The sequence below is a fragment of the Magnolia sinica genome, chromosome 2 (assembly GCF_029962835.1).
Source record: "Magnolia sinica isolate HGM2019 chromosome 2, MsV1, whole genome shotgun sequence".
NCBI lineage: Eukaryota > Viridiplantae > Streptophyta > Magnoliopsida > Magnoliales > Magnoliaceae > Magnolia > Magnolia sinica.
The window spans coordinates 36,997,117-37,069,205 of NC_080574.1; the positions used below are offsets into that span (position 1 = coordinate 36,997,117).

The following is a 72,089-nucleotide window of genomic DNA, read 5'->3' on the forward strand; positions in this document are numbered from 1 at the left end:
ATGTAGGCAAGAAACCAAAGCATATAGGCACTAGAAGAAGTGGAGGTCCTCAAAAGGAGGACAATCCATTCTCCTGCAAACCAATCTAATTTATTAGTGCATGGATTATCTACCCCGATGACAAGCCAGATTCCACTTTTAAAGATCAAATGAGCAAATTTAGCTCGACTGAGCTACTCGAAGAAGACTAGGGCAAGGGGCCAAAATTGCCCCTGATTGACTAGACCACAATCTTGGCCCCACCTGAGCTAGATAAGCCCGAAGAGTTACAATGCATCGAAAATGAACTAGGGGAACCACATTTGATACCAATCCAGAGCCCAATCCCAGATTTATCATAACATTTGGAAATAACAATGAATGTCTGTCTACTAATCCCTTTGGCCTTGCCTCCTGAGGGGAGGGAGTGCAAGGTAGTAACATGTTCGTAGTCCCCATGACGGCACAATAAAAGCTGATGTAAGTGAAATTGCGGTAGAACCGCTATTATTGAAGTATGAAAGTATGTCCAAATGTCCTAGAGGGGGTTGAATAGGACTTTTTAAAAATTATTTTCCTATAACAACAAACAATGCCTAACTTTAATCAAGATGAGTAAGACAAAGGAACTCTATGGCATTCAAGCCAATAGAGGGTCCAAAACACATAGGCCTACACAAGATTTACATGTAAAAGAATCAAACTTATAAAAATAGTGTATGTGATAATGTGTGTGGGATGTGATTCCTATGAATACTTATACATTTACTAAATCATGCATCATAATAATCATTTGATAGATATAAGCACAATTAGATCAATGCACAAAAAACATCCTAAATACAATCATATATAGTGGTTCGACTACTTGCCTACTCTACTCTCGGCGGACGCACTCTCTCCTAGAGTGTACCAAATTTCAATATCTAATGGTTTTAAATCAGGTTAACCATGCACCTTCACAATCTACACAAGGTTAACTACGGGACCTACATAAGGTGCCTACACAAGGTAACGAGTCCTACACAAGGACACGCTTAGGAGCTTACACAAGGTAACCTATGCCTTCACAAGGAAAATATGTCCTACACAAGGACAACACGTCCTACACAAGGACAACGTATTCTCTCATTGGAGGCCATATGAAAAGGTCTTCGAGAGTTTGTTACTCAAACTCTAAATCCCAATATTACACAAGGAAATAGCTTTAGACTCAATAAACTCTTTATACTTATAAATAAGTGAGTGAGCCCCTTTCTTGCACAATCTAAAGATATTCAATGTTGATGAAGAGTCTTCAACTCCCTTGAACCGCAATCGCTTCTGATGCTTCGATCAATGCTCCGAGGATGTGAGGTTTAGGGTTTTATTATTCTCTATTTAGATGATATGATTTAAACACATAGAGAAGATTCCCATGAGCTATGCATTCAAGAGTTCCAATATAATGATTTGTCTATGATGAGTGCTATTGGAAACCCATTGAATGCTAGAGTTCATAATTCAATCCAAGTAATGAAGATGTGAGTAAATGCTTATGCTAAGGATTGAATAATGAACTCTAATGGGAAAGAGTGAATGAGGAAGAGGGTATAAACTCTTGAAGCAACTCTTTCGAATTCTCCTAAATTCTAGCTCATTTTACAAGAAGCAAGCTATGTGTATTTATAAAGATGAAATCTCAACAGTAAAAAAATGGGCAAAAATCTGTTATTGTCGATGCCATAGAAGGTATTCGATGTCATCGAAATTTGAATTGCGATGTCATCGAACCATCTTCAGTTGCATCGACTTCCTACACAAAATATTCAGTTGGGTGTGGGACAGATTTTGTTCGATCTCATCGAGCATCCTTCGATGTCATTGACGTGTACTTCGATGCTATTAAGGGATGTTTTGATGCCATCAGGATTCTTTTTTGGAAAAATACACAAAGGTTGCTGGACAGTTTTGTCCCTTGTTCGATGTCATTGATCAGACATTTGATGCAATTGGATTTTGAATTTCGATACAATCGAACGACCTTCGATGTGATCGAACATATTGGTTTTTCCTGGAAAGCTCGTTAGACAAACTAGAGTTAGTTTCAATGCAATCACGTAGTCTTCGATACCATCGACAACTTACTCTTGATTCCATTGAATAAGGTTCGATTACATCGAGGAGTACTTAGAGTATTTTTGAATTTTGTAAGAAGTAAGCCCAAGATCGATGCAATCAAAATGCATTCGATGTCATCGAAACGTAAGTTTCTATGTCATCGAACAACATTCGATGCAATCGACAATTCCTAGCATGTTTTCATTTTATCGCTGGACAATATGGACATGTATTCAATGCAATCGAACGATGTTCAATGGCATTAAAGATGTCCTCGATTGTAACTTGATGCAATCGACAGGGCATATGATTTTATTTGTTTGCTTCATACTTTCTTCAATACTCAAAATTGCTAGTAACTTAAACTTACTATAAGATTTTTGAAGTAGTTTAGGGTAAGTTAAGTTCTTATGGGGGCATATACCTATCAGGGTTTGTTTTGGGTTGATGAGGCGTAGTTTACCGATTAAGCACAATCGTATGCCTTCATCTTTGATGAGTCTTGGGCTTGATGTCTTCAACTTAGGGCTCACTTGACTGACAGACTCAACACTCATGTATATTGACAAACAATGACACTTTGAGTAAGTAGTATTTGACTTCTCGAGCCTGAGCAGGTAACTCTTGGTTTGCATCGCCATCTCACTCGATGTCCTTTACAATTAAAAAAAACTCCACAAAATTAGAATTTTCAAAAATCTAAAACACCAAATATTTCAAAACTCCAAAAAAAAATCTAGATATTTGCAAAATCCCCCAAAAAAAAAATAAAAAAATCTAGAAATACTCTTAAAAAATTACAAATAAGAAAGTGTCAAGTCTATCTTTTAAAGAACTTGAGTATGAAGTCAACTTGTATGGTTTCGATTTAGAATTAGACTTTGAACTCAAGGGTTACGACAAAGTCGATGACATGGAAGATGATAAGATGACTCTCGAACTCGAGGACCTCCTAAAAAAAATCTGAATCCAATAGCCAATGTCATCCCAAAAAAATTTAAGATTATAAACTTAGGGTCTTCCGAAACCCTTAGGGAACTGCGCACTATGGATCCTTGTTCCTTGGAAAATGAGCAAAGAATGATCGAATTCTTGAAGTCATGACTGCCCAATTTTGCATCCTATGAAGATTTGTTCGGATTCGATAAGACAATAGTTACATGCCATCTTGTCTACAAAGCCTAAAATTAAGCATATCAAGAAAACACTACCAAGACTATTCCATGCTAGAGTATGTGGCTTGCACATGAATAGATGCATAATGATAGAGAGGATCATGCGGCTCAATAAAGACAGAATATTGCCAGCATGTCAGAAAGTATTTCAAGTATCAGGAGCGCGCACATCGGATCCATGTGTGTGCTTCGAAACTCTACAACCTGACAACACCTTAGTCATTCTCTACATGGGGTATCAACATCAGTAAAAAAAAATTAGCCTTATGGCATATAGCGGTCAGGAGTACATATGACAGTAGACTACTTCACAAAAATAGATAGAGGTAGCATCCCAGTCTCACCAGCCAATGCTTATAAAGAACGACATCATCAATCCTTAAGGGTTCCTATACATCGTTGACATTAACAATGGGACGCCAAGGATTGACAAGTCCCTTGAGAAGCACGAATGCAGAAGACATTGCACTGCTTCCGTATGCACCTTGGGCTAATCAAATATCCTTATACACAACTACGGGGTGAAGCTCTTTATAAGCTAATTGGTGAAATGGGAGTTATCCGCAAGTTCAGGTCAAAATCACATCAACACGAGTGTTGATTGAAAGTGAAGGCAATGAAAGAAACGTCAGAACATCGATACATCTGTCAGACTCAAGGAGTAAGTTTAAAGCTCACTTGAGATGGCCCAATGATCAAAATAATTCTTCCGAGAGGTGCCCTCTAACTCACCAAACTGAGGGGCAAAGATCTTCCAGAGCTAATTAATGCCAATAACGTGAAGATATTTCATTGGTAAGTTAATCTAACCATGTCAAGAGGTACATTAGAAAAGTTAAAGTCAATTGATCATCCTAAGAATCACTCCCTCCCATCCCCATACAAGTGTTTCAGTAAAAATGAGTTAAAGAACAAAAAGGAAAAAAAAAGGTTTTTTTTTTTTTTTAAAGAAAGAAAATGAAGAAAAAGGGCAAAATAAGAGTGTGCAATCCAAAATAGAAAAAAAAAAGAGAGAGAAAAGGAGAACAAGGAAAAGGAAAGAAAAAAAAAAGAATAAGAGAGAGAGAGAGAGATATTAAAAAAAGCGCACAATACCCATCTCGATCCCCCTCCCCTCGGGATGATATCAGCTTAGGTTGACAACTTTGTCATCATGACTAAAGACAAGGTGATAAGAGTTGTCAGTCGACCAGCTATGATGGAATCCAACCCTCTTCAGGCCGCGACAAAAATCAAAGGAAAATAGATTAGAAAAAAAAAAGAAGAAGAGAAAAGCATGCCTAAGAAAAATGGGTGGAGTGAAAAACCGAAAGAGCACTCCAAGTAAAAATAGCAGACATGCAACAGACTTGGTGAAAACCCAAAAGAACACTAAGAGTAAAAGTAGTATAGCTGTTAAGGGGCAGTCAAGATCAAATACTCAGGACGTGGTGAAAACCCGAAAGGGTGCCACATGCAAAAATGACGGGTAAGTCGGATGCGGTAAAAACCCAGTTGGCTTCAATCGCAACTTCCAACTTCACAATTTGATGGACCAAATCATCTTTAAAAAAAAATTAAAAAAATATTTTCAATAAATTTTAGACCATGGTGTTTGGTTTATAGAAGCTGCGAGAAAGATATCTGCGTTGGTTTTTTTGCAAGGAAACCCTAACTGAGCGTCGAATGGAGGGTTGAAAATGCTCGAAATGGATAACTGGGATATGAGGATTCTCCCTTATAAGGATCGCTAGCTTGACAACAAAAGGATTTCCTTTTTCGGCAAAATTCCTCACATGAATGTGCTCATGTTTGAGCATGCATACGTACGTAGCAATTGTGCAGGATGACCAAGGTTTGGTCGGAATCACCCGATGGACAGTTTGGATCATGTAGGTGACAATGATGGTGGGCCACACATCAAGAGAACGAACGTTATCCGATTCGAACTCGTTTCAGTGGGAAAACAAGGGAAAGAGAGAAATTTCTCTCATTTATCGGGTTTGTGTTGGGTCAATGCCCGTTTGACCAGGCTAGCTGTCTCGTGCGAGTGTGGGGCCTACAACGTTGCTCAGTGAGATCCACACCGTTAATTTTACTCTAAAGGTCCCAATTGGGACTCTAGTTCAGAGATGAGGAAGATATAAAAACTTAGGTGGGCTATAACAACTGATCTTGTCTTATTTTGTTGATTCATATCGATCAACGGTCGAATTGATTCCAATATGAACTTAAATGGTCTTGGAAATTGTTCGGATGATCGAGACCACTTATTCTATGAATTTACAATATTAAATGTCATTATTATAACATCTTCAATAATATAGATATTATTATTATTATTATTATAAATTAAAATTGTAGGGCCTACATCTAAACAAAATCGTCCTTACGATAGATGAACCCCTATGAGTCGCATACTTAATTCTTAAAATAATTTTAACTATTAAGTGGGCCACACCACACGAACATCTAATTGTCAATTATCGACATTCAGACCATTCAGACAATCCAACAGTTGGATTGACTCATATTTAGTTATCAATAACCCTATGGATTCTAAAGAATATTTAAGTGTGATATAGGGGCTGAATATAAAATCAAATAATCCGATTTGTGTTTTCAAATAATAGACCATCCAAAGAGATGTTGTAAACTCGATGAACTGTGGATTTTATGATTCGAGTCCTAAAATATGGGGGTGTGGTTTTATTTGTCTAAGAAGGTGATTGTAATCCTAAAAATGGATTTTCCTAATGATGTGATGGTTCATCTCGAAAATCAATGAATGTATGATTTGTTTTATGGATGAAGAGTATTTCCAACAGTCGAATTCAAATTACAATGAGTGAACGTTTACATAAGTTAGATTTATATTTATACTAAATTAGGTTTTTACATGACACCCGAGTGTTGAAAAGATCAGGATGTTACACGTACACCCACTCTCTCTATCTGTACGTAACTTGTACCATCTCTCTTCATGTGTAGCAAGTACCTTTTATCTTCAGTTGATTTGCCTACAATCCATCTCCCAATCCCTCACGCTTACTCTCTCTCTACATATGTTGCGTATGTCACACCCCTAGTATGGATAGAATTTTGTGAATGGCCATACACGTCACTTTTTAATGACATGTTCCGTGCGTTATTAGGAGCCACGTGTCACTCTTTTCTTCCTCTTCTTCTTCTCTTTTTCTGTACTTTTATTTTTTAATCTTTTAAGTTTTTAAGACAGGGACCTTTATCTCCACGTAGGCCCCATATTCCACAAGGAAACAATACAATGTCCTTAGCTGTATACAGGACGATTTTCTCTTCAAAGGGAATCGATTGTGCATCCCCCAAAGTTCTCTGAGGGAGCAGATTATTCAGGAGCTACATGGAGGTGGCCTTGGTGGACACCTAGGGCGAGACAAGACGCGAGCTCTTGTGGAAGAGCGGTATTACTGGCCGTAGTTAGTACGTGATGTGGGAAAAGCCGTACAACGTTGTCATGTTTGTCAGACCTCCAAGGGGCAATCTAAGAATACGGGCCTCTGCACCCCATTACCTGTGCCTAAAGGTCCTTGGGAGGATTTATCAATGGACTTCGTGCTTGGTCTCCCACGAACACAACGCGGCATGGATTCAGTGTTCGTGGTGGTAGATCGTTTCTCAAAGATGGCGCACTTTATCCCATGCAAGAAGACCCTCGATGCAACACACGTGGCGAATTTATTTTTTAGGGAGGTCGTTCGGCTACACGGGGTCCCCAAGACCATTACTTCCGATCGTGACACGAAGTTCATTAGCCACTTTTGGCAGACTTTATGGAATCGATTCGATACACGACTTCAATTCAGCAGTGCTTACCACCCACAGACTGATGGGCAGACCGAAGTTGTGAATCGCACATTGGGAAACCTCCTTCGCTGTATTTCAGGAGAAAAACCGAAGCAGTGGGATTTGTCTTTGTCCCAAGCAGAGTTTGCATTCAACAACATGGTGAACCGTTCGACAGGGAGATCACCGTTCCAGATTATCTACGGACGAGTGCCTCGCCACACACTTGACTTGGTCCCTCTACCCAAGCACCCGGGCACGAGCATTGCAGCAGAACATATGGCAGACAAGATCATGGGCATCCATGTAGAAGTGCAGACCAAGCTACATGCCTCGAACGAGAAGTACAAGGAACAAGCGGACAAGCATCGGCGACAAAAAGTGTTCGAGGTGGGCGACCGCGTTATGGTCCATCTGCGTAAAGAGAGATTTCCGACCGGGACGTACAACAAGTTGAAAAATAAGAAGATTGGACTCGTCCCAATTATCCGAAAGATTAATGATAACGCTTATATTGTTGATCTTCCAGATGACATGGCAATCTCACAGACTTTCAATGTCGCGGAGCTGACCGAGTATCATGAACCAGAGCATGACGAGAAGTGATGGCACTTCATTAGTGAGATTTGTCAGTAGCTGATGTAGAGCGGGTCGCGGACAATTACATGGCCAAGATGGATCAGAAAAGGCCCGGTCGACGACAGAAGTGATCCAGACCATCGAACCTTAAATCGGGCGTATCTTGCAATCCGGAATGAGTTATCTGACGTAAAATATATGATTTTAGGGTAGAACGAGCTACTGAAGCCAACCAAGCCAGCTACGCCGGGTTGCGCAGCCCGGAATTGTGAAAAACCCCTGGATTGACGGTCGTTTCCCTGTTTTAATTTCGTTTTTACTATAAATAGTAAGTTTTAGTTTGATTATAACTCTTCATCCGTTGGGCTTTAGGAGTAGCGCCCAACGTGAAAAGAGCTTAGAATAATTAGGAGAACGGTTTGGTGAAGCCAAATAGGACACTTATTATTTTTGGCCGAAAACCTTGTGCACTAGTAGACATCACGACCGTCTATAAATAGTAAGTTTACTATTTATAGTAAGTCGCGGATTCTAAGAGTTTGAGTTGTTGTTTGATTCTAATTTCTTTCCCATTACTTGGTAGCCCTATTTAAAGAGTTGTAAACTCGTTTTTATTCATCAATTAATCAATTTCGAATTTATTAGAATTTATTTCTATTTTCTGCTTTCTTTCCTCGTGGATTCGAGAAGTCTCTGTGAGGAGTCCAGAGAAGCTCCGTGGATTCAGAGTAGTTATCCTCATCACGTTCATCCCTGCATCAGGTTTCGTGCAATCTTTTAAGTTTTTAAGACAGGGACCTTTATCTCCACGTAGGCCCCATATTCCACAAGGAAACAATACAATGTCCTTAGCTGTATATAAGGTTTCGTGCAAGCTGACTCCCAAGAGTATATGAAGGTGGAGGGGAAGGTTGATTAGGACCATTTAGTGGGGCCACTGTGGATAATTCATATTTTTAATCTTTACGTGGCCAATTGGTGAGCTTCCATTGGATGGTAAAGCAAAATGTTTATCGGTCACAATCAGTATGGAAAGTTTGTGTACAGTTGACGATTGAGGTCATCTACCCTGTGGTTTTTGAACTATCAGAGCCACTAAATGGATGGTCCATCACAATCATCCATCCACGTTCTTGTCTCTCCCTATAATATAATCTAGACTATTGACTGGAGTTCATCATCAACCGTTGAAATTTGTTTTTTTTGACGGTCCGTGGTTAACCATACATAGAGCTGTACAATAGTTGAACGAGTCAAACTTGGCATAGCTGCCTGTAGCTAACCTCAGCCCAAACTCGACTTGGCTCGGCTCTAGAGCCCGTCTTGCTAGCTCAGCTTGGTTCCATCAGTAGCTCAAGTGGTTTGAATTGAATTCAACACTATTCGGCATTTTCTCAAATAGGTAGGATGCATTTTCAATTTGTTATATAATGCAAAACAACAACAATATTTTACAGGTATTTCAACACATAAAGAGCAACAACAAAATCAGACACTTAGGTGTGCAATATCAAAATCAAATAGTCAACATATACATTCTTTCCTCGCCAATAATTTGTTGAGTAATTTCACCAAATACTCAGCTGGCAACATTTATAACAAAATAATTGAGTCACCAAGCTGATTTGAATTGAGTTAGTTCGAGTTGAGATACGATCCGAGTCGAGTCAACCTTGGGCAAGCTTGAATTTGGCTCGAAATTTTTTCGAGCTCCAAAAACCAATTCAACTCGGTCTAAATTCAAATTTCAAGCTGAGGTGAGTCGAGCTTTTCCAAGTCGAGTTGAGTAAGTTGACTGAGCTAGATTGACTCGTGTACAACTCTAGCCATACATATGAATGGATGGGGAGAATCATCTGTTTAAACGATGTCATAATATATCTCATTGACCATGACTTTGATGATAATACTATCTACAGGCCTCTATAAGAGAGGTTTGGCGAATAGGCATGGTTCATCCACAATTCTATCTATGAAATTAACGGCTTAAATCTACTTGACTTATGCCAGGTGTAGAGTGGCCATAGAGGCATATGATAAGGTACAAAACCGAATGATAGAGACGAAAGACAAAAACATAAAAGCTATAAAAACAAATGAGTTTATTTTGGTAACGCCAATGACTCTGTTTTTTAGCCCAACAAAGATAGGAGCAAGATATGGCGACACGTGTCTACAATCATAGCCACTTGTTAGGCTATTCTCACGCAATTCCCTTAAAAAAAGCTAGGCCCATATGATCATCACGGGCGGGGGCTTTTAGTGGCCATCGTGATTTATAGGTCTTATCCTCACTGTACATTCTTTTTTTTCGTATCATTTTAAGGCGTAAACACAAAAATGAGATGTATCAAAGGCTAAAGTGTACTACACCTTTGGAAACAGCGGTGATAATGACTCTCACTGTTGAAACCTTTCTAGGGACTATTGTGATATTTATTTTCCATCCAACCTATTCATAAAGTTACATAGACTTGGATGAAGAGAAAACAAAAATATCAACAACATCCAAAACTTATGTGACCCTCGAGAAGTTTTCAATGGTAAGAGTTTAATTTCCATTTTTAAGTCCACTTGAGCCTTTAATCTGCTTCATATTTTGACTCATATGCTAAAATGATACCAAAAAGTGGATGAACGGTGTGGATAAGACCCATACATCACTGTGGCTACTCAAAGCTCCTGCCCGTTCCCAGCTGGATACGGGCGGAGTAGGATGCAATCGGAGTCCGCGAGGGCTCAACTGAGTTTTGCACCGCTTAAAAAGGACGCGGATTGCGTCCTACCCCCGGCCCGGCCGGATCCGTCCGGGCATGGCTCTGTGGGGCCACCTTGATGTATCCACACCGTTCATCTTTTTTCTCGTATCATTTTAAAATGCGAGCCAAAAATAAGGCAAGAGCAAGGCTTAAGTTGACCACAAGTTACGGATTGAACTTCTACCATTAAAAACTTGGGAGCTGGAGAAGTTTAGGGTCAATCTGATATTTAGGTTTTCGCTTCATCCACGTCTACGTGACCTTATTAATAGGTTGGATGGTAAAAAAAACATCACGGCAGTACTTGGAAAGGTTTCAACGGTGAGTGTTATTATCACTACAGCTTCCTTTGGTGTGGTCCACTGGAGCTTTTAACATATTTTATTTTTTGTCTCGTACCTTAAAATGATCTGAGAAAAAAGATGAACGGAGTGAATAAGACACTTACATCACGGTGGGCCCCACAGAGCTCGGGGTAGGACGCAATCCGCGTCCGCTTTAAAATGGGGAGCGGATTGGCTACACACCCTGACATCAGCCCTGGGGCTAGTGGTCGGTGTGCTGTGGACCCCACTATGATGTATGTGTTTCATCCATTCTGTTAATTCAATTTTAAAGATCATTTAAGGATTTCATCCCAAAAATGAGAGGTATATGCATCTCAGGTGGACCACACCACATGAAAACAATAGAGATTGGATATCCACCATTAAAATCCTCCTAAGGCCAACTGTACTGTTTATTTGACATCCAATCTGTTGATTAGGTTATACAGGCCCAAATGAAGGGAAAAAACAAAAATCAGCTTGATCCAAAACTTTTATGGCCCCCAAAATGTTTTTAATGGTCAACACTCATTCAACACTGTTTCCTGTAATGTGGTCCAACTCAAATTGGGATATACTCATTTTTGGTCTCATACCGTAAAATTATCTGTGAAAATAGATGGAAAGAATGGATGAAGCACATACATCATGGAGGGCCCCACAGAGCACCGACCATCAGCCATTGGCTGGTGTCAGGGGAGTAGCCAATCCGTTTCCTTTAAAATGGCTCAACTGCTCTCACACGTAATCTCGACCATCCATGTAATGACGACGAAATGAATGTGCAGTAAAATAGCAAGTGGGTGGAAATTTCAAAGTAAAAACAAATCACTTAGGACAGATTTTCACTGCAAAATTTCAACTTTGCAACCGTCATAACCGAGAGCAGGTTAGATGAGAACCCGGACTCACCCTAGACGGTGCGGTACCGTGGGGCCCACCGTATTATGTATCCACGCTGTCCACCCATTTTTCCAGCTCATTTTGGGCATTATTCCAAAAATGAAGCAGATCCAATCATCAGGTGGACCGTACTTATAAGAAATGGTGGTGATTGACCATTAATGAGCCAGGCTCATGTGACTAAATAAACATTAAAGTGCTCCCTAAGAAAATTTTAACGGTAGGTCGTTCAATCACCAATGTATCCTATGATATGGTACACCTGATAATTAGATTTGCTTCATTTTCAGAAAAATGCCTAAAATGATCTGAAAAAACGTATGAACGGCGTGGATACATAATCCCTGCATCAAGGTGGGCCCCACGGTAAGGGCCGCACAGCCTTGGGTGAGGCCCGGGTCTCACCTAATCAGCTCCCGTCAGATCCACCGACTACCGTGCACATATCCCACCTGTATTTTTGAAGAGTCACCACCTTCTTTGCGCCGAACAAGCTCCGGATTTTAATCCTCTACCAGATATCATCGTGCGATAGACAGTACCTAGCCACGTGGGCAGACTTTCATGAGATCCACCACATGTGTCATTGCCATTTTCACCTTAGAAACCAAAACCATGAAAAGAAAATCACGATCATCAGCCCCTAGATGGACCACCCTCTAGAAAAAAAATGGGATGGGATGCCCATCGTCAGTTTTGTACAGAGCCCACCATGCCTACCGTGGGGTTTAAATACCATCCAATCCATTCATACGAAGTATCTCATCAGGATGAAATAATTAGTCAAAAATAACATTATATAAAAACTCAGGTGGGCCATGAAATGTGAATGTGAAGGGTTTTAGCTAAAATTTTGTGGGATGGCCCACGTGAGTGTTGGGTCAACCTTATTTTTTAGGATCAACGGTAAGAAAGTGGTGATGCACCTTCTGGACGGAGTGGATTTTATGGACTTTTAAGTTGTTTCGTCTTCGTTAGAGAAAGTGACTCCGGTGATTACTGCGCCAGCGACTGCCGCAGTGCGAGATTAACGTTTTTCTAGAAGTGACGTTGGGATCGCAAATGAAGTCAGATCTGTGCCATTAATCTGATGTGAACACGTCTACCATGCGCCCGCTGAAATTCAAGCCCATAGATTGGCTATTGTCATGACATGAACGGCCGATCAAGGTCTTCCTTCTGTCCATTTTTCTCATACATCCGTCACCCTTGACGTGTGGAACGGGCGAGGATTGCGTAGTGCAGAGCTCATCATGCTACAGCGTAGTCTGGATTCTCTGTGGGGCTAGGATGATGTCTGTGTATTATCAATGCCATTCATCCGTTTTTCTAGCTAATATTAGGGTATGGGGCTAAAATTGATGAATATCCAAAGTTAAAGTGGGCCACACCACAGGAAACAGTGGGAATTGAAAGCCCACCATTGAAAACTTCTTAGAGTCGTAGAAGTTTTGGATCAGGATAATATTCGTGCTTTTCCTTCATTTATGTCTTTGTGACCTTATGAACGGCTTGGATGACAAATAAACATCACTATCGGTGCTAGGAAGATTTCAACGGTTGACATCGTTATCCCACTGTTTTCAGTGGTGTAGTCGGATACGCTTCAATTTTGTGCTGATACCTTAAAATGAACTAAAAAAACAGATGTACGGCATGGATAAAACACATGGATAGCAGACAATCCAAGTCGAACATACTTGGATCAGGACCGTAGGATAGTCGAACGTTGGTGCGGGGCTCACCTTTGAGTGGCCCCGCGTTGGGATATGTGCAAATTCCGTCGAGGAGCACTCACCCTCAACGGACCGTAATCTTTTACATCATCTTTTGTTCCAGAGTAGCGTGCAATACCTGAGCTACGCGGACCAACATGAGCTATGTTGGGACGTGGTATACGGATTTCCTCCTACGACGTTCCTGGGCCGGTATGTTAGGTGGACCCCACCGTTATGTTTGTGAGAAATCCACCCGTACATCCAATTTTCAATCTCATTTTAGGACATGCGACCAAAAGTTAGTTGGATTCAAAACTCAAGTGAACTACACAAGATAAAACAGTGAGGATTGAATGACCACCGTTGAAACATTCACTTGGATACAAATGTTTTGTATGACATAAAGTTTTTTGGTTTCTCAGTTAATCCCATGGGTTTCGCAGTATCACATGGAACATTCAACACTTAAGGTTTTGGTATCGATCCCTAGCGGGGGTGGCTAACATGGAGTGTGTGTACTGACATGGGTGTATACTAACAAGCTTAACCCAAAAAAAAATAAAAATAAAATAAAATATCACATGGACATCACGGTGGTAATATAGTTTTCATACGTTGCAGCGCTTCCTACAACAGTTGTTGCAGAGGATTCCGGTCCGCACGCGGATGCATGTTGATACTGCCCCTGGCCACTCGCTACTGTACCATGCTTTCTGCGCCCCCATCTTGAAGTATTTTTATTTATTAGCTTTGTCCATTCACTCATTCAGCTTAGCCCGAGACAAACCACACAGAAGAAAGTAGTGGTGATTAAACAAACACACATCATTAAAAACTTGCTGGAGGCTAAAAAAGTTTTGAATAAGCCGATATTTGTATTTCTCCTTAGTTTAAGTATTTGTAATCTGATGAAGAGGTTGAATGATAAACGAACATTAAAGTGGGCTTAGGAAGTCTTAAACGGTGGCTGTTCAATCAGCCCTTTTTTTCCTGGTGTGCTTCACCTTGGATTTGGATCTGCCTCGTTTTTTTGCACATCATATAAAGTGATGATCCTAAAGAGATAGACGGCGTGGATAAAACACATACATCATGATGGGGCTCACACTACTGTCCACGTTGACGATACACAAACACACGACGTTGGAAGCGCCGCACATCAGATATAAAACTGGTGTATTGACGTCTGCAAGCTCTGCGGGTCTCATTATTAGCATTATTAGGTATGTGATATATCTCAACTGTCCATCTATTTGGTGAGCTAGTATTAAGGCTTGAGCTAAAAAATAAGACGTGTCTAAAGATCAATTGAACCCCAATGCAAAAAGTAGCAAGGGGATTGAATGTCTATCATTGAAACCTTTTTGGGGTTACAGAACTTTTAGATCAATATGAAATTTGTTTCTCCTCTTCATTCATGTATTTTTGACCTTATTAATAGATTGGATGGAAAATAAACGTTATGGTAGGCCCTATGAATTTTTTAACGGTAAAAATCATTAGTGTTTGCTGCTATTTTTGGTGTGGTCCATTTGAGCTTTGGATATGATTCATTTTTTATATAATGCTTTAAAATGATCTCGAAAAATGGATGAATGGTGTGGATATAATAAATACATCGTGGTGGGGCCATGTAACTTTAATCTCCTTTGAACCGTTCGTACAACCCGGAGCTCCAAGAGCGTCGGCGCTCGTCTTCGCACGGGCACGTATCTACACCAGCTATATAGCTGGTGTGTGGTACACCAGCCAATCCGCTTCCATGTGACGATGGAAAACGATCAGATCTTGGCGTCAGTCCCGTAGGGCTGCCGCTGGGACGTTTAAGTCTCCTCCTAAGATGGCACATGTGCATGAATCTGGGCCGTGCAAAAGACCGGTTCACCATAAAAGCCATTATCGTGAAAATCAGCTTGTTAGATTCGTGCCTGACCGTTGAAATGAAGGAATTACCAATTATATGGCCCAACAGAAAGGCTTGGGCTACCTGATGTTTAGCCTAATTTTGAGGCCAGAGGATCTTCTTGATGGGACCGAAAAATTTCACAGCTCAGATTTCCTCCACGTGTGACATGTTAATAGAAAAAAAGTGCAGCTCGACGGAAAAAATTGCAGCCGTCATGGCGAGTCGCGCATAGGAAAGAGTGAGGTGGGATTTGCTATAGACGTGCCAAAATGTCACTTGTGTGATGGCAGGGACACTCATATGTGGCCCCGTGAGAATATGCACTAGGTTCCACTCATGCGTGGGCCAGGTGTACCAGAAAATGGATGGTCATGGACGGACGCGGATTTTTCCAAGGAAGTTCTGCGCTCGAAATCTAGGTGGGGCCACTGTGATGTTTGTGAGTAATTCACCCGTTCATATGTTCCGTGAGATTATTCTAAGATATATGATAAAAAAGAGACAAATTCATCCAAGAATGATGTTATGAACGTTATAAAGGACGTGTAAACGTCACTATTTACCTTCAGGAGAAATGACATCATGAACATAACAGATGTCATAAAAACATCGTTGTCAACCCAAAGGAGGCTCCAGGAGCATTCCTACCCACCTTTTCGTAACGCCCACCGTCTGTATTTTTGAAAAAGTTACCCCGTCCATACATTTTACGAGCTCATTTTAGAAAATGTGGCAAAAAATGAGCTGAATCCCTTACTCAAGAGGGCCTAAAACCTGAGAAACGAACTTCCACGGTTAAAATATTCGTGGGGCTATATATAAGTTTTGAATCACATTAATATTACCCATCTTAGTAGGAATGATGTTATTATGAACAGCATGGATGGCATGTAAACGCCACTGTTGACCTATGCAGGTTTCAACGGTAAGAATTTCCATGCCCATCTTTTCCTTCAGTGCGGCCCACTTGAGTCTCGGATCCTTCTAAGTTTTGGTCTCTTATGGTAAAATGTTCTCACAAAACAGATAGACGGGTGGATTTCTAACCAACATCACGGCGGGCCCTGTCAAGGTTTCCAAGAACTTCCAGCGAAAGAAATCCGCGTCCAACCTTTTTCACCTTTGGACCGAAACGGATTGGCTACTCCCCCTGCCATAGGCCAATGGCTGGTGGTCGGTGATCGGTGGGCCCCTCCTTGACTTGTGTTTCATCCATGCCGTTTATTTATTTTTCAGATCATTTTATGATATAAAACAAAAAATGAGATATATCCTGATCTCAAGTGGACCACATTATAGGAAAAAGCATTGAATGAGCGTTGACCATTAAAAACCTTTTAAGGCTATAAAAGTTTTGGATCAAGTTGATTTTTGTTTTTTCCCATCATGTAGGCCTGTATGACCTAATCAACAGATTAGATGTCAATTAAACAGTACAGTGGGCTTAGGAGGATTTTAATGGTGGATATTCAAACAATATTGTTTTCCTGTGGTGTGGTCAACCTGAGATTTATATCCCAATCATTTTTTGGTTCAAGCCCTAAAATGATCTGCAAAAATGGATGAACGGAATGGATGAAATACATACATCATGATGGAGCCCACGGAGCACCGATCACCAGCCACGGGGCCGGTGGCAGGGGGAGTAGCCCCACTTACACGTGGGGACACGTTCTGTAACGTGGCACGTGTGCTACTGTCAACCCTTGTTTCTCCCTTCGCGCGGATCGCCACGCATTTCCATTTTCGCGGCGCCTTCTTTGCTTCGAATCTCAGCTAGCGTGGGCCCCGCGCCAGCCCTTTTCCTGTTACTCCACAGCCACGTGTCGTCCTATCGGTGCGTAAAATTGACGCCACCGGCGCAGGTTCTCCGGCATATTCCGGTTCTATTGACGGAAACCGTCAGATTTCCGTTTTCCACCGTATAAATCTTCCGTCGTTTCATTGTCCAGATCCCACGTTATTCTGTTCTCTTCTTCTTTATCTTCTCCCTTGCATTTCAAGCCCTTCACATCACTCTCTCGCTCTCTCATGGCGACCGTCACTGCCGCTCCTCTCTCTTCCGAGACCGAGAAGATCTCGAAGCTTCAATCTGCAGTTGCAGGCCTCACTCAGATTAGGTATGCACACGCATTCTCACCATCAGATCCTATCAATTCTGTTTCTTTCGTGCTTTCAGCTTTCAGCTTCCAGATCTCGGATCTGATATAGATTTCTGTCCTTTTTTTTTTTTTTGGCAGTGAAAACGAGAAATCTGGATTCGTGAATCTTGTGTCTCGTTATCTAAGGTAGAACGAATCGAATTCTGTCAATTTCTCCAGATCTTGCAATTTCATCACTTGATTTTGTTTTCTTCCTTGTTAAATTCTAGTGGAGAAGCGCAGCAGATTGAATGGAGTAAGATCCAGACTCCGACAGATGAAGTCGTCGTTCCTTATGATAGCATGGCACCGGCTCCTGAAGGTGATCGCCCGATTTCATATTTCTTGTTTTTAATTGAAATGTACGCCGGTGGAAACGAAATCTGATGAGTGGAAATGCAGTTTTTAGTGGTCAATAGAAAATGAAATTCTTTTAGTTCTTTCTTGCGTTATTCTTATGATATTGTTAATTTGGTGGAAGTATTTTGGGAAATGCTGTGACAATCGATGAAAATGCAGATCTTTCTGAGACTAAGAAACTTCTTGACAAGCTTGTTGTGCTGAAGCTGAATGGAGGTTTGGGGACTACGATGGGTTGCACTGGTCCCAAGTAAGCTTTCTTCTGATTTTGACTATCAACATTTTCTTTTATAGCAAATTTAGCAAGTTGGTTCTGCTATAATGGTTTTTTTTTTTTTTTTTTGAGAGGTGACGTTAAGTTTATTAGAAAAAAGAGAGAAAAAAAACAGAAACTAAAAGAGGAAGCTAATCCGCCGAGAAAGTGGATCAACTAAAGCCCAAAAAAGACAAATTACAACTCTGAAGCTTTACAACGGAAGAGCTCCACTCCGCCATGAAATGGATCGCCCTTGGCATAATACACTCAACCGAATTTGAGGTTCCATTAAAACATCTACCATTTCTTTCTTCCCACATGGCCCACCAAACTGCCAAAAGAGAGATTCTCCAGATTTTGGATCTATGCTTTCCACACCTAGAGCCATACCAGGCTTGAAGAAGACTGCGGGCTGCTCCGGGACAAACCCAGGACATGTGAAACCGAGATAGGATGTGAGACCGAATCTGGTAGGAGAAAGAATAGTGGATAAAAAGATGATCCACCGTTTCTTCATCAGCCATACAACACACACAGATGTTAGTGATACACGTTCCCCTTTTTCTCAAATTGTCCACCGTGAGCACCTTGTTTTTACCCACCAACCAACCTAATGTTGCTCTCTTGGGGGGAACGTGAAATTTCCAAACATGAGAAAACGAATCCTCTTCCACTGACGGGGAATGGTTGGAGAGGATACTGTATAACGATTTAACCGAAAATAGCCCTGTTTTATTGGAACGCCAAAAAAGCCTATCGGCGCTAAGGAGATCCAAATTGATCTTGGGGGGAATGTGAAATTTCCAAACATGAGAAAATGATTCCTCTTCCACTGACGGGGAATGGTTGGACAGGATACTGTATAACGATTTAACCGAAAATAGCCCTGTTTTATTGGAACGCCCAAAAAGCCTATCGGCGCTAAGGAGATCCAAATTGCTGTTTTGGATACGATTCAGAAGCCCTACAAATTCTTCTATCTCCCAAACTCGAAGATTTCGTCTACACTTAGGGTTCCACACCACTACTCCTCCAATAACTGAGCAGCACCCCTCCACTGAAATGACCTTATTAGCGGCGAGGCTATAGATATGTGGGAATGCAACTCTAAGGGCCTCATCTCCCACCCAAATATCTTTCCAGAAATGGGTGCGAATACCATTACCAATTGCAATACGAGTACCTTTTAGAACCTCTTCTTTCATAGATAGAATTCCTTTCTAAAGAGCTCAAGCTTTATAGTTAGAAGAGTCCTTTGCCCACCATCCCCCTTCCGAAGCACCATACTTGCTTTTGACTAGATTGTTCCAAAGAGAGCCGGTTTCAGTACCAAGTCTCCACGTCCATTTGCCCAGGAGAGCGCGGTTCATGGTTTTGAGATCTTTTATACCTGCCCCTCCTTGATCAATATGTTTACACACCTCCTTCCAACTAACCAACTGAAATTATTTCTTATCTTCCTTTCCAAGCCACAAGAAATCCTGTCTAGGTCTGTCTAGAGTTGCCAAGATCAATATTGGACATTTGAACAGAGACATGAGATAGAGAGGAAGATTCGACAACTCTGCCTTAGTGAGAGTTAACCGGCTACCCAATGATAGATATCTACACTTCCATCTTGCAAGATATGCCCCATATCTATTAATAACCTTATCCCATAGAAACTTTGGAGGCTTTCCTATGCATAGAGGGAGATCGACAAAGAAAGTTGGGAGACGACCTACCAAGCATCGAAAGAAGTCTACATAATTCTTGATTTCTTCTTCCTCCATATTTACCCCAAACAACTTTGACTTGGCCATATTAACTCTTAAGCCCGAAACTGCTTCAAAACACCTAATGATAGTCCACAAGTTGCTCAATTTGGTCTGATCTGCCTCGTAGAACAGAAGATTGTCATTCGCAAATTGAATGTGAGATATCGGGCTAGCCATCCCTTCCACTCTCAGCCCACTAAACACACCTTCGGCCTGACCCTTACTCAACATTCTAGAAAGAGCCTCCCCAACTATTAGGAAAAGGAAGGGGGATAGATGATCTCCTTGACGTAAGCCCCTTGAGCTTTTGAAGAAACCTTTTGGGGATCCATTAATAAGAACAGAAAAGAACGCCGATCCCACACATTCACCTATCCATCTTCTCCATTTGTCTCGAAAACCCATCTGCATAAGCATATATTGAAGAAATTCCCAATCAACATGGTCGTACGCCTTTTCAATGTCCAGCTTACATAGAATTCCCTTAGATTTGGATCTGTGGCTGGAGTCGCATTTGAGAGCAATAAGCGCACTATCCACTATCTGCTGCCCTGGAATAAAAGCACTTTGATTATCTGAGATGAGAGCACCAATCACACCTGTTATAATGTTATTCTGTAAGAGATTGTAAACCTACCTATATATGTATATGAAAAACTATTTTTGTTTACATATTTGAAGAATCATGTGAGGACTTCATACAACTTTGCGACTGGCAGAGGACCCAATTTTGGATGCCATGGACAGTCGGGTTACTTGGCTTAGGAGTGCCCGTTATGGATTGCAAATGACCTCCCTTATAACCATGATTGGGATGGGCAACCATTGGTTAGGAGCAACCAAGATTGATGGCCAGGTCAAACCATTCATTTTGGAGGTTCTCCACGATGGCTTGGATCAGGTGATTGAGGGATGGGTGGTTGTGACAATCTGCAGTGCCCCTTCTATCTTTCTTTCATTCTTATGCTAACATCCTAATTGGAAGATAATAAATGGAAAGTGAGACCAAACTAGTGTAGCATATATTGAACCCTGCCCTCCAGTTAGCCTGATTGGTGGATTGTAGCTGTTGATCAAGAGCCTGCAAAATGGACACTTGTACTAAATTCATAATGGACAGCTGGGCCAAATAATCTAATTTGGTTCAACCAACCATTTTGCAGGCTTTGTCGATGACTACCATCAACCAATCAGGGTATTAAGGGGGACCTTGTGTAATTCACAACTGGTCTTAGTTACTGAATAGTAGTTGGCCTGTTTCGAGTTTGAACTCTATTTTGTTTTGCAGTTCGAGTTCACCCGGTTTGATATACCAGTATGACAATCTAGTTTGATCCAAAATGGTGTGAACTATGATAGAAATCTAGATAGCTAAAAGAGCAATGTAAGTCCACTTCAGCGAGCAAATCTTTTCTATGCTCCTTTCACACATGGTGATATGGAACCCATGTACTATATGCAATCTGTTCATAAAGAGGTTCCATATTGTAGATGCTTTGTCTCAAAATTCAGATTGATTTGATCATAAGGCAACCATGTTTGTGAGAAAGAAAAGACTATTAAAAGCAATTGACCAATGGTTCACATTCAATTCGTAATTGTACCCACCAATAACCATATCAATCTAGTTTGTAATTTTAGGCATCTAAGTGGTAGGACCCACAACCAGTGTTGTCAAAATCCTATGCTTTATGATTTACGATTATGATTTGAGTCGAATCTTAAGAAAAAAATGATTTGAATCCCACCTTGAATCCCTTTTTATATGAATCCCACAATTCTATGATTTGAATCCTATGATTTATGATTCAAATCCCGATTTACAATTCAAATTGTAGTTGTTCTCTTCTATTTTAAGCTTCAATTGGCTTTCATTCTATGCTTTCAAATTGGTGGGGGCTTTTAGAATGTTTTCAATTGTCTTTCAATTCTCTTCAACGTTAAATCATATACATATACATACATACATACATATATATATATATATATATATTTAATTATAATGATTTCTTACTTCTTAGTTGGTTGAAACACCAAATCAATGTATGACTTATCTAAAATGTTTTTATGGATGGTTACGATACGATCATGCTGATTTATATGTATTGTGGAATTATAGTTAGAAATGAAAATATCTTTTTTCGCCAGCCTACAGAATCAAATACCGCTTTTCCAATGTGATTCTATATTCAAGAAAGGTAACAAGAACATAATTTGTTAAAGGATCCCTGTATGTTTTTTAAGGAAAATTTCTTAAAAGACAAAAAACTAAAGGAAATATATGAATCCTTTAACACTATTATGACATGGTATTACTGTGTGCATATTGATGACAAGAGGATGTTATTGATGAGTTTTTAATTTTTTCTGATTTATTTATATTTTTTCAAAATTTTAAGCAAATCATAAAAAATCTTATGATTTATGACTCAAACTGTGATTTTATATGATTCAATCCCTATTACGATTTATGATACGATAACGATTTTGACAACAGTTCCTACAATATGTATGTATGTCAGGGTTTGCACCAATGTTGCTGCAAATCCTTTGTGCTTGATTCTAGCTTAAATACTTGTAACCTCAGTTTTTGCGAACCCTTAATGTTTGATTCTAGCTTAACTTTAAATGCTGTTATTTGGATATGCTTTTTTATTTTCTCATGTTCCTTTATGCTAATGGCTTTTGAGTGATTATTTTACCTGATATTTTGTCTCTGTTTTCTGTTTGTGTTCATTCCAGGTCTGTCATTGAAGTTCGCAATGGGCTGACTTTTCTTGATTTGATTGTTATCCAAATTGAGGTCAACTTCTAATAATATGTATTGCTCATTTTTTCTTTCTCAGTTCCATTTTCGCTTGTTCATGATATGCCATTTTCAATTATTGTTCGTAGTCTCTCAATGCTAAGTACGGATGCAAGGTTCCATTGCTCCTAATGAATTCATTCAATACACATGATGATACATTGAAGGTGAGTGATCTTTACAGAGTTGGTTTACATTGAATGAAGTTGTAGTTGAAGACTAACCCATTGAGCCTTTCCTTTGAAGATTGTGGAGAGATATTCCAACTCAAACGTTGAGATTCATACTTTCAATCAGGTAAGGAAATCTATGCAAAATATGCTGTTTAATATCTAGATCGAGTTGTTCTCAGCATCCTAATATTTAACGTTGTTGTTTTAATTGATTTCCTTTCATTAGAGCCAATACCCTCGTTTGGTTGTTGATGATTTTCTTCCGTTGCCATGCAAAGGCCAGACAGGCAAGGATGGCTGGTATGTTATTTTCAATATTTATTTCCGACTGTTATGCTATTCTTATATTCAAGTGTTCGATGTAGTGTGCTTATATTGCATGATGTTTGTAAGCAAGGGCTTCTTTTATGGCAATTAAATTTAGAGACGTATTAAAGGAGGGAAAGAACTTCGGAATCACAAATAAAACTGATGAAAAGAGCTTTGGAATGCAGTGATGAAAAAGCTACAAATCCTTAGACTTGCAACTATAGGTTGCATCGAATTGTGGAAGACATTTCCCGCTGATTTCTCTTCTCTATGGATATGAGAAATATTGTTGATCTTCGTCTTTGAAGAAAATCTAAAGTACCTTTTGGGCTAAAGCCAATTTTCAGATTTCCCACCTTTAGTTTGGCAACGACACTTTTTTTCTTTTGTGAGGTGGATAGACTGCACGCAAGTGGACAACATGCACAAGTTGTTTGTTGTTTCGAGGCGGTATCTGATGCAGGACAATTAACCACTTGCTCTAAAAGTTCAAACTGTTAGAGTATGGCGAATTAATCCCTTTATCTCATAACCCAGGCCTCACATCTCATGGGTTAGGACCTCGGCCGAACCCCCTTTGTGGGCCCCAAATCACATGGGCCGCCCACCCCGAGTGTGTCCCTGCATCCCACGGGCTACCCCACTTGAGCCCGGTGTGAAATGCGCATTAATCACCCCTGGTAAGGAGTCTCGAACATGAGACCTCCCCCGTGGGCCCCAAATCGCATGGGTCACCCACCCCGAGTGTGCCCCTGCATCCCACAGGCGACTCCACTCAAGCCCACTATGAAAATGCCCCTGCATTAATCACCCCCAGTGAGGAGTCTCGAACACGAGACCTCCCACTCTAATACCAATTTGATGCAGGACAATTAATCACTTGTTCTAAAAGTTCGAATTGTTAGAGTATGACGAATTAATCCCTTTATCTCATAGCTCAGGCCTCACATCGCATGGGTTAGGACCTCGGCCGAACCCCCTTTGTGGGCCCTAAATCACATGGGCCGCCCACCTCGAGTTTGTCCCCATATTCCACGGGCTTCCCCACTCGAGTCTGGTGTGAAATGCGCATTAATCACCCCCGGTGAGGAGTCTCGAACACGAGACCTCCTCCATGGGCCGCACCCACCCCGAGTGTGCCTCTGCATCCCACAAGCGACCCCACTCGAGCCCGGTGTGAAAATGCCCCTGCATTATTATCGGGTTAGAAGGTAAACATCCAAAAAAGAGAAATTCTAGGAGTTGGCCTCAGCCAAAACAAGTGGATGTGTTAGCATAGGCGTTTGATTGGAAAAATGGCAAGCTCCCCTCCACATATCTCGGTCTCCCACTATTCATTGGAAGACCAACCAAACCTCTTTAGGAAGCAGTTTTAGTAGGGATTCAAAGGAAGTTATTAGGGTGGAAGAGTAAGCTACCATCTCTCGGGGCTTGCATCATGTTGATAAAAGCTGCATTGTGAAACATGCCTTTGTATTACATGGCATTCTTTAGATGCCCAATGAACGTGATTGACAGGGATAGGGGCGTGGGGCCTTACGAGGAGTTTGTAAATCAAGAGATGGGGGGCCTTGGGATAAGTTGCTGAAGTACTACAACCTTGCTATTAAAGGCTTAAAGCTAAATGGTTGTAGAGTGGAAAAGGATAGCTTGTGGTACAAGGCGATCTCTTGCATGTATGGTAAGGGTAGAGGGTGGCGGTTTTTTTTTTTTTTTTGGGTCTCATCGTCATGCCATAGAGCCTCTAGTCTCTTGGAAGCAATTTTTAGGGTGTCCAACTCTTTCAGAGCACATGTATCCTTCACCTTGAGGGCAGGGTCTCGCATTTGTTCTTGGGAAGATAGATGATGTGGGAACTGTCCATCCTATGGAGAATTTGGTTAGAGTGCAACAATAAGACCTTTAACAACAATTTCATGACCTTGGGAAAGGTGTTCTAAAAGGCTAGATGGTTAGCAGAGGAATGGGCTAGAGCCACCAATTTGTTCAAGGGCAGTTCGCTGGAGATCTTTTGGGGAAGTTGGGGGGTCTTTTTTCTCCTTTGTACCAGCCAAATGATCTCTCATCATCATTTTTGTACCTCGTTGTTTCTTTTGCTAAAATTTTTTTGAGTAACCTTTCAGAAAAAAAAAAAGAAATAAATCTTCGAGGCTAAGTTAATTTCTCACATCACATCCAAATTCGTGAAAGCCTAGGCATGCAATTTTTCTCATATTCATCACAAAGCATACATCTCAAGGTTATGCAAGTAGAGTTGGTCAACACAAGTCACAAGTTGTCTTTGTCATATTGTCCTGAATTCTCTACTATCCCGGTTATGCTGTGTTGGACTAGCTATTTTGTTCCTTATTTGTCAAACACCTTCAGTATGGAATTAGGAGTAAAAATGGATTCTCTACTATCCAAATGATCACTCGTCATCATTTTTGTACCTCCTCGTTTCTTTTGCTAAAAATTTTTTGAGTAACCTTTCAGAAAAAAAAGAAATAAATCTTCGAGGCTAAGTCAATTTCTCACATCACATCCAAATTCCTGAAAGCCGAGACATGCAATTTTTCTCATATTCATCACAAAGCATACATCTCAAGGTTATGCATGTAGAGATGGTCAACACAAGTCACAAGTTGTCTTCGTCATATTGTATTAAATTCTCTACTATCCAAGTTATGCTGTGCTGGACTAGCTATTTTGTTCCTTATTTGTCAAACACCTTTGGTGTGGAATTAGGAGTAAAAATGGATTGTACTACATTTGGGGAGCTTAATGTGGATGGTGGTTGGTATTGTATTTATAGAGCATGTGCACGTTAACATGTGAGGCACATGTTGGATGCTTGAATATTGATGGTGTGACATGTGCACATGTGGGTTGCTTGAACTTGGATGGTCATACATGTGAGGCTTATGTGGCGCATGTAGTTGTCCTCATGCTTATTCCACCATTTCTGCAAAGACATGCCATGCAATCAAATTTTGGGGACAATTCTTATTTTCTTAGGTTTTCTGTGTATACATGGGTTTGACAAACCACGGACAAGTGTTTGCCCTGAAAAGCTTGTCTGGGCATAACTTTTCTTGCATCCAAGTGGCTCCTAAGTTTATTCATTTGAAAGGTAAAGCATAACATTTAGTGGTTTTCCCTTTGACCTAACTCCCTTTGACCTAACTAGGTCATTCATTCTTCATTCTTCAATATTTAACTTTCACAATCTTCTTTAGGATTGTTGTCAAGAATTAAGATTTCCACATTTGCATTCATATCCTAGCCAATGGTCATGGATGAACCATCGACTCAACTTCTTTAAAGGCGGTGACATGCGTGCAACTTAAGAATTACCCAAATACTTATGGTTAATGATCTACTTCGATGCATTTAGACTCTCTAGCCATAGGTTTTCGTAAAAATGGAAATAATGCCTTCAACGGTCTACCTCAACGCACACTCTCTCCCGTTGAAAAACTACTGAGCGTGCTAGCGCGTGATGGCTTTTCAACCAGCTGAAAAATGACTATAAATATTGTTGAGGCACTAGCGCGTTTGACTATATAGTAAGAAGCTTTGAAGCCAGCCGTTGCTTGCTGGATGGTTTGTGCCTCCTATATAGATAAGGCGTGACCTTAAAATTGTATTGAACGGACAAATTAAACATTCATTATTGACTTTGGGCATTGACTCATCATCATCATCATCATCATTTAAGCCTCATCTCAATTAATTGGGGGTCGCACGAGTTTCGGATTCATGATGAAACTTATGGCATAACTCATAAGTTTGACACTGGCTGCCAACCTAACGCAATCCCTCTCCTTTGTCAAGGCTTGGGACTGGCAATGAGAGCAAAACACTCCCACAACCACAATGTAATAGACTACTACATAGGATTATAATCAAGCTTTTTTCTAATAGTCTATTACATAGGCTGATTACAATTAATGAGTTGCTTTTGGGCATTAACTACTTTCCTTTAAATTGTCTGCTTGATGGCCATCAATCTAATAATAAGAATGATCTTTCTGTAGTGTGATTGATGGGTTATGACCCATCTTGTCCTGAATTGTTAGCTCAATATATGTATGCCATGGACACTATTGTCATGTGTGTATGTGGATTGTCATATTCTTCAAGAGCATGCTATTATTTTTCTCATTAATTTAGTGGGGTAGAGTTATGGAGGAGTTAGTAAGGCATTTACAAGAACAGGTCCTGTGGTCTATGTTGTTTACAAATGTCATATTTTTAATTGACAAGATGAGAGAGGGGTTACACACAAAGCTAGAACTATGGAGGATTATTTTTTTTGCCATGTGCGTATGTGGATTGTCATATTCTTCAAGAGCATACTATTATTTTTCTCATTAATTTAGTGGGGTAGAGTTATGGAGGAGTTAGTAAGACATTTACAAGAAGAGGTCCTGTGGTCAATGTTGTTTACAAATGTCATATTTTTAATTGACGAGATGAGAGAGGGATTACACACAAAGCTTGAACTATGGAGGATTAGAATCTAAAGGTTTTAAAAATGGTTGAACTTAATAGAGCATATGGAATGCAATTTTAGTAACCATTGGAGTGGAAACGAGGAATTAGTTAAGATTGCTGACCAAGATCTACCACGAAATAAACATTTTCAGTATCTTGGGTCAATAATTCGTGAGAACAGAGAGATTGAGAAGGATATTCCTCATAGGTGGTGGAAAAAGTGGAAATGTGCCTCTGGAGTTTTTATGTGATCTTCGTGTAGTAATCGAACTTAAGAGGAAATTTTATAGGATGGTCGTAAGACTAGCCATGCTTTATGAGATAGAATGTTGGGCGGTTAAAGAACAGCATACTCATAGGATGAATGTAGTTGAAATAGATGAGTGGCATGATGAGAAAGGACATAATTAGAAATGAATGCATTCGAGGAACTTAGGTGTAGAACCAATAGGTGATAAGATGAGGGAAGTAGACTTAGATAGTTTGGCCGTGTGCAATGGAGAACAAGAATTGTGCTAGTTGGAAGGAGTTAGTTGATTTATATTGAAGGTTCTAATAGGGCAAGGGGAAGACTGACCATGTATCTTCTTTTGCTAAAGCAAGACTAGTAAAAGAATCCCGCCTTCCTTGTTTTGGCATCAGTCTCGGTTGGTTTCTAGAATGTAGGGGGGATGATAAGCGAAGCGAGGAGATCACAGGGACAACAATCAAATTGAGAGGGTGGTCTATACCAAGGAGATATGAGGCACGAGAGATGATTTATCTCTCTCGAAGCAAGGATGGAGCATGCGTAGAAGGAAGAGGGGAGAGAAGAGAAGGGGGGAAGGGATTCAGGGGTAGAAGTAAAAGAGGAGAGGGAGAGAGAAGAAAGAGACGGAAATGAGAAAGGGCTGGAGAAGAACCCTAAAGGATGTCGGGGGAGGCAGTAAGAAAACACTTGATAATCTATTATGGTTTAATTGATGATATAATCCTTGATGAAGTGGAATGGCAGAACATGATTTGTGTAGCCCATCCAAGTAGTTGGGATGAGGCTTAGATGATGATGGTGATGATTAATTTAGTGGGGTAGAGCCCTAGTTGTTAACGATGGCTTACCATCTTTAATATATATATATATATATATATATATATATATATATATATATATATATATATATATATATATAGCATTGTTTCATCCACTGCATTAATTGCATATTTGTACAATTGCAGTAATCTGCAGCTTCCAAATTGTGGGTCTTATCGTTGGAGTATTACTTGTGAATCACACTTAATCGAACCAATTAATCATTTTAGTTCACTTGTATTAGATGCTTAGGAATGTTCTGTTGTTGTGCTTCTTGGGTTTTGCTCCATTACATTGAGTCTATGATTTGGATGGTTTGGATTGACATGTATGTATGCCATATGCATGGTGGATGGGATACACTATTGCCGTTCTAACTCTAGTATTCTATCCGTTCCTATACTTTTCTATTTTTTATTGCAATAAAAGGGATTGATAAATGGAGCATCTTAAGGTTGGATTTAATCTTGGGAATTTTTGCAGAACAATCACTCAAGATTTTTGATTTTACCAAACAATGCTTTGACTAAACCGATGTTCCAAACTGTGCTTTTTAAGGGGTGAAATGACCTAAAAACTCTCTTCACTTTTTCCTTAAAAGCATTGAAATCAAGCATTTTGGGTGGCATATGTTATTTTATGGTGTGGCCTACCTAATGATTGGATTAGCTTGATTTTTGGTTTGTCTAATCATCATGTGAAATGCCCTTGTTTGACCGATGCATGTCATACGCACATCATGTGGACCCCAAAGTGTTCTATTCTAATGCAATTTTTGTAGAAGGGGGAAAAACACAAATATACGGGGGCATTGTGGTCAGTTATGCCCCCCCCCCCCCACAGTAGTGTTCCTTGTTTATTTCTCAACAAGATTTTCCTAGAAAATGGGGGGCCTGTTTCCAAATTTATTGTTTGTCAATAAAAACATTTTCTTGGAAAAATATTAGGTAGTTATTTCCATGTGCTAGGTTAGCACATCTGGCACATGCGAGACGCTTAAAGACTGTGCTGAATGGTGGCACACAAGGCACATGTAGGGTGCTTGAAGCTGTAGCACAAGTGATGCATGGGCACATTTGACATGTGGGCACTTGAAGCTAGATGGCGGCATAGGGGCATTGGCAAATGTGGCACATATGGAATGATTGAAGACGTACAATGGTACGTGGCATGTTGGCACCTTTGGGCAGCACAAGCAAAATGGATGGTGGCACATATGGGGCACATGCAAAGATGGACGGGGGCACATTGGAACATGTGGGTGCTTTGCATGTGGGGTGCAAGTGAAGATGGGTGGTGGCACATTGGAACATGGTGAGCGCCTTGCATGTAGGGTGCAAGTGAAGATGGATGGTGGCACATGTGAGTGCCTTGCAGGTAGGGCGCAAGTGAAGATGGATGGTGGCACATGTGAGTGCTTGGCATGTGGGGCACAAGTGAAGATCGATGGTGGTACATGTGGCACATTGGAACATGTGAGCGCTTTGCATGTGGAGCGCAAGTGAAGATGGATGGTGCCACATGTGCAATAGTGGCACGTGGGGCACAATTGAAGATGGACTATAGAACATTGGCACGTGGCACATGGGTGACGATTGAAGATGGATGTGGCACGTATGGGTTTAACTCTTGAAAAACTGATTTTCCTTGAGGAATTCTCACAAAGAAAAGCTTCACAGTTTCATGAGAGATGGGTTTTCATTTCCTTCCTTTCCACAAATCCAAACACTCCCTAAAATACTGAAGGCACATTTTGGTAAAATCATAAATCTTGAGGAATTTTGCAATAAAAATCCCTTTAACATTCAATTTGGTATGCATTTCAATTATTCCTCAAGTAGATCTAATTCCATAATATTGCTGCATCACTTTTAGATTTATTTTCTTTAGTGTACTTTAAATTGTGGCTTGATATATATATATTTTTCAATGTGATTTTGGGTTTTAATGAGCCTTCTGAGAGTTTTTGAGTTAACCTGCTCGTTGTGAACTTGTGTTAGAGATGCCATATTTTTGTCTGACTTCATGTAAATAGATGCAAACAGAAAAACCTGGCTTAAAAGAAAAGAAAAGAAAAAAAAGAAGGAAATGAACCTGGCTTATCTCAGAACAAGATCTGTTAAATAATGATTTTTACATGTTCATTTTCTCATTACTAAATCGGAGTATTAAATTTGTATTTCTGCTCTAACTTCCTTCTCATGCCTATTGTCCTAATATGAAGGTATCCTCCTGGCCATGGTGATGTATTCCCATCCTTGAAGAACAGTGGCAAACTTGATGCCTTATTATCACAGGTTTGCATTCGGTGGACATTTTTATATAGCATGTTGTGATTTCCATGTGTTGACACGTATTTTTATTTTCTTTTTAAATTTAGTTATGGAAGTTAACCCATTTTCTTTGCTTTCTTTGATCATTGCCTTTCAGGGCAAGGAATATGTTTTTGTTGCCAACTCAGATAACTTGGGGGCTATTGTTGACTTAAGTATCCTTGTTCTCTTGGACACATTATATTTGTGTTATAGGTTTTTAATGTTTTTCTATGTTCATTCTTGGTTTTGATGCTTGCCTATTTCATTTTTGTACAATATATCAAGAAAAAAATATATTCAATCATGTGCATATGGGTGCTTCCTGACTGAATGGAACAGAAATCCTAAATCATCTGATCCAACACAAGAATGAGTACTGCATGGAGGTACACAAACAGGCTTATTAGTCAATGTACCATTTCAACCTCAAGGCCTTTCCCAAGCATTTTGTATTTTGTGCAGGTGACCCCAAAAACTTTGGCTGATGTTAAAGGTGGTACCCTCATCTCATATGAAGGAAAAGTTCAGGTATGTGGTGGTTGTGCCTTCTTGTACTCTGTCTCATGTCATTTTCAGCAGCATAGCATAGTTTGTAGGCATGATGCCTGTGTCTACAAGTATTGTATTGGCACGTGTGCTTGTGTGTGGATGGCTAGGGAGGGATCCACATGTGAGTGGCTGTAGCAAACCTCGTACCTTTTATTTGATCTGCTGCTCAGGTTTACTGAACTGCCTTTTCTATTCTCATTCCGAAATTGACTAAATGAGATGCATTTTATTCGCTAGTTATCCTCTGCCTCTCTGAGTTAATTGTATTTGACTGATATGTTCAATGGTTAGCCTTAGTTGACATTATTCCTCCCATAATGTAATGCAGCTCCTGGAAATTGCACAAGTTCCTGACGAACATGTAAGAACCATGCTATATGCTGATTTTCTTCTCCTTTTTTTTTTTGAAAATTTCTAATATCATGTAAATAACAAACCACTCTTTCAATATTACGCTAATCAGATGCATGGCTTACTTGAATTTTGAAATAGTTCATGTTTGACTGATTTGTGATGTTCCCTTGTGTTTGCCAGGTAAATGAATTTAAATCAATAGAAAAATTCAAGATTTTCAACACCAACAACTTGTATGTGAATATCAACCCCTGAACTTCAAGCTGTCTTTATACTGCATGTACAATGTTGGAATGCTGATACCTGTTTATACAGGTGGGTGAGTTTGAAGGCCATTAAACGGTTGGTGGAGGCCGACGCCCTTAAAATGGAGATTATTCCAAACCCTAAGGCAAGCCTTTTTCATTCCAAACACTAACAAAAATTTCTGACTCACTACTACTGGTGTGAGAAGTGCTGATGAAGTCATTGATGTTTTCAGGAAGTGGATGGTGTGAAAGTTCTTCAGCTGGAAACTGCAGCTGGAGCAGCAATACGGGTATTCATCAAATGCATTTCTTCATTCTCAAGATGTTGTACCTATTGTTTGGTGCAGTTTCTTACCTCCTCAGTTGCATTCTTCTTTCTGGGAACCAGTTCTTTGATCATGCTATTGGTGCGAATGTTCCACGATCTCGGTTTCTTCCAGTGAAGGCAACATCTGATTTGCTTCTCGTCCAGGTTAATGCTTTTCTTGATGTTGATCTTGGTTACTTGGATGGATCTTGAGCATTCCTAACACCTTTTTTTTTTTGTTCTGTAGTCGGATCTTTATACCTTGGCCGATGGCTTTGTAATCAGGAACAGTGCAAGAACTAATCCAGCAAACCCTTCTATTGAGTTGGGACCTGAATTCAAAAAGGTGAAATGTTCATATCATATGTCTGGATTCTGTCAAATCCTTGGGGTTGTTCAGCCTTGCATGTTTACAATTGAGTGTGTCTTTCCTTTCTTTTTTGCAGGTCAACAACTTTCTCAGTCGCTTCAAGTCCATCCCTAGCATCCTTGAGCTTGACAGCTTGAAGGTTGTTGGTGATGTATGGTTCGGTGCTGGTGTAACACTCAAGGTATCAAAATGAAATGCCATTTCATTTTTGTAACTTTTTTTTTCTTCATCTATTTTTAAATTCTGGGCAGTTGCTTTTACGTCATGGAGCTATTTTATGTTAATTCAAATGTCCAATGAGAGTTTTGGAGATGGAAAACAATGTGGGAATAGTAGCAACTTCAGTTGCTAGAGCCTCTCGAGAATCCATTTGAGTCGATGATGTTAACCACCCAATCAAGGGCCATCAAAACAAATGATCCAAATCTAATATGACAAACATAGGTCCAATGAATATCTGAACCATCCATCTTGTGGGCTCTGCCTTTTAACTGCCCGTCTCTAAAGAATCATCTTGATTAGAGGCAAGTAGATGGATGGTCTTGATCAATTATAACAAAAAATCTGATGATTGATTTGAACCATACTTCAAGCTGATTTGCACATCTCGAAAAACCCTTTGATTGGGCAAATCCTTACTATCTGACTAAAAATGGCCACTAGAACATACAATAAATGCTTGCTAAAACACTGTTTGGATGGATGGCCAAATCCCCCTTGGACAAAACTGTTGAACATGTGGGCCCACCTTGGATTGCTTACTTATCTCAAGAATCACTTTATTCAGATGGTTCTAACCATCTGATAGATGGCGACAAAACCGACTGTTGAGATAGATGATAATGGAAAACATCCAATAATTGATCCAAACTGTCCATCATCTGGGCCACCTTTCATTGACAAATACTATCAAGAATCACTTTGATTGGATGATCATAATCATTCAAGTTGACTTTGGATTGATTATACTAAAAATCTGATCATTGGATTGCCTATCATGTCATGTGGGTTCCACCTCTGGTTGAGAATTATTCTCAAGAATTTCTTTCTTTGGAAAGTCTGAACCATCCACTCAGTAGGCAGGAAAATAGTAAGTCCAAATTTATTATATTGGAACGGTCTAATCATTGACATGTGATGTCCATCATGTGCGCCCCACCTTCGATTGACAATGGATCTTGAGAATGTCTTTGATTGGATATCCAAAGATCCTATCAATTGAAAGGAAAACGGATTGGCTTGGATTGATTACTTTGGAAAAGGTTTGGTCATAGGTATAGAACGTTCATTGCATGGGCCCTATCTTTGATTGATGACTCGAAAGAATCACTTTGATCTCAATATCCTAACCATCCAATTAGTAGATAAGAAAACTTATGGTCCTAAAATCGATTATACTAGAAAAGATTAGACAATCTACTTGGATGATCCATCATTTAGTTTCACTAAGGTGTGCAAAATAGGTTACACATTGGCTGCAACGGCCGATACGTAATGGTAACGGTGGTTACTGTTACATGATACGGGGTAGAAACGGCAGGGTCCAGAAAAAAGAACCGCAATGGCTGTTATAGGGCATAACAGCTGTTACGGTCCCCGTAATAGTCATTACGCATAGTAACCCTACCTAAAAGGGAAAAAATACCTGCTTCTTCTTCCTCTCTTTCTCCCTCTCTCCCTCTCTTTCTCTCTTGTTTTCTCTTTTTCCCTCTCTCGAGAAAAAACGAATGGATGGCTTGGCTGTTTCACAGCCACACACGTAAAACCTTTTTTTAATACTCTGCGGCGTATGCCGCTTAGTGCACATGCACTGTTTTGGTGCATGGGGCCCATCTTGATTTATGTGTTGCATGTCCATGCCATCAATGAAAATTTTCAGTTCATTTTAGGGCATGGTCCCTACAATGAAGCAAATCCAAACTCAAGTGGACCACACGGTAGGGATTGAATGCCCACCGCTAAAAACTTCCTAAGGCCCACTGTAATGTTTATTTGCCATTGAATCTGCTGATAAGGTCACGCAAATCTGGATTAAGGGAAAGCACAAATAATACCTTGATCCAAAACATCTTTTCGTCTCAAGAAGCTTTTAATGATGGAAATTCAATCCCCACTATGCGGTCCAACTGAGATTTGGAATTTCCTCATTTTTTGGATTATGCCCTAAAATGAGTTGGCAAAAAGGATGGACGGCATGGATATACAACAAATGCGTCGAGGTGGGCCTCACGCTCAAAGTGTCACTCAAGGCTGATTTTCGGGACCATGCCTTAAAATGAGTTGGCAAAATAGATTAACGGCATAGATATAAAAATACATTGAGGTGGACCCCACATTCAGGACCTCATCCAGTGGTCCACCTAAGATATGGATTTGCCTCATTTTTGGACCATGCCGTACAATGAGTTGGTAAAACGGATGGATGACATGGATATACAATACATACATTAAGGTGGGCCCCATGTACATGGCCCTAAAATATTATGCATGAGGCATATATTAAGTCAATTAATTACATTGTGGGACTATTGTTACTAAGTCATGGTCCAAAAAATAAATTATTGGAATGATTTTCACTGTTAATTTGTAGACACTTGTTATATTTTTCATTCTTCACTATCCAATAAATGTCCACCAATCCATTAGTGGGACAAGTGCCAAAAGATTGTATTAATTTGAGGCTGATTTAGGGCATCGAATGATCCCCCAAATTAGCCCCAAATTGGCAACATTATTTACCCCAATTTAATTTTAATTTTGCTTAAGATCTATGGGTACGTAATACACCAATACTATAATAAATAATAGTAAAACCTGCAAATATTAGATGTTTTGGTATTATATTCATTATAGTAAATTTATATAGTAAGAAAATTAAATATAGAAGGTTTGCAGTTAATTCCAGGTTATCAGGTTCATAGATCCATCAGACAACTTGGTATAGCATTCTCACCAAAGATTGGATTGTTACACTACCATAAACATGTTCAAATTATAAATGAGTGCATATTTGGACTATTAATAATTTTTCGAATTTTCTGAATATTTTTTGGATTTTTGGGAGCGAAAAGAAGAAGAAGGAAACCCGACTGTTACAGGGGCATATCACCTCTCGTATCACCCGTTACACTGAGTCAACGTATCCTTAATGGTGGGCACCGTTACGCTTGCTCTTACTTCTACGGAACACCTTAAAGTTTCACCCTTGATAGGTGATGACTCAAGAATCACTTTGATTTGATGATCATTGATCAATGGCAAGGAAGATGGGTAGTTCATTTATATTGGAAAAGGTCCTGTGATTGGTCTGTATAGTCTATCATGTGGGCCCTGCCTTGGGATGGATTCTCAAGAATCAGTTTTATCAAACCATCTGATTAATTGTGAAGAAAACAGAGCATTCTGCTCGATAAACATGTTTAAAACATAAAACTGTAACTACATCCTTCCGAGAAAAGTCACTCCTCTTTGGATTTTTGGAGTAGCTATGCTAACTTCTCAAGTTTTAGTTTAGGTGATTCTTGCCTCTCAGACACCACACAATTTATACATTAGTATAACAGTCACCTAGTTTGTATACTAGGCCTAATTCATGGTATGTCCTAGCAGTCCTTAAAAAATGGATAATAAGTTGATGATAGCATTATAGACTCAAACTCATATTGATTATTCATGTGAAGAGCCAGAATTATATGATTACTGTATATATGTCATCCAAGAACTGCAAAAAAATTTAGGAGGTTTTGTGCTATTAGCCAGTTTGGAGTGTGTTACAGGGGCATTCCTATTATTTTCTTGAGAGATTCTGGTTTCCCTATTCTTCTTGCTTTCATTGCACCAGCTGGAAATCCAGCAACTCTGTTAACACTCTTGTTGGGAAATTTGAGTTTCCAGAGGAAAATTCTTTGTTGAACCCCGCGTCCTTTTCAGGTGCTTGTGCTATTTGTTTCATCTTGCAAGAGGAGTTCATTGTCTATCTGCATTGATAAATAAAAAAAAAGAAGTTTATTCTCTATCTGTGATTTATCTGTCTGGAATCCATGCTTGCCCTCTTTGAAAGCTTGCTGTCCTTACTTGCAGTAGGATTCTCCCACTTCCCTGTGGAATTATGCCAAATTACAGAAGAAAATACTAAGTGACTTGCGAAATGAAGAAGTAGAAAGGGCTTGAGATATAGAAACATGTTTGGCATTCTGTCGGATCCTTACTCATGCATCGGTGGTAGACTCACAAGAGTTTCAACACAAGGTCATGGGTTCAAGTACCCATTGTGGTGAAATCCCACTGTTGTGTGAGTGTGTGTGTAAAAAAAATATTTGGCATTCTATCATATGAAAATCTCAGAAATGTTGACCAAGTCATCAATGCAAGTCTGCTTAGCTGATTATGATTCTTTAGAATTCTTAACTGCAATTTTGGGATTTGGTTCTGGACATCAAGGTCTGTCTACAAAATTTTAACCCATTCCATCTGTGACTGGATGCATTTTATTCATTGAGCTAGTCAGGTCAGCTTCCATGACTTTCCCAAATACCAAAAACAGTTGCTTGACGTGGACAGGTCACCCAATTGTCTGGCAGATTGATTTGGTTTTCCCTTTATTTGGGTGATAATTATTCTCATTTAGAAATCAAACAGGCCTGCATAAGAAATATCAAGTGTGAAGCATGTGACAAACAGAATCTGTTTGATAAGCTTTGAGACATGCATTCTAGTCTGGTGGATGCATCATGACCTTGTGATCAGACTGATTGACGGCACAGATCTCCTGGAAATTCTAGCAATAGAGCATCATATCCAGACAAGTAACACTTTTTGCCTTTGACTTTAGAGATGAGAGAAATTCCCATTTTTCCCCTATGCAAACATGAATAGGTTATCCACGGCATTTTGACAGTTTTGATCCACCATTTAGGTAGTCTAGATCAATGCCATGATGGTCCACCATTGAATGATTTGGATCATGTGGCCATGTTGGGGCCCTCATAACCAAGCGATTTGAATCTCGTCCAAAATGAAAATCTCTCTTATCTCTATAAAGTCAAGGGCAAAAGTTTCATGTGGTCAATGGTCAAATTTATTTGTTAGTGGTTCCCTTCAACAGTAAACTCTGATGGAATTTAAGCACAGGTGTTTTATGAATGTCTTTGAAAAAAGGGAAGGGTTATTTGGCAATACTGACAGGTTGAGGGGTTGGGATTATTAATGAGAGCAGAAAAACTCACATTGACGGTGATTCATCATCATCATCTAAGCCTTATCCCAATTAATTAGGTTCTGCTACATGAATTCCATTCTGCCTCTATCAATGTACTCTAAAAAGGGCCATTACTTTCAGTTAGACCATAGGTCAAGTATTTTCTTACTACCTCCATCAATGTACTTTCTGGCCTTACCCTTGTCCTTTTAGAGCCTTCAATTTGTATCAACTTGCTCCTCCCAACCAGCACATTTCTTGGTCCTGTTGTGCATGACCAAACCATCCAAGTCACTTTTTCTCATCTTATTACATATTGGTGCTACTTTTAAATTCTCTCACATGCATTTATTTCTAATTCTATCCTTATCTTGCCACTAATCCATCTCAAACATATCCTTGCATCAGCTATACTCATCCTATTAACATGTTCTTTCACTGCCCAACATTATATCTCATAAAGCTTAGTTGCCTGACATTGTTATAGTTATTATTATTATTATTTTTCTTGTTAACGTTATTGTTATTGTTGTTGTTGTTCTTCTTCTTCTTATCACTACATGTGGTATGTACTGTCTGGCCCCTTGCTTCCTTTCCCTACCGATGTATCAGAATCCATTGAATTACAGCATGGCTTGAATTCTTATAGAATTTCAGGAATGGAAAGTCATGTATGTTAGCTTCTAAATACAATTGGCGTGCTGTTCATCACTTGATTTTATGCACATGCTACAATGTATGGTCTGGCTGTTGTGGTATTCCAAATAGTTTCTACTGATTTTCATATCTATGGGTATTTTCTCAAAGGGAAAAGTGAGTATCACTGCAAATGCTGGGGAAAAACTGGAAATTCCTGATGGAGCTGTACTTGAGAACAAGGTAGGGATATGATGTTGCTGTGGTTTTCTTTTCTTTCAGTTTCCCCTCTCTATCACTGTTGGTTGCGTTGACATGTTTTCTGTATTTCTATTGACCATTGCTGCATGCAGGAGGTCAAGAGTGCCAAGGACATTTGAGGAAGATCCTCTCTAATTTTCATCTCAAGTCCCCTTTTGGTTTTTGGTGTAACCATCCAACGTGTGGATGGCAAAGAGCTGTTTTGAGTTTTGAGCACTTACTGTTCGATTGTTATGTAGAAATGAGGATTTGTGTTGATAATTAATGTAATAAATGTCTGTGCTTTTGTTTGCTGGCTATTATTGGTAATGCTTCTGATGGCAGATGGTAAACATGGTTTATTTTGGGAAGCCATGGCAGGCCTTCTGGTAGGGGGGCCAAATGCATATGCATGTAGATGTAGTTTAGAGTGTGTTTGGGGCCACCATTCATCATAGTGCAACCAAACGCACCCTTAATATAATCTTTCAATACCTGCTGATGGATAGCCACTTTGGTGGCCCCCTGACATGCTACATTGAACTTTGTAGAATTCTATACCATATTGTTGTTTTTATAATTTCTTATGAGAATCTTCATGGTAGGGAAATTGGTTAAGATTTTCAACCAAGAAGTTTCTGATCACTTTAGATATTTTGGGTTGATAATTCATGAAAGTGGAGATTGAGGAGGATGTCACCTACAGAATTCAAGCAGGGTGGAAGAAATGGAGATGTGCTTCTATAGTTTTATGTAATTGTCATGTACCACTCAAAACTGGAAGGGAAATTTTATAAAATGGTTAAGTCAAGCCGTGATTTATGGTGCACAATGTTGGACAGCTAAGGAATAATATCTTCATAGGATGACTGTAGCTTAAATGAGGATGTTGAGATGCACTAGTGGTGAGAAGGGGATAAAACTAGAAATGCGCATGTATTCAAGGGAGTTTAAGAGTAGAACCAACAGGTAATAAGGCAAGGTAAAGTGGACTTGGATGATTTGGTCATCTGCAATGGAAACTAAGAATTGTGCTGGTTAGGAGTGAGTTGAGTTGGTAGTGCTGGTTAGGAGTGAGTTGGTACACGTTGAAGGCTCTAAAGGGAAAGGAAAAGGAAAAGGCCTCGAAAGGACATGGTAGGATGCAGTAAGAGGACTTGATGATCTGTGGTCTAACTTTTTAGTTATGGCCCTTGATAGACTTGGTGACCTATGGTCTAACTTTTTGGTTATGGCCCTTGATAGAGTGGAACGGTGAAAAAGAATTCTTGTAGCCAAACCAATCAGTTGGGATTAGGCTTAGATGATGAAGAATCTTCATGGTGTGTGGGTTGAGTTTGGTCGCCTGGAAGGTCGCTACTTGTAAGCACACGTGCTAGCATGGCACCTGTGTGTGAGATCCTGGCTGTTCTCCAAGGGGCCAACTGTGTCTAGGCACCTGATCCAAACGATAGGCTGGTTCTTCGGGTGAATTGGATCTGTAAAACAGTCCTAGGTTAAACATACATGTGTAGCCCACGTGATGGATAGACCGACCTGAACTTTGGGTGGCATATACAGGGCACAACGAGCTTAAACGATGTTGATCTTTCAAATGTTTCCACTGGCTGCATACCGGCAGCCGTGCCCACGGTGGTGAGTATGACTATGACTCTACTGCTAGTATGAGGAGCCTTCATACTTGAATATGAACCTAACGTAGGGGTGGACGTGTTGAGGTCGAGAACCGTTTTGTCTTCCTCAAACGGATTACTTCTCTGGACTCCTTACAGAGAAATTTTTAAAAAATTTGAAATAATTTTATTGATCATCAAAAACGAGTTTACAACTCTTTAAATAAGGCTACGAGAAGAAGTTTTGGGAATTATACTATAACTAAAATTCCTAGAAATCGTGACTAACTATAAATAGTAAACTTGCTATTTATAGACTGTCATGATTTCCACTAGACCTCATGGTTTTCGGACAAAAATAGTAAGTGTCCTATTTAATTATTCTAAGCACTTTTCATGTTGGACACAACTCTTAAAGCCCAACAGATGAATAGTTACAACCCAACAAAAACTTATTATAAATTGTAAAAATGAAAATAAATAGGGATTTCAATCATTGATCTTATGGAATCTTGCAAATTCAGCATGAGCAACCTGGCGTAGTGGGGTTGGGTGGCTAAAGTAGCTCGTCCTACCACAAAATCATATATGGTACGTCTAATAGCTTATTCCGGTTTGCGAGATACGTCCATTTTTAGTTCTGACAGTCCGGATCACTTTTGTCTTCAACCAGGCCTTTTCTGATCCATCTCAGCTACGAAAGTGTCCACGACCTGCTTTACATCAGAACCACATTCCAATTCAACTACAAAAATTGCCAACAGAGCGCAGTTTCATAACGCATTGGAAACCACTGCTGGAAAATCCTCACTCTGTTTGATCGAATACGAAGTGGGCCTATTTTCTGTTGGTGGATGAGAATGATTCTTTCTGCTGCCCGTTGCTCTACAACGGTTTTAACGTATGCTTTAACCTTAAATACTCGTACGTCGTTTAAAACTCATTCATACACATATATTTAGAACTTAATGATATGTATTCAGTGGTTGTGCATTGCTTTCTATATATGTTGTCGCCCACATGGTGGAGCGACCCTGCTAAGTGAGTTGGATACCATACACACACCACGGTGGGCTAGTTTCACGCAGCTAGTTTAACGAAATTCTCATCTACAACAATTGCAGAGGAACCGGTCCCTAATTTCTCATTGACTTTAGACCTGAGAAGCGTCCAAAAATATCAAATACAACTCATGATTCACCGCAACATGTAGCTGGGTGGAGGATCTCTGCCTGCTTATACAACGACAGCTAGGCAATAGAAGTATTCCTTTTATTGACTTTTGTAAGTCAGCTATAAAGAGCAACTAATGACAGCGTAGAAACATAAAACCGTTCAATTTCTTTATTGAAGAGAAGAAAGAAACAAGAAAGCCAAATAAAAGAGTCTGAAAAGAAGAAATATAGCAATACATGCAGTTTCTTTTCTTTCACTCTCCACCAAAAAACAAAGACTAGAAACATGGGCCCACAAACATCAACCGTTGATCTTCCTCATCTCCAATCTGAATTTGAACTAGTCAGTCATTGGAACCTCCACTGGAACCCCCCAAGAGATTGCTAAAGATAGAACCAGATGAAGAATCTCCTCCACCTCCATCTCCAACTCCATTTCCACTTCCATCTCCTGTAATACCCTGCATGAAACTCTCTCCAGCCTGCTGAGCGGTGCCATCGATGAATCCTTGCATCGTCTGATCTGCCAAACTGTTACCTGGCCCATTCCCCCCCGCGGGCGGACCGGCTTGATGGATGCCTTGACTCGGGCCATCCACATAGTAAGTAGGTGTATATCCCTGCTGGGGTCCATTCCTTAATCCATCACCAGGAGCCTGAAACTGTGGGTTAGCAGCTGGCCGTAGCAGCTGATGCTGTTGTTGTGGGATCCCTTGAGGATACTGATTCTGAGCCTGCACTGTAGGCCTTGGCTTAGCTGTGGCGCAGACCATGTGAGCGTCGAACTCACATGTGCTGCAACGGTAAAGCCAATGGCTTGCACCTAAGTTCTCGCAAATGTCGCAAGAGAAACCTTTGCTTTCGTAGGGAGGGAAGAAGACGAGATTGAGAGGGTGGTGGTGGGCTGGGTGACTGACAGACAGAGGCATGGAAGCGCAGAGGATGTGGATGTCGAGATCACAGACCCCACAGTGGTAAGAGAATCCGTTGCCGCGGCGGCTACAGGCGTCGCAGTTGAAGAAGCCTTCGGGGTAGGCAGGGAGGGGGAAGAGGGAGAGAGGGTGGTGGGGGTCAGAGGGGTGGTTGATGAGCTGAGGCATCTGGGAACACGTGATGTGGAGTACGTAGTTGCATGGCTTGCATGCGTAGATCCATGAAGAAGCTTTGAGCTTGCACCCAGCGCATGGTGAGGCTGGGAAATGGATGGTGGAGAGCTGCACCAGCTCTAGGGGATGTGGGTGGCTGAAATGTTGGATGGTTGCGTCGTTGCTTAGCTTCCCCATTCTCTCTCTCTCTCTCTCTCTCTCTCTCTCTCTCTCTCTCTCACAGCTCACCAAAGGAAGAGACGAGATTACGGAATATATAAGGTGCTGAGTCAACGGAAGCATGGACATCGAAACGCGTCTTTTCTTTTTCAAGGGGAGTTCTTTGATACTCTAGCAGCCTGTCATGCTTAATACTCAGGCACTTACAGGTGGCATACATTAGCTCAAATTAAACCGCGTAAACTGTGGAACCCAATGTAGCTCAGAGTCTCAAAATCAGATTGGTTTGTGGTTTAGCTATACTATCGCTTGTTTCTTGGACACTTGTTTGATGAAATAGGACCGTCCAATAAATGTCAACCACTCCAATAGTTATATAACAGAATGAATATAACGTGGTTTATGATATATCTAACGGGGCCCTGTAATTTGCGGAGTTCATTTCGAATTACGTGTATGCAATTGTATCCTCGCCGGGGAAGTATCAAAATACTTCTCACTTTTGATGTAAGAAAATATCAAGGAAAATCATACGTAGGGAGAGGATAGCCGGAAATCTAAGAGTCTGCAGCACACTATTGCTTTTGATGACTATAACTTAAGATCAGTTATTCATTTTGTATGTATAATATGCCATTGGAAATCTATCAACGGTTTCTACTTGTTGATCAATGCAAAGACAATTTGTCCCTAAAGGGTCAAAAATAGGATATTATTATTATTATTATTTTAAAGTTATGGAGAAGAGTTTGAGCCAATTTAAAAGTCATTTGCTATTTTTACTAAATTTAATATTTTAGCATTGATTGATGATGAAGAAAGATAATTCTTAGTTCAATTCTCTACCTTAATAATAGAAAAAAGGATTGATCAAATTATATTAAAATTTGATTAATTTATAGCGATCATTTATCAAAACATGACTTAGTTATCAAATGATTGAATATTTGAATTTAAGATTTAAGGCTTATATAAGTCAATAAAAAGACTTTATAACAAGGTTATTATTATTATTAATATCACTTTTATTTCTTATCTTTTAGAGATCTCTCCTTCATTGTGGATTTAAGGGCTAATTTTGAGAAGAAAATGGTGAGCTTCTCTTGTATTATATTATTTGGTATCAGAGTGATGCCTTTGAGATCTTTCATTGGATCAAGGCTTTTAATACTGGATCATACGGTAATAATCCCAAAGGCTGCGTTTCATGGAATCAACTAGTGACCATGGCATAGTTTATAACCTTAGTCTTGATCAATGCAAGAGGTACAAGCAATGATTGTTCGGTTGATTAATGCCATGGATCACAAATACAGCTGTGACAAAGAATGACCCATGACCATTAATGAAGGGTCTTGCAAGCAGTCAATTTGGGGTCCAAAAGGTACAACACTTATGCCAAATTGTAGGCCACTACTTTATGCAGGCAAGGTTAACTCGGAAGTTAGATAATTTTTGGTCAAGCAAATGAAGAAGAAAAGTGGGTTTATGTAGATTGAGGAGTGCCCCCTAAGGAAGAAGAAAAAAGAGGACATATCCAGTTGGAGTGTTTCTTGACCAATTCACTGTTAAATTACTTAATGGATCCACGGATGGGTCTATTGAAGGATTCATGGTTGGCCTAGAAGTGGTTCCAATTGAATTAAAACATCAATTAATGAATGGATCACCAAAATTAATTGGCGGATTGATGAAGCCTCATTGAATCCTTAACTATCATAAAATCTTATAAAGTAGAAACCACACGCCATATGAGCAGAAAATGGTGCCTAACCCTTTTATTTTTCGTAACCGAAGCCCTTACTCAGAATCTACAGTGTAAATCAACCACAAGAATCATGTGTGCAGGTGAATCTTATGATTCTCTAGAGCTAGGCATTGAGTCGAGTCGGACCGAGTTAGGGTTAACTCGACTTGATCCAGTTTTGAAATAGGCCTGATTTGAACTCGATCTGACTCGATATTGAGTCTAGCATGCCTAACTCGATTCGAGTTCGGTCTGGCCTGGACTGATTCAGACCTAGTTCGATCCGGTTAAAAGTACTGTGTCGGGTCGAGTTAGCACCGAGTTGGATTGAGAGACGAGAGAGGGAGGGAGTGGAAAGGAGAGAGAGGAGGAGGAGGAGGGTGATGGTGGTGGGTAGTTGCTGGGGTTTGGAAGAGGAAGAGGAAGAGGAGGAGGATGAGGGAGGGAGTGGAGAGGAGGAGGAGGAGGGGGGTGATGGTGATGGGTAGTTGCCGGGCTTAGAAGAGGAGGAGGATGAGGGAGGGAGGGAGAGAGGTTGAGATTAGGTCAGGGTAGGATTGGAGAGTCGGGTCGAGTCGGGTTTCAGATTGAGTTGGGTTTAACTGGATCGAGTTTCCGGTTGAGTCGGGTTAAGTTACTGGGTAACTCGAACTCGAATTGATTTGAGTTCGGATTGAGATAAGCTTACTTGGTTCGGACCGACTCACCCATTCGGTTTGGGTCAAGTCGGATTGGAACGAGTCGGACGAGTCGAGTTAGCCGGATCGAGTCGTCCCGTGCCCACCTCTATGATTCTCCGTCCCATGAATGATTTTACAATTTCTAGTTGGTCATAAATTCTAAAGCTTTATTTGACTAGTGGTGGCTCCACTTTAAGTATATTCAATATTTAAGTCGATGTCACACCCCATTTGTGCCGGTTAAATAGAAGGAAGTGGGTATGTGCTCCGTGGCATTCACAGACATGAGAAAGAGTTTGAGTCAGCTTATAAGTCATTCACTATCTTTAATAAATTTACTATTTCAGAAATAAAAAATGCTACTTTAAGATTTCGGGGCTTATGTAAGTTATATGAAAGGGTTATTGTGACTAGACTTTTATTAATAATATCACTTTTATTTTTCATTTTTTAAAAGTTCTATCTCCTTGTGAATTTAAGTATTATTTTGAGAAGAAGACGGTAATATATCTTCTTTTTTATCCGTGCACCTACTATGTTAACTTGTTTATCAAGGGCTGGGAGTCGGACTTGGTAAGGGAATTATTTGAGGTCTTATCAGGTTAATATAAAATGCCATAGGCCACTCCATCAAGTCCTTTTGGGTGTAGTTTCCAATGAGAATTAGACATATTTGAAATGGGGCTTGGATATGGTATCATGTCCGGGTATTCACTGATCATGTCCTATCATCCCCATAACCAGTCCTTTGAAGAATGTACATCTTGTATAGTTTTTGATTCAATCCAAAGGGTATATAGATCATGTACCCTACAAGATCAAGTTATATATATATATATATATATATGGACTCAAAGCTGACTGATTATCATTAGTAGGGTCTAAAATTTAGGATCTAGATTCAATTAAATCAATATTTCTTTTTTTGGATTTGGGGAAAGTAACATCATTGGTAAGCTGTTAGGACGAAAGTGTGTGTGTGTATATATATATATATATATATATATATATATATATGGTTCGTCGAATTCTTAATTTATAGTAACCTAAATACTTTTGGACAAGTAGTGTATCGCACATGACTGTTAAAATATTGATTGATTGTCTCCGAAGAAGTGATGAAATAAGGCTGTGATACACCCTAGAAATAATTTTATCAATGCATATGCATAACATGTTTTAATGTGTAACCTATCCAACGGTCCCACTTGGCACCCCACATGTGTACATGTGCCACCATTAGTTTTCCTGTACCTTTAAAATAACATATGTTAATGTATTACTACTCATGTTAAGCTTTCTACATGTGCCACAATCTATCATTCATCTATGATAATGGAGAAATTAAAAAAATAAATAGTGGCACATGTGTACTAAAACTAGTCCCAACAACATGTTCTGCATCCAAGGGTGCCCTAGTTTTCATTTCTAATAATCAGGCCATCGTTTGGTAATCCATTTCACGTTTGGCTATTAACATGGCTCGGAAGTTCCCTAAATGAAAAAACTCCTAGCCATCTATCTTAGTATTTATTTTCCCAGTTTAAAGCGGATTGTGGTTGTAATCCTATTATTGATTCTTAACCGTCCATTTGCAGGCCACGAATTTTAAATATCAAGAAAATTTTAGTGCATGGTTCCACCGGTGGTCCAATGGTCTAGATTATCAATCCATGGCCCCCACCTGTTAAAACTGAAATCACGTAGTCTGTGGGCCGACGCGGCTCCAGAGGAGAGTAATTATCTAGTGGGCGGTGTATGGTAACATCTCCGTGCATATAGTTTCATTTGGACTGGTTTTCATCCATATAAACTATCTGGACCATCTATTAGATCCAGTGCACTCTTCATAGGCTGACCTGAGAGTTTCATACTGATGAGATGATCTAGACCGTCCAGTTGATGACATGAAAAATGAATGTAAAAGATTGTACGTAGAAGATAGGGCTAGCCTCAGATGTTTAGAACCATCTGATTGCTGTGATTTTTACCCATTAATAGAAGAAGGTTGGAGTGGACCTAATGGACGGTTCGGATGGATACTGTGAATCCCAACAAGTTCAGATGCCTCATTGGCATGAGGAGTAATGATCCTAGGTCATTACTCATACAAGATTGTCGGTGGGTTGCTTTCTCAACGGACTCGGTAGGTGGTCTGTGGGACCCACCATGATGTATGTGTTTTATCCACGTCGTCCATTCATTTTTCCATCTTGTTTTATGGCATGTACTTGGAATGAGTCAGATCCAAATCTCAGGTGGACCACACCGCAGGAAAAGTGGTAATTTAACGCCCACCATTAAAAACTTCCTGGGGCCCACTGCCACCAATATGGTGTTGTCCACCTGAGACTTGGATCTACCTCATGCGTGGATAAAACACGTACATCAAATTGGGGCCCACAGAGCTTTTCCAGCACCGACGACCACCGACGTGGGGTCACTGACGAATCCGAGTCCTTTTGAATGGTTTATGTGAGCCGGTTGGAAGTGGCCGACTTATGCTGTCAATATCACTACAGTTGCACTTTAATAATATTGACTTAGGAGACATGGGTAGGGCTGACCCGATATTGGGTTGGGCTCAGGCAGAATGTATCAGGTTTGCCTCGGGGTTGGGTTATACAAACACTAACCTAGTAAAACTTGGGTCGGGCTCAAGTTGAGGTCTGAGTTGCCCGACCCAACCCAAACCTGATTGATATATAAGTTAATTATAAATTATAATTGAGTGCTGATCATCTATGTTGAAGGCATAAGAAATTCTAGTGCCATCGGGTCTCATTGGTCCAGGTCATTTTCATGACTAAGCTAACAAGATACGCCGGATTTCTCTTTCCCGAATAGATTGCATGCTACATTTTCATGACTTTTATAGGAGTAATTGTCCAATGTATTAGCTTGTTTGTTTAGAAAAAAAATGAAACTCTTTATGGTGAATAACTACATAAATAATTAATAAAATCAGAGGTACCAAAAATAAGACATATATTGAAATATAATAAACTAATGTAATAATAAAAATATTAGCATGTATCCACCTGACCAACCCGGCTGAGCTCACTTGGGTTGGGCATGGGTTGAGAAATGCTAACCCGAGGTTGGGTTGGGATTAAGGTATAGGAACATAGGTTGGGCTACGGTTGAGCACCAGCCAAACCCAATCCGCCTGACTTTCGGCCCTACATATAGTTGGCAGACTACATTCTGCCGCTTCTTCATCCACTGTCTGATAGAAAAGTGTGGCCCACTTAGATATAGTGATTTTAATTAATGAATTGCCTAATTAGGAATCCGTAGGTTTAATTGTATGAACGAGGAAGAATGGGTGTTGACCCACTCATATGTCGCGGTCATCTTATATGGTTGGCCACACCTGTAGGTTGGGTCTGAAGCATTTGTCCACTTATAAGTTATTTCTCAACCACGTCATTATCCCTACAGTTTCCTGTTGTGTGGTCCACTTGAGCTTTGGATATGCTTCAAATTTGGGCTCATGCCCTCCCTAAAATGAGCTGGCAAAGTGGATGGATGGTGTGGATAAAATGCATATATCCTAGTGGGCCCTACAGAGTCCTGACACCACTAGGTGGTGTTGAGGTCACCATGCAATCCGTGTCCAACGCGAACGTTGTTGTGGTGGCCTTCACAGAGCTTACTTCTAGGGGTACGCATGCTTCGGTTCCATCCAGTTCCAGGGTGAAACCAGAACTGAACCGGTCCAATGGTTCCAGGAAAAATAGAATCAAAACCAGACAGTTTGCACCCTAGAACCAAATCGGAATTGGACCATAAAAAATTGGTTCGGTTGCAGTTCAGTTTTACGGTTCTAGGTTTTTTATAATTTAATCCAATTACATGGTTTATTTTAATAATCCAGCCCAATTATATGGTTTTTTTTTTTTTTTTTTTTGAGAGAGAGGCCTCGAAAAATGATGAGAATAAAGAAAGATTAGTGTTTTTTAATTTTTTTTTTCTTTTACTTTTTATGTTTTTTAAAAATTAAAAATTAAATATTTATTCACTAAGGGGTCTGATTCCACGCTTGGATCCGAGATTCGGTTCTACAAAATTTCAAATCGAGAACTGAACTAAACTAACCGGTTCTTTGATTTTCGGAATTGGACCAAACGTGTGGTCTGATCAGTTCCGGTTCCTGTCTAATTTACCGGTTCGGTGTGCACCCCTGTTTTATCAGGTTGGCGTTTGTATAACCCTGCTAGGCTGGTATTACAATAAATTTGCCTCCGTTTTGGATGGAGTCCAGAGAAATCGGATTGCGTAAGTTACTCAGTACTAACTCAGAATGCTCTTATCATACTGATTAAACTTCGTTGGGCCCACTGTGAATGTATGTGCTTCATCCGCGCCGTCCATCCGTTTTTTAAGCTCATTTAAGGGGCTGAACCCAAATTTTAAGAATATCCAAACCTCAAGTGTATCATACCACAGGAAACAGTGTTAATAATGATTTTCACCATTGAAACCTTTCTGGGCCCCACAGTGATGTTTACTTTCCATCCAACCTATTTATAAGATCATACATACATGGATGAAAGGAAAACACAAATCTAAGCTTGATAAAAAACTTCTGTGGCCCACAAGAATTTTTCAATGGTAGACACTCAATTCACACTGTTTCCTGTAGTGTAGTGTGGTCAATTCTTTGGATATCATTCATATTTTGTCTCAAGCACTAAAATTATCTGGTAAAATGGATGGATGGAGGGAATTAAATACATAAATCATGGCGAACCTCACAGAGTTTACTCAGTACGCAATCCGCTTCCGAGTCCAGAGAAGGAAAACAAAAATGAAGGTGGCCCACCTCAAGATTCGGATGGTAGACGCTAGACGCTCCTGTCTCTTTATGGGCCCATATGTGGAGATGGTCTGATGGTTGGAACCACCAACCCTCATAATGGGCCCACCTTACTGATTGGGTCTCGACCTATGATACAATCACCACTCTTCCAGAATGATCCTGATCTTTGATGATTTAACTTCTTATTCTCATTCCGTGCAGTGAATGGACGTACAAACGTTGTCATTTTGCATTTTCAGGCCCACCCAAACGGCTCCACATCCACACGAACTAGTTGTGCTGAATCGTCATGTTAGCATGATCGACTGGCCCCACCATATCAACGGTACCATTCTTCTATCTACTTAGCCACGCATCCAGCAGGATTAGTGAGTAGACCATCTATCTGCTTACAATATTAGCAATGTGGCCCATCTGCTTACGTTGAACGGTCACGTTAGCATGATTGATTGACCTCACAATATCAATAATCTGATGCTTCCATCTACTTGGCCACACATCGCATTACCGATGTGACTTATCTATTTAGGATGAACAGTAGCATTATAATGATCAAGGTGTTCCAAAACGGTAACGGCGGCTGTGACGGCCACCACCGTTACTGTCATGATGCGAGCTGGTAACAGCTGTTATGGTTGTTTTTTATTTTTTGAAAAAAATATTACTAGACAGTTAAGGGATCGTTACGAGGCTATTACAGGACCATACGGGCTATTATGGACCGTTACAGGACGGCCATTTCAACCCCGTAATGCGGTTATAGCTGTTACCGTTACATAATGGCCGTTACGGTATACCTTGATATTCATGATGGAATGACCGCACCATATCAACAATAGGATGGTTCTATAATCCAAGATTAGCAATGTGACCCACTTATTAGTGCTGAGTGGATCATCTAAGCATATCTAGCCACGTGTTCTTAAAGACCATGTAGCCTTAGGGCGTGTTTGGGCAGTGGGATTAGGTGGGATGGAATTCAAAAAACATAATTATTACCTATGGGAGGGATTGTCCCCCATTGCCAAGGGATAAGATTAATGCCATGGTTTGTTGGTAATACAGTGGTACATTGAATGGATATACACACGTTAAATTGTTTTGTAATCTCATTTTATGGCATGAGCCTAAAAATGAGGTAGATTCAAAACTTATGTGGCCCCAAAGAAGTTTTCAACGGTAAGTATTCAATCCCCGTTTCTTTCTATGGTGGGATCCATTTGAGCTTTAGATTTACTTGATTTTTTTGCCATGCTTAAAAATAATCTCAAAAAATGAGTGGACAGTGTGGATATAGCCCACACATCATAGTGGGACCTACACAACTTACTAACATTGAGTGAAAATAGCACAGGATCCAATGCAAATCCATCTAATCTAATTCCAAGCTTTTCCATTCTTCCCCGGCGTGGAGTGAAATTGGCAGTGGATTAGAAGGGATTAGGTGGGATGGGATTCATCTGGTCGTGTGCCAATTTCACTCTATGTTTGGAAAAAATAGAAAAGCTTGGAATTACATTAAATGGAATTGCATTGGGTCCTGTGCCAATTTTACTTAATGTTTAGCAAGTTGTGTAGGGCTCACCATGATGTGTGGGCTATATCCACACCGTCTTCCCATTTATCGAGATTATTTTAGAGTATGGGCCAAAAAATCAGGTAAATCTAAAGCTCAAGTGGACCCCACCATAGAAAGTAACGGGGATTGAATACTTGCCATTGAAAACTTTTTTGGGGCCACATAAGTTTTGGATCTACCTCATTTTTAGGCCCATGCCATAAAATGAGGTTACAAAACAAATGAACGGCTTAGATATAACACATGTGTGTTATTCTAAGTGATTTTAAATGATGGTGGGTATATCCATTCAATGTACCACCATATTATCAACAAAGCATGGAATTAATTTTATCCCATGGCAACAGGGGACAATCCCTAGGGTAATAATTATGTTTTTTGAATCCCATCCCACCTAATCCCTTCTAATCCCACCGCCCAAACAGACCCTAAGGTTTTGGCCGGAATCCTATGCGGCACCCATTTTAGGCAGTTCTTAAAACACCAAAGTTTGTGGGCCCACTTTATTGTATATGTAAAATCTACTCCATCCATCAGGTTTTTTCCTTGATCCTATGACCTGGATCAACAAATCAGAGAGATCCACGATTCAGGTGGTCCACACCACAGGGAACAATGGGGATAGGATCCCAACCGTAGGTTTTTTGTGGGTCCACCATGCTGCGTATCTTTCATCAAATCCACTAATTGTCACTAACCAGAACGAAGTGGAAATTATAAAATAAGCCTGATCCAAGCATCAGGCGGGCCACACCATGTAAACTTAGAGGTTTTAGGAGCAATTTTGCATTGTTCCCATTGGTGTGGCCTATCAATATTAGCATATATGAACGGTTCAAATAATTTTCTCTCCTGATGGATGGAGGGGATTTACATATAAAATATAGTTAAAAAACTGGAAAATATGACTGGATGCCTAGTCAGGTTGACTCGAAGACTTACTGGACTCAGAGACTTGATTTGACTACACGCGATATTAATAATTAAAATTATAAATAACATGTTACTAATAGTAGGGCTGAAAGTCGGGCGGGTTGGGTCCGGTTGGTGCTCAACCCTAGCCCAACCTAAGGTTCCTACCCCTCATCCCTAACCCAACCCAACCCAACCCAACCCAACCCAACCCAAGGTTCCTACCCCTCATCCCTAACCCAACACAACCCAACCCAACCTCAGGTTAGGAATTCTCAACCTAATCCCAACTCACGTTGGCTTAGCCGGGTTGGTCCAATAGATATATGCTAATATTTTTATTATTACATTAATCTATTATATTTCTTATGTTTTGCACTTATGATTTTAAAGGGCAACTACTCCAAAAGCCCTGTTGTGTAGCTTGTAATCTATTTGAGAGAGAGAGAAGTTCTGTGTATCTTGTTAGCCTGAGTCATCGGAAATAAATTGGACCAATGAGACCCGATGACATTGAAATTTCATATGCTTTCAACACAGATGATCCACATTCAATTATAATTTATAAGTAACTTATATATCGATGGAGTTCGGGTTGAGTTGGGCAACCCGAAACCTCAACCCCAGCCTAACCCAAGTTTTTTCAGGTTGGTGTTTGTATAGTCCAAGCCTGAGACCAAACCCAATACATCACTCCCAAGCCCAACCCAATGCCGGGTCGGCCACTGGTCGCTTGGGTTGAGCCTGCCCGACTTTCGGCCCTAACTAATAGCAGCTATTTAGAATAATAGTATGAAAGATTGCCAAAGTAACGTGGGCTTGTGTATACACCAGATGTCAATGGGCCGGGCTTGGGCCAGACAAAATCAAAACTTTAAATCGGCCTGGCCTGTCAGGTCCAGCCCAAACATTTTAAAAGTTGGTGAGTCAACCAGAGTGACTCGACTCGATTTCTGACAGAGCCGAGTTGATTCAGCTTAGCTTCGAGTTGAGTCGGCGAGTTTTAGAACTATGATGTATGACATATGGTGGGCCGGATAGAGCACATTGCAAAACGGGTGTTGTAATCATGTTACAATGAAATGGCCTGATGGACTAGACTTTTTATTTAAATACATATCAACTTGGCGGGTGATTCAGTTCGAGTCATGCCGAGTTGACTAATTAAGTGTGATTATTTGTTGAGTCATGTCAAGCTCAACTGAGTTGAGCTCACCAACCAATTTCATGGTGGCTTGGCTCGATTTCTAGCCGAGTCGAGTTGACTCGAAGAAGTTTCAAGTCTAATCAGCGAGAGTTAGAATCATAATATAAAACATCTCCCACCACAAACCTCGAGTCTAATTAGCGAGTGTTAGAACTACAATATAAAAAGGTTACTCAGCTATCTTGAGGTGGTTATCTCATTGGCCGTTTCGATCATGATTAGGACCGGAATTTTGTGATGATGTGGGGATCATCTCACCCTTTCTTATAGACCTTGGCCCTAATAGCGTGGTGTCAACTTGGCTCCAATGGCTTGTTGAATTAAAAAGGTTTTAAAAATATAAATTTGAAAAATCTAGAAAATCAATTTAGTTTAGTCCATATTGAAAAGTTGTTAAGAATACTAAGCCTTTATATTAAAATATTTCATTAATTTTTTTTTTAATTGGAAAATAAGGGTATATCATAAGAGCAACTTCACATGCGTGCACGCGACCAATGTGGGCGGGGCAGTGGAGTGGGGTGTGTCTTTGAATGGACGCTTTTAGTTTTCTTTGCATATATATTGTCTTACTCCTGCATATGAGAAGACAAAGAGCCATTGCACACATACCTAATAATTAATAAGTAGGCATGCATCGACATACATTTATTGTGCCGCTCGCATGCGCCCCGAGCCATAACAGGCTACCCACTTTTAATTGCTCTTGCTCGGTGGTAGACTGCCAAGAGTTTCAACTCCCGGTCAAGGGTTCGAGTACCCATAAGTGGTGAAATTCCACTAGCGTGAGTGTGTGGGGGTGTGTGTGCATGTGTTTTTTTTTTTTTTTTTTTTAAAAAAAAGGCTACCTACTTTTCCTTTATAAAGGCATCTTCTCTTTATTACAAACTAATTTGATTTTTTTTTTTTTTTTTCTCTTCGACTTTTTTTCTCTCTGAGTTCTTTATGAGCAAATCAGTTCGAGTATTCTTGAGTTGGGGAGGCTGTAATCGAGAATACACCAAATCTAGTTGTTTATTTTAAAGGAGCAGCTGTTATATCCCAGCGGTAGACTTGCTGGAAACAAATGGATCAGGGATCATCTTTCTATGGGGGAAAATATGCCTTTTAGACAATGACAATAATGTGGCTCAACTATCTTGATTCATCCAATATTCTTATATCTAGTTGAAAAATCATTTTGAGTGGTTGTTAATCTCATACGTGTATTTAAGGGATCCGCTCTACATGCTTCCTCACATGGTATTGTGACACGCGAGTGCAACATCCGTGCAACATCCGAGCCTTCCATCAAGTTGATTGCCATGTAGATGCGCTGGAATATCCGAAGCCACTTCGACCTGTATTCAAAGAAGTTTTCTATCCAAATCTATTCAAATAATATCTATTCCATGTATACACAATAACAAAGCCTCAATGGTCACAACCATTTAATTCATTGAACTAATAAGCATACATTTTAACAATGACGACAAGATGAAGAAAAACAAGGTGGTGATGATGAACAACATTATGGGCAACAAAAACCATCCTAGATACAGTTGAGATAATCTAGCTACAATGGATTAACACATCTCTTGAAAATATACATTTAAGAAAACCAGACACATGGCAAGCTAAAATTACAGCTGCATTGCTTAAAAGAGAAAGGAAAAGTGCAAACAAAACATATCAATCCTAGTTATTGAAACCAATGACACACAACATATCAATCCTAGTTATTGAAACCAATGACACTGCTTAGAATGGTTGACCCAATATCCAGACCAGAAGAAGAAGAAGGATCTCCCAACAGACCTTGCATCATATTACTCTGCCCTCCCTGCTGACTTAATCCATCCACAAATCCCTGAATCGCATGCTGCATCAGATTGCTGGCCAATCCGGTACTCCCTGAAGGTTGAACATGACCAGTGGCGCCAAATCTCGGTCCACTCACGCAATGGCTTGGTTGGTTGATATATTGAGACCCAGTTGTGAATCCAGTTTCAGGAACTGGAAATTGGGGTGGCACATATGGAAGCTGTAGTTGTTGGTGTTGTTGTAGCAGTTGCTGTAGTAACAGTTGTTGTTGTAGCAGTTGTTGTAGTGGTTGTTGTTGAACATAATGATTCACTTGACTAATACTTCCAGACCCATTAGAGGATCCAAATTGTAATTGTTGTTGTTGCTGTTGTTGTAGTTGTAGTGGTTGTTGTTGAACATAATGATTCACTTGATTAATACTTCGAGACCCATTAGAGAATCCAACTTGTAATTGTTGTTGTTGCTGCTGCTGCTGTTGAAATTGAGTGCAGCCTCCTGATTTGGACTTTGCCACGCCACAACTCATGTGGGCATCAAACTCACATATGTTGCACCGATATAGCCAATGGTTTGAGCCAGTTCGCTTGCATATGTCGCAACTGAAGCTTTTGTTGTGGTAGGGAGGGGAGAATTCAAGGTTGAGGGTGTGATGGTGGGCCTCATGGGTAACTGATAGCTTCATTGCTGCACAAAGGATGTGGATATCGAGCTCGCACACCTTGCAATGGTAGCAAAAGCCGGCACCTTGTTTCCCGCACGCGTTGCATGTGAACACACCTTCGGGGTAGATGGGAGATGAGAAGAGGGTTAGTGGGTGGGCCACATGTGATGGATGGTTGATCATTGGTGGCATTTTAGAGCATGAGATGTGGAGGGAATAGTTGCAGGTTTTGCAGGTGTACATCCATCCAGAGGCTTTGAGGGTGCAACCTGAGCATGATGGTTGTGTGTTTGGGGTCTGTTGTGGGAGGTTGGAGAGGCTCAGAGGGTGTTGGTGGCTGAAATGGTGTATGACCTGATCTACCTCTACCTTACCCATCTCTCTCTCTCTCTCTCTCTCTCTCTCTCTCTCTCTCTCTCTCTCTCAGTGCAATGCCTTGAAGGATTTCACAACTTCTCTCTCTCCCTTGAAGGATTTCACAACTTCTCTCTCTCAGTGCAATGCCTTGAAGGATTTCACAACTTCTCTCTCTCTCTCTCTCTCTCTCTCTCTCTCTCTCTCTCTCTCTCAGTGCAATGCCTTGAAGGATTTCAAAACTTGTTGAGTCTTGAGAAAAAAGTCAACGCTTCACAACTTATAGATTCTTGAGCAACGATCCGATCAATCGCCTTTGTTTGGTTTCTTTTTCAATCCTTGCTTGTTGTGGGCTGCCCTAATGCAACTCATACTCTCCCCACACGTGCCACTATGGAATGAAGGTGAAAAATCTGTTCCTTTCATAAAGTGGGTCCCACTGCATAAGTGACATTGGTTTAAAACAGGCCTGTACTATCATCAGTTAGGCATCATGTGTGCATCTGACACGAACCGTTCATCAATTCTTTTAAACCTCGTATTTTCTCGTACACTTGTCGCTACGTCTGACTAATCGACTGACCCGATTTTTCGACCATTATCATAAATAGTTGGGTCTACGTGATTAACGGACCAGATCTTGCACACATGTTCCACATCGGGTTATTTTCATGAGTAGCATAAAGTTTCACTTATGACTAACGTGTTTTTTTTTTTTCAACGTGCGCGCTAGGTACATACCACAGCCACGTTCTCTTTAGGTGGGAACGTCTTAGAGCCTGCTTCCATCAGCTACCTACCCAATATTCCGCCTTGATTCCCAAAATATCAGGCTGACTCACCATTCCGTGGACCATTCCTAAAAAAGTATACCTAACCTCTAAATTCACGTGGTGTGTCCCACCTGAGTTTTGGAATATTGTGATTTTTACGTGATGCACATTAGATGAATGGATTTGATGGCATATAAAACACAGTGTGGGCCCTACAGAAAAGGAATGAGAGCAGGTTTCCCACTTTGTGGCCTACCTGCGTCTTGGATGGTTATAATTTTTAAGTTCAACGATTCAGATGAGGCACTGTACATGATGGACGGGATGGATCTCATGAAAATTCTACCAACGAGATGTACAAGCAGTTCAAATTCCATGGTCCAAATGATCATTTGCTCTCTTGAAGGGACGTTCATAACTTCCCGTATAGCGTTGAAAAATGGTTAGTCAAGGATCGATCAGAACAGATGAATGCGCGTTTGTTGCTGTTGTTGTTGTTTTTTTTTTTTTTTTTTTCTGTGTACTTTCTTTCTTTTGTCATTTTCCTACTCTCGCCACACGTGCCACTGTGTAACGAGTGTAGAAAATCTACTCCACTCATCAGGTGGTCCCCACTGCTTAAGTGCCATGTTTCAAACTGACCAGCCCTCGTGTACGTCCGTCATCATGAACTGTTCATCTGTTCTTTTAAACCTTGTGTTTCTCGAACACATGTTGCGCACCTGACAAGTTGACCTACCCGGTTCAGTCCATAGATCGCATATGGTAGGCCCATGTGATGAACGGCCCGGATCTCACACACGCTACATCAGCAGATGATGGTTGGCTTTTGGACATTGTTTTCTGTGAGTTCTCTTAGCCGCTGTCGCTGCTCGGGATCCAGCATGTGTGGGGCCCTCTTGCTGAGATAATCCGATGACCTGAACTAGCCATGTCATTGTTATCAACTCCTCTCATAAGCACTCTTCGTCGATCATTGTTATTTTTTATTTTTAGAATTGGACGAGATTCACTGAAGACTTTCTTTTCATTCTAATTTCATCTATAGATAGTAATTAGATTCTAAATTCCCATAACAAAGCCTGGGGTTATTAGACAATCAAACAAATAACTCATTATTAGCTTCTACACTCCTTTTTCAGGCAAAATCATCTCAACTACGTTATATGATCCGTTCTGAAAATTAATCGATTGAAGCTTCTTGATTGCCACCCCCATTTCCAAATTACCCATAGAGAAGCATCATCGGATATATAGAGTACTCATACAACTTTCGAATCACTTTTCAATATGAACATGTTCTAAACGGCCGTCCAAGCATGGCGTCGTTCTATCGAATAGAGCTCTAGCTTCCGTTGTTGTGTTGGAGACAAATACCATAGTAGTTGCTAAAAACAAACACTACTTCCTCTGTGGTCTCTACAATAACCACCTCCACCCCTTGGCCTGAGTCCATCAACATTTTACTTCACTCATCTGCCATTTTACAATGGATATAGATTTTGGCTTCATGTTACTGCTTGGGATTCTTATTAAGAGGATAATATATAAGATTTTGGGCCCTCTAGAAGAGCTGATATGAAGTTGCAATTAGCTTTAATCCACCAGCCTACTCAGGCAATATCACTCTCAGGTCTAATAACTTGTGTTTCATAACGAGATTTGTTCCTGGTACGCCGTACTTCCCATGGAATAAGAGAGGGGATTATGCTTCTAGGAACGTTGGTGCACTATGATGATTTATCAAGTCTAAACTATTGTTGAAGACACATGATTAGTGGTGAATTTTTCAGGCTTGCTATGTTAAATAACTTTCGAAATGGTTTCATACCGAACTTGCTAGGCTCCCTATTTGTTGGGGATTGGGCTGTGGAATCACACAGAGATGGATCTTGGATAGCAATCCAAGATCACCAAGCAAACACTAGGGAACACAAAGATTTAATGTGGAAAACCCTTTCGGGAAAAAACCATGGCATAAAGCGATAAATTTTCACTATGAAAACATAAATTACAAGGAGAAAAGATGTACCTGATTCAAACAAGCTTGAATCTTACCCTTTCTACACACTTTGAAACCCTAGAACTTCTTCTAGACACTATTTGAAATACTTTAGAAAGCCTTAGAATGTTTGAGAATGGCCATAGGAACTCCTATTTATAGTTTAGGAAACCCCACATTTGCACCAACTTAGAATAGTCCGAAAACCGCCTCGAATTTATGCAGTCCACACGCAGTCTGCGCTTTCAACTAGTCGAGCCTGACCTTCGACTGGTCGAGGATCACGAAAATTCCAAACTTTTCCAAATTTAAGGCATCTTTTAACAACGATCTCCACCATGTCTTCAATCTTCAAACATGTAGCTTCTTGCTCTCTTTTCTTATCTCTGCGTCGCATCATAGCTTCAATCAATGCTTCTCGTGCACACTCTATCCTTCTTTTATGCCATCGCCAAGCCTAGAGAAGTTGCATAGAACTTGAACTTCTCTGTAGGAACGACCTTGGTGAGCATGTCTACTTGATTCACACTGGTGTGAATCTTTTTCAGTGTTACGCCTCTTTCCTTAAGCAACTGTCAGATAAAGTGGTGACGAACATTAATGTGTTTAGTACGTGAGTGATAAACAGAATTTTTAGCAAAATTGATAGCTCTCTCGCTCTCACAGTTAACCAGCATGACCTCCTGCTGAAGTCCCAACTAATTTTCATGCCTCTTAACTAAACACCTTCCTTAAACGCTTTCGTCACTGTCATATATTTTGCTTCGGTCGTACAAAGAGATACCACGAACTGAAGCTTCAACATCCAACTAATTGCTCCACCCACTAGTACAAACGAGTATCCCGAAGTAGACTTCCTGGAATCCATACTGCTTGCATAGTCTGAATCCACATATTCTACCAACTTTACCCTTATCTTCTCAAAAGTTAAGACGTAGTCTTTTGTACCTCGAATGTATCGAAATAGTCATTTCACTGCTTCCCAATGTTACTTGCTGAGGTTTGACATGTATCTACTCACAACACCGACTGCCTGTAAACTATTCGGTCTCGTACAGACAATGATATACATTAAATTGCCAACCACGTTCGAATAAGGCACATGAGACATAACCTGCTTTTCCTCATTTGATTTAAGACATTGTTCTAAGGAAAGCTTGAAGTGAGCTGCGTGGGGAATGCTCACTGGATTTACTTGGTCCATCCCATACTTGATCAACACCTTTTAAAGGTATTCTGCCTGTAATAACCAAAGCTCGCTCCTCTTCCTATCTCTATGAATATCTATGCCGAGAACCCTCTTTATAACCCCCAGATCTTTCATCTCGAATGTCCTTAATAACTAAGTCTTCTGTACGTTGATTTCAGATATATCATGATTGGCGATCAACATATATCAACATACAATACTAGGATGATAAATTTTTTATTATTCAGTGTCTTGTAATAGACATAGTGGTCGTATTAACTCTGAGTAAATTTCTGACTCAACATGAAAGAATCAAATTTTTTATACCGCTGCCTAGGCGACTGTTTCAAGCCATACAATGACCTCATTAACCTGTAAATTTTTTTCTCTACTCCTTTAATTTCATAGCCATCTGGTTGCTTTATGTAGATCTGCTTTTCCAACTCCTCGTACAGGAATGCAGTCTTGACATCCATTTGTTCTATCTCGAGATCGTATTGGGCAACCAACACCAATATGAATCTGATAGACACCTGCTTAACTACCGACGTGAATATCTTTATGAACTCGATTCGTTCTCTTTAAGCATAACCCTTCACTACCAATCTAGCTTTGTATCTATCCTATTTTATTTTAAATAATCACTTACATCCGATTACTTTTCGGTCTACTGGAAGCTCCATCGGCTCCCATGTGTGATTTTTGTTCAACGAGTCAATCTCATCGTCCATAGTTGCTTTTCACTTTTCTGCATTAGGCTCACTGAGAGCCTCCTGAATAGTAGACGGGTCCCCCTCATTTGTAACGAGAGCATATATAATATTAGAGTCATTCGTGTATCTTGCTGTAACCTACGATCACATGGTGGGTTCCTTCTCATAGGTGCCTGCTCCACCTGATCATATACCTCTGTTTGCGCATCTGTCTCTGCCTGAGTATCATCTAGGTCAATCTGGACGTCTACGATCAGCCTTTCTGATTCCTCTTGATCATTCTTACGGAATAGAGAACGTTCATCGAATCTGACGTCACGGCTAGTGATAACTTTGTGTGTAACCTTGTCAAATAACCTGTAACCTTTCACACCAACACCATAGCCAATAAAAATATACTTTTTGGCTCTATGGTCTAACTTATCTCTCTCAACTAACAGTACATGAGAGTAAGCTTCACAACCAAATATGCGCAAATCTGAGTAGTAGACTTTATGACCACTCCATACTTCCTCTGAGATTTTATATTCAATTGTCGTAGAAGAAGATTGGTTCACCAAATAGCAAGCCGTGTTAATGGCTTCAGTCCATAAGTCCTTGCCCAACGTAACATTACTTAACATGCATCGAGCCCTCTCCAAGACAGTCTGATTTATTCGCTCAGCCACACTGTTTTTTTTGAGCGTGTGGCGCACTGTTTTATGTTTAATGATTCCTTTATCTTTACAATATTCATTAAATTCAGTAGAAGTAAATTCTCTATCATTGTCAGTCCTTAAAACTTTTATTTTTCGTCTTGACTATTTTTCCACCATTGCCTTCCATTATTTGAATATGGTAAAAACTTTAGATTTACATTTCATGAAGTAAATCCAAACTTTCCTAGAGTAGTTGTCAATGAATGAAACAAACCATTATGACCCTCCAACAAAAATCTCCGGCGATAGCCCCCATACGTCAGAGTGCTTATAATCAAGCACTCCCTTACATGTTTTCCAATTTTAAAAGATAATCTACATTGTTTACCATATATATAATGCTCGCATATATCTAAATCGAAATTTTAAAAAGATGAAATTAAACATCAGTTAGACAGTACCTTCATGCCTCGCTCACTCATGTGGCCCAAATGGGCATGCCACATACGTGCAAACGTGGAATCTTCAACATTCACTGCCGCTCCACCCTTTGAAGTGCTTTCGATCAACCTGTAAAGGTTTCTGTGCCTTTGTACTCTCATAACCACGAGTGCCCCTTTTGTTACTTTAAGGACACCATTGTCGTTGGTGAACTTACACCTTATAGTCTTGAGTATACCAAGAGAAATCAGATTTTTCTTCATATTAGGAACGTACTTGACGTCAGTCAAAGTACACTCCATTTCATCAAACGTCTTGATGCCCACTATACCAATAGCCACAACATTACAGGCATTGTCATTGCCTATAAAGACCTATCGACCATCGCATTCTTTGTAACTGGCGAACCAAGTTCGATAAGGAGTCATGTGATATGATGCTCCTTTGTCGAGGATCCACTCATCTCCATGATTGTCTTGCAAGTGTCCGATCATGGACACAGATAATACATCACCACTACTTGTTTCTTCATCAGATGTGACAACATTGGCTTGCTTGGAAGAAGTTGTTGAATTTTCTTTCTTTGCTTTAGGATTACATTTCTTCTTCATGTGTTCAGACATCCCACGATTTCAGCACTTTAATTTTCCTTTGCCATTGCCCTTGGATTTGGATTTAGGTCTTAAAGATCCTGTACCTCGCTCAGAATTTCTGCCTCTCGTAATCACTGTATCGGAAGATGTCCTTATGTCGCTGTTTACCTTTCTCACGGTCTTTCCTTAAAGGGCTGAGATAACGGCGTCGACACTTAGAGTTTTATTTATAATGCACATTGTGTCCTTAAATGACTCATACGATGCCGAAAGAGAATTCAGCAACATACATGCTTGTTCCTCATCTTTGATCACTTCTTCCATATCCAGTAGTTTACAAACTAATTTATTAAAGTTGTTGATGTGGGCCTCCAGATCTCCACCCTTTGCCATCTTGAAATTATATCACTACCGCTTCAAGTGTAGGCGATTTTCAGAGGATTTTTTCGCATAGATATCCTCTAACTTCGCCCATAAACTAGCCGCAATTTTCTATTTCAAAACATTATATAGAACCTCATCTGTGAGACATAAACGGATTGAGGATAAAACCTTCTTATCAAGGATATTCCATTCATCATTAGTCATGGTAGACTTTTTCGCCTCAAGAGCACCATCCTCGCCTTGCTTGGTTAAGGAACTGATCATCTTGATCTTCCATAACTCAAAATTATTTTTTCTTGAGTACTTCTCAATATCATACCTAGTACTTCCCATTATTGCAAATCATACAGATTCAGATCTGTGCCCCAATGATTGCTTTGATACCATTTGTTGGGGATTGGGTTGCGAAATCACGCAGAGATGGATTTAAGATAACAATCCAAGAGCACCAAGCAAAGACAAGAAAACACAAAGATTTAACGTGGAAAACCCTTTTGGGAAAAAACAGCGGCACAAAGCGACGGATCTTCACTATGAAAGCATAAACTACTAAGAGAAAAAAGATTACTCGATTCAAACAAGCTTGAATCTCACCCTTTCTACACCCTTTAAAACCCTAGAACTCTTTCTAGACACCCTTCAGAATATTTTAGAAAGCCTTACAATGTTTTAGAATGTCCCTAGGAACTCTTATTTATAGTTTAGGAAACCCCACTTTCGCATTGACTTGGAATAGTCCAAAAATTACCTCAAATTTACGCAGTTCGCGCGCAGTCTGTGTAACCTTTGACTAGTCAAAGTAGGGCTTGGACGAAGCTTTTCAATTAGTCGAGCCTGACCTTTGACTAGTCAAGGATCACAAAAATTCCAAACTTTTTCAAATTTAAGACATCTTTTAACAACACTATCGAGAAGAGGTGGTTCATATTCTCATATGTTGTTAAAATAATATTAATAAATAAACTTGAATAAATAAGAAAAGAAATGAAACTTTAGACCTACTTAAAATAGTTGCAAAGAGGAAGTAGAATCCGAATCTTTTAGCCTAGATGAGGCATGGGCTCAATCATTATCTTTGAGTAATTTGCACCTCTCAGTGAGTTTAATTGGTACAAAAGGCACATCAATCGATGCACTGTCTTCAGGATGCCCAGCTTAGTTTTTTCCCAACATGCATAGGTTGTGAATGAACCTATAACCCAATACAAAAAACTAGTCCATATGCCTAGAAAGAGAGAAAAAAGAAGAGATAAGATTATTATTATTATTATTATTATTATTCTTATTATTTCTATTTTTTTTTTCCTATTTAGAGTAGCTGCAACATGAAGTGATTTTGGAATGACCTAAGCCATACCCTTTTATAAAATAACCTAAGCCATACCATTTTATAGACCACCATTAGGTGGACTATTTTCACAAGTGGTCAAAAGAAATGGTCAGAACCATCTGATCGTTTTTTGTTGCATTTGATGAGCCTCATCAAATTCAAAAGAAACGGTGAGAAAGTTCATTGCTATTTATTTCAAAATTTGAATTTAAATAAAAAAACCTTAATCAAAATTCAAGAAACCAATTTTGCTTCTTTTTTTTTTCCCTCTCTATTTGATTTTGAAATACTTTAACAATTCCCCCACTTATTTATAAAAAAATAATTCTAAGCATAATGAAGCTCTACTGTGTGTAAATGAAGGCAATGAATTATCTTAAACCTCACTTAGTGAAACACGTTTGGACTATAAGAAAATTAATGAACTGAGTCTTACACTAAATTTTTTCAATGTAGACCGTACACAAGATATACATAGTAGTTAAGGTTTCAAAGGGTGTTTAGAGGTACAATTTGTGGCTGTGTAATATCCCTATTTCACGAGTATTTTAGAAAATTAGCCAAATTTTTATAAGAAGCGGAGTCTGCCACCGGCGTAAGAGCAAGGACCCCACCATACACATAGTTGCATTTTGAGTAGGTGGCATCTACATCACACATCCAAACCGTCCAGTGGACCTTTGATAGTCAGTCTGAAAAACAAAAATCCTACCGATCAGATGATCCAAACCGTCCAGTTAGTAGCATCCATAAATTGATGGATAAGATTGTTCTTCAAAGATAGGTCGAGTCACAGATGTTTAGGGCTATGTAGTTGCTGTGGTTTTTTTGCAACTATCGAAATAAGATTATAATGAATCTAATGGATGGACCAGATTGGTCATGTGAATGATGACAAGTTCAAATGCAACTACAGAGCAGTATATCATTGCTAAAGATCCACGCTGGTCAACGCGGATTAGCTGCCACCCTAGATCCAGCTAGGTGGGTGCGCCCTGACTGTGGGCCCACCTCAATGTATGCATTGTATATCCATTCTGTCCATACGCTCTTCAAGATAATTTTATTGCATAGTCCAAAAAATGAGGCATATACAAATCCCAGGTGGACAACCCAGTAGGGATTGAAAGCTTCTTGGGGCCACGAGAGTTCACTTGCTATTTGTGTTTTCCCTTAATCCAGGTCTGTTTCACCTTTAGGGGTGTACACGAGTCGATCCGAGTCGAACTGGGCTCAACCTGGCCCAGCCTGGTCACCAGCCACACCTAGCTTGAACCCGGCCTGTCCCGGTCACCGAGCCAATATGTCCAGCCCGAACTCGCCTCCATCAGCAATCGGGCAAGGTCGGGCCAATTTCAGACCTGTTCCATCTACAAAGGGGACGGACGGCGTTTTTACTTCTTTGTCTCAAATGATTTGTTTTTTTATATATATATATATAAACGGCCGATTCGAGTTTCGAACCAAATCGGGCCGATCTAGAACATGTTTGAATTAGGCCCGAAGTTTGAGCTGAAGAAAATAGCCCGTCTTGGCCTAAATTCAGTTCCGAGTCGAGCGAGTTAACCTGGCTAGCCCGGTTCGTTTACAACCCTAGTGACCTTATGAATAGTTTGGATGGAATATAAACATTGTGGTGGACCTTAAGAAGTTTTTAATGGTGAGCGTTCAATGACCACTATTTCTTTAGGTGTGGTACACCTTAGATTTGTATTTGCTTCGTTTTTAGACCATAACCTAAAATAAGCTAAGAAAATGGATGGCCGCGGTGGATATACAATTCATATCGAACTAGGCCCCACGGTCAGGATCGCACCCACCTTGCTGGATACGTGTTCCACACTGACCATCCGATGGGCTACCTGACTCTGACCCAGATTAAGATACCAGACGTACACTTCGGTACTTGTAAGTCATCACGATTCCGAGAATGGCCCTATGCAGACCATCCTGTGGATGGAGCCCTCCTAAAAAATCGCAACGATGAAGCAACCTCTACCGTCCAATTGGTGACAATAAAATCTACGGTTGAAAATAAATTAATGAGTGGTCAAGCTTCGACGTGGAAAATCAGATGTACTATCTTCTACCTAATGTGATTTTCTTGCTAAAGCAGTGATTTGGACGGTCTGGGATTGCCTCGTGTACCGTGGATGAGACGCAGTTTTTGGACGCGTATTGCCTGCGCCCCGGGCCAAGGAAGTTCCTGCGGTGGAAATCTATGTGGGGCCACAGAGATTCCCGTGAGAAATGCAATCCGTCCATTAGTTTCTCAACCTAAAAACAGCACAAAATCCGAAAATCAGGCAGATTCAAAACTCAGTGGGCCAAACAACAGGAAACACTGTGGATTGAACGCCTACCATTGGAAACCTTGTGGGGCCACATAAGTTTTGCATCATGATGATATTTTTTTCTAGAGTTTATCCCAGTGTTAATAACATTATGAATGGTTTGGATGGCATATAAGCATCACAGTGGTCTCCAGGAAGTTTTCAACGGTTGACATTTCCATTCTCAAAATTTTCTGGTTGTGTGGCCCGCATGAGTTTTGAATCTGCATGATTTTTGGATTCCTGTCTTATTGTAAGGTTAAGAAACTAATGGACGGAGTGGATTTCTCATGAGAATCTCTGTGAGCCCCACATAGCTTCCGACCACAGGAGCTTCTTGCGTAGCCGGGTAAACAGGCAATCCACGTCCTTAAAATGCGTCCGGACGTACGTTCAAAGAAGATGCCGATAAGATCCGACTTTGCTTTACCTAGAAAGCAGCTTAGAGCTGACTTTGACCATTGGTTACCAAAAATAAAGTTTGAGTGATTTTAATATTTTATATAAAAAATCCACTGACCGTAGAATTGGATGGCACAGTGACCAAAAACGCATATCTTCTCCTTCCTTTTTATTTATTTATTATAATTATTTTGGCTTACAGAAATGTAGAAGAACAAGCATTCTGGGCCCATGTGATGTGTTTACGATATCCAAAACGTCAAACAGGTGGACCCCACCACTATTACTAGATGACCAAAAATTCAGGGCCATCCAATCATCAGGCAAGCCGGCAACTTCATATAAAACAACATATAACTCCCAAAAATCTTGAATTATTGCTTACCTAATAATTGGATCAGCCTAATTTTTATGACATTTTATGATCATCGCTGGATAAACCTTTTGGACGGTGTGGATGTCATACACAAACGTCGGCCCCACACTACTCAACCACAACACTTTTAAAAAATACTAACCAAGCACTTTGGTCATTGAGCCATCCAACCAGACGATCTGAGGATCATTTTGCAAATTCAAAACTTTCAAGGCCTTTTTTCATAAATTCAGATTCTTTTATTTTATTCATAAAAATCCTTGCTTTTTAACCCTTTAAAACAAGCTATATATATACACATGCATGCAACACTAATCATCCACAGAGAGAGAGAGAGAGAGAGAGAGAGAGAGAGAGAGAGAGAGCATTTCAACCACCCTCATTCTTGAATCAATCTGAAATGCAAGAGGAAGAAGAAATCTATTGCCTGCGTTGTGAACTGCTGATCTTTGGCTCCCTATACAGTTGCACCCACTACAAGAAAGTGTAGCTTAGCTGACTGATGGGGCTACCGTTTGCTGGCAGCCGGTTTTAATAGCTGCGGGTAAAGGGTCCCATAAGAAGAAGAAAACAAAAAATCCTACCTTCATTTCCGCCTCCTCATCTCCAACCGCGCGCTGATTCTCCCTCTCCAGTCCCTCAAGCTCTCCGCTCGCTCTTCCTCCCTCTCCCTCTCCCTCTCCCTCTCCCTCTCGCGCACTTTCCCTCTCCCTCCCTCTTTCTGCCTCTCCGCTCGCTCTCCCTCTCCCTCTCCCTCCCTCTCTCTATTCCTATCTCTCTCTCTCTCTCTCTCAAATTCCCAGACATCTCTCTCTCTCTCTCTCTCTCTCTCTCTCTATCTCCTCGGTCCTTTGCTGCAGTTCGGCCTTCCGCTGCTCGTGATTCTTCGATTCTAAGGTATGATGTAAACCTTTTCCCTTATTGCTGTTGCTTTCTGCAATTTAGACTACCTGATTAGGGATTTGCATTGTCGAAACCCTTTTTGGGGTTAGCATGCTTTTGTTTGCAGGTATATTGTCGGATAGTTTCCAGTTGCCCTGGCTTGAAACAGTTTGACCATTAGTTTGGGACAGATAATGGGAGCCTGTGAAATGCAGTTTCTATTTGTGCAGTCTCAGGTACTCGGTAGACCACCAAAAAGAAGATGCAGTTGTGATTTTGGGGTATACCCAAATAGTTCTCAAAGCATGCCAAAGTTTAGTGCTGTTTTGTTTTTTATATGAATTCTGTTTTCTACGGATGACTATATAGATTTGGATGACTATATAGATTTTATATGAATTCTATTCAGTGCTGTTTTGTTTTTTTTTTTTTTTTGTTTTTTTTTTTTTCTTTATTCACTTTTAACTTAGAAGGTAAAAAGCTATTCTCAAGCTACAATATTACAATTTTTGCTTAGATCTATGCTATGGCTTTCTAATCATGTAATAAATGCTGGCTTAACAATGCCAATAATCTCAGTCTTAAAAGATGTTAATTCTCATGCTTCTTTATATTAGGAACAAATAGACTAAGCAATTCTACTTCATATTTTCTGTTTAGTTGAATCTGCAATTTTATTTAACACATTTAGTACTTGTTTGGTAGATCCAAAAATATGTTCATCTCATTTTAGCTAACAATAATTATGTATTAGAGATTGTTATCTGTATCACATAATCACTTTTAACATGAACTCATTATCTATTAGAGATCAAGATTAATGCATAGTTTTTGTTAACCAAAATGAGATCAACTCATTTTTTAGGTGTCTACCAAACAGGGCCTTAGGTGAGTTGATAATGTTTGTTTGGAGTAGTAAACATTATGCAAATATCATTTTCTATTTTTAAATTAATCAATTTGAAGCTTTCTTTGTGCAGATATCTTTATGGCCATGTTACACTTTCCTTTTGTCCAGCATTTTCATGGGTATTTACATATTTCCAACACTATCATTTTTGACTTGCCATCTGCTAGTATCCAACCTGTTTTGATAAAATTAGATCCAAAACTTTTGTGACCCACAAAAAAAAAAAAGAAGTTTATAATGGTCTTCCACCACTGTTTTGTATGTTGTGGTCCACCTGAAATTTGCATGTAGTTCATCTTCTGGCCCATGCCATAAAGTTTGTATATTGTTTACACCATTAAAAACCATAAACTGAAATGGATCTGCTGCAGATGTTACTGTTAAAGAAGGTGGTATCCATGAGGCTCTATTTTGGAATTATTTCCTCCTCAATTATCTCTTAATAAAAATCTCTTGTTATATCTCATCATATTGTCAGGATTCTTGATAAAAAGAAGGAAAAAAAGAAGAAGAAATGTTTCTGAGGACCTGGACCTGGAACTGATTGGGTTCAACAATCCTTTGGTACCCATTGGGTCTTTGGACCTTGGTTTCCAGTGGGTCTGGTTCAGGTTCATGTTAAACAAGGGCATTTACATGATTGTGCCACTTGAATGGATTGATTAGATCACGCACATGTTTACCACATAACGGCTTCACTACAAATTGAAAAGCAAGGCACTACCGGATTGTCATGAACTGTGGACCGGCGAGCAGTTCTCGGGAACAAAGATTGCAAGGACTCTTCACCAACCCAAATGTCCTCCCCAAAACTAATATTCTCCCCATTCCCGAGGACAAAGCCCATTCCTTCAACAAAATTTGACTTCATAGAAATAATCTCAAGGCTCTAGACATGGAGGATTACCTAATACACCATGCCTCCCACTGAATCTTTTCCCTTTTTCATTGTTTGGCATGGAATCCATGGTTTCAGACACGCCTTAGTTCTTGGAGAAGTTCTAAACTAGAAATCAATATCTCTTTTTCATTTGTGGTTTGTTGTTTTAGGTGAGATGGATGGCAAGGAACAGAGTGAAATTGAATCTGCAGCAGAGTTGTTTTGGTGAAGCCACTCACAGCTGAACTTCTGTTGGAAGCGATCCAGACAACCAGTTCTAACTGAAAAATGTGCCTAAACAGTGGTATGGGCATGGATTTCAATGAGACATTTTCTTTGATTTCTCTTTCTTTCTCATTACTATGTTCATGTAGATATGTTTTTGGAGATTTATACAAACTTGAATTATCTTCAATTAAGAAAGAGTAGTTCTTGTAACTGGGGGTGTTGGGATAGCAAAAACTGCTACAGCTGCTCACAGGGGTGGTTATCAGGAATCAACTCTGTATATGCACCGTTCATTTGGTGGGCCCCACCATGTGTTGTGATAAAAATCAGAACAGTCCTGTCATCAGCTGGGGGAACATGTACGTTAAGGGTGTGGACTGGTGGACATTTTTTTTCCCTAACCATCTTATACATGAACTCAGCCAAGGACATGTCCAGCCTGATTTTTGGGCCGTGTGTATGCGCAAGCAGCACCAGATCAATGGCCCTGCATCAAACATATGCCACACTAGCACATGTACAAGAAATACGAATTGGATGAAATGAACGACAGATCTGGCCTGATGTTTTTTGCCATAATGCATATGCAGAAGCACCACCAGTCAACAGTCCGGAGATCGTAAAGAGTAGTATCCAGATGGCTTCCTGCACTTTTCTCCAATGACATAGTTGGTGATGAAGCTGTCTTGATTATGTTGATATGGTGGGCCACAATGTGGATGATGAGACAACTGTTTGACTATCCAATTGTTGTGAATTTTACTTTGTTGAGTGTAGACGACTGCTATTGACTCTTCCTTTGGTAGGCCACTACTTGTGTGAGGGTTCCTGAAGTCCAATCCTATTCTCTCTGGGATATGGCTAGGAGTATATATATCCATCTTCTCCTACTTGTATTGGCCATCTGATTACTGGATCAGACTGACTTCTGGGCCTGGGCAACAGTTCCATCATCATCTCATTTTTATTTATTTATTTATTTTTATTGTGATTTTTTTTAATGTTATATAGATATGTTATATGTATACAAACATGCTACAAGGGTTTAATTGTGTTTACTTCATTTGTATCATGCAGAAGGCTTCCGTCTACAAATGTTCAGTCACCTGACATAAATGCACCGTAGTTCTGGAAATGAGAAGGTATTCCATTCATATGAGTTTTTAGACCATTTCCACCTTTTTATCTGGAGAATTCCACACTTGGATGCTCAAACTACATTTTGTTGTTGTTCAATTTATATAGTCCTACTTAGTGACATTGATAATTAGTGGAGCAATTAGCTGCTTTGCTGGTGAGTTTTTGTTCTGGAGAAGATAAGTTCAATTTATATAGTCCTACTTAGTGACATTGATAATTCATATTAATTGCACTTC

General features: G+C 40.0%; 3 protein-coding genes and 1 long non-coding RNA gene across 9 annotated transcripts in view; 2 read left to right on the forward strand and 2 right to left on the reverse strand.

The window, feature by feature from the left end:
• The first annotated feature begins 17,146 nt into the window (after window positions 1-17,146).
• On the forward strand, window positions 17,147-39,135 carry LOC131236965 (UTP--glucose-1-phosphate uridylyltransferase). The gene is made up of 21 exons (XM_058234550.1): window positions 17,147-17,369; window positions 17,490-17,537; window positions 17,621-17,712; window positions 17,910-18,000; window positions 22,506-22,566; window positions 22,659-22,736; window positions 22,816-22,866; window positions 22,969-23,042; window positions 30,824-30,896; window positions 31,030-31,087; window positions 31,254-31,300; window positions 31,377-31,442; window positions 31,792-31,824; window positions 31,998-32,050; window positions 32,133-32,208; window positions 32,299-32,355; window positions 32,454-32,537; window positions 32,620-32,718; window positions 32,819-32,923; window positions 38,747-38,818; window positions 38,929-39,135. The coding sequence occupies exons 1-21, from the start codon at window positions 17,281-17,283 to the stop codon at window positions 38,953-38,955; spliced, it is 1,434 nt and encodes a 477-aa protein (XP_058090533.1). The 5' UTR covers window positions 17,147-17,280; the 3' UTR covers window positions 38,956-39,135.
• Window positions 39,136-41,748: 2,613 nt separating this feature from the next.
• LOC131228478 (protein VACUOLELESS GAMETOPHYTES-like) lies at window positions 41,749-42,908 on the reverse strand. The gene has a single exon (XM_058224175.1). The coding sequence runs from the start codon at window positions 42,884-42,886 to the stop codon at window positions 41,948-41,950; it is 939 nt and encodes a 312-aa protein (XP_058080158.1). The 5' UTR covers window positions 42,887-42,908; the 3' UTR covers window positions 41,749-41,947.
• A 12,348-nt stretch (window positions 42,909-55,256) lies between these two features.
• LOC131228494 (uncharacterized) lies at window positions 55,257-56,663 on the reverse strand. The gene has a single exon (XM_058224177.1). The coding sequence runs from the start codon at window positions 56,661-56,663 to the stop codon at window positions 55,533-55,535; it is 1,131 nt and encodes a 376-aa protein (XP_058080160.1). The 3' UTR covers window positions 55,257-55,532.
• Window positions 56,664-68,637: 11,974 nt separating this feature from the next.
• LOC131236966 (uncharacterized) overlaps window positions 68,638-72,089 on the forward strand; it is a 6,691-nt gene continuing 3,239 nt past the window's right edge. The window contains exons 1-4 of one of the 6 annotated variants that reach the window (XR_009166961.1): window positions 68,638-68,710; window positions 70,656-70,789; window positions 71,304-71,385; window positions 71,791-71,855. This is a non-coding gene — a long non-coding RNA (uncharacterized LOC131236966). Of the gene's footprint in view, window positions 68,711-69,015; window positions 69,725-70,502; window positions 70,790-71,303; window positions 71,386-71,790; window positions 71,856-72,089 lie in introns of those variants that run through there. The other 5 variants (XR_009166960.1, XR_009166962.1, XR_009166963.1 and 2 more) reach the window with 5 other exon arrangements.

Coding starts and splice junctions, on each gene's coding strand:
- LOC131228478 (XM_058224175.1), bottom strand. CDS start 42,886: ATGGGGAAGCTAAGCAACGACGCAACCATCCAACATTTCAGCCACCCA.
- LOC131236965 (XM_058234550.1), top strand. CDS start 17,281: ATGGCGACCGTCACTGCCGCTCCTCTCTCTTCCGAGACCGAGAAGATC. Junction 30,897..31,029: donor TTGATGCCTTATTATCACAG/GTTTGCATTCGG, acceptor ATTGCCTTTCAG/GGCAAGGAATATGTTTTTGT. Junction 32,719..32,818: donor TGGGACCTGAATTCAAAAAG/GTGAAATGTTCA, acceptor TCTTTTTTGCAG/GTCAACAACTTTCTCAGTCG.
- LOC131228494 (XM_058224177.1), bottom strand. CDS start 56,663: ATGGGTAAGGTAGAGGTAGATCAGGTCATACACCATTTCAGCCACCAA.